The sequence below is a fragment of the Ambystoma mexicanum genome, chromosome 12, assembly GCF_040938575.1.
Source record: "Ambystoma mexicanum isolate Mex_15411 chromosome 12, UKY_AmexF1_1, whole genome shotgun sequence".
Taxonomy (NCBI): domain Eukaryota; kingdom Metazoa; phylum Chordata; class Amphibia; order Caudata; family Ambystomatidae; genus Ambystoma; species Ambystoma mexicanum.
The window spans coordinates 1,021,632,367-1,021,704,455 of NC_090936.1; positions in this window are offsets into that span (position 1 = coordinate 1,021,632,367).

The following is a 72,089-nucleotide window of genomic DNA, read 5'->3' on the forward strand; positions in this document are numbered from 1 at the left end:
GTTGGGAAATGGGCGGTACGCGTCTGCTGATGTCAGGCTCAGGGGCGGGGGATTTGATTTAGTGCCGCAAAAGCAGGTGAGCCAGGGCGATGGGGGGAAATGATAGGATTATCAGAAAATGGCGGCTGATTTCGAGTTTGTTAATGGACGAAAAGTCGGGTAAGGTCCATAGGAAAGTTTTCTACGATCTACCGATTTATGCTTAAAAACACATGGCCGAACCATAGGAACAATAAAAAAAAAAGTCCTGGAACTATCCTTTAATAGACTCAGCATACTTGCCATGTTTAAGTGGGCGATTTAAAGTGTAGTCAATTTTGTAGTCATTGTTGTTCTATGCGATTGATGGTCACGCGTATATAGCCTAGATGACAGACTGGCTATGTTGCGGTATGATGATATGTAGAAGTTAGGAGCATAAACATGCTTGCATTATGAGAATGTATGGTGTGCTATGGGGGTTTGTCTTTTTTGAAAAAAATATTGGTACTTGCATATTATTCAAAAGGGCTGCTACTGCTAGGCATACTTCCCAGTCAAACATCGGTTTTAGTGCTGAGATCGCTTATATCTTAATGAAAACATGGTTTAGAAAAGTACTCCGTTTTGCACAACAGGGTGACTAAGATGCCGCCTAATGGAAATATAAAAGTAAAAGTGTATATATCTTTTAAATAAGCTTTTAAAGCCAGTGATGGTGCGACGATTTATGTAGATGCATGTCCAGTTATCATCTGATATATAGAATCCGAAAGCTGGGGTTACTACATAGTAGAAAAATACAGCCACACCCTTCACATTTAAGCGAACAGAAGGTTTATATGATTATATTTCTTTTTCAGACATGTTTAATGATGCAGTGAATGCAGCTAAAGCATAGAAAAAGGATTCATGCTGCCCATTTGGCAACTTAAAATTGAGGTTGTTAGAGATCTGAGGTACTGACTTAGTGGTATGCGTTTCCGAGAATGCAAGCTTCACCTTATCTAGTTTCTATATAGTTTATAGACTTGATGCAATGTTTAGGGATAGTTTTGAGAATACATCTTGTTGTGAAATCAAGTTCCCTGTCCTGATGAAGGCCTTTGCATACAACTGAGGAGATCAGTAGGGGATAGGTGTATCTTGGGAAAAGGGCCGAAACATGTGTCAACAAGCCTTTATAAGAACGACATCCTATGTATGCGGCATATTTGTCTAGAAAACCCACAGGTAGAACTCTGCTAGATCATTCCTCTCTAATGATTTGATGTTGGTCCACTAAGATTAATGAAACAGTTGTGCTTTTTAAGATTTTAATTTGCTCTGTGGACCGTTAAAGCAGTAACTCTGGAGTGATGTAATGTTCCCTCATTTTTTAAGTAAAGGAAAAGTTTAATGTGGAATGTAATTTATTGCATGATTCGGACTTTAATACTAACCCAACAGCACATTTGTTGCACTATTTGCACTTGTTGATCATTTTTGCACATTGCGATGTTTGTGACAATTGTACCTGCATTGTTTCCTGGCTAATGTCATGAAAAGAGGGAGAGGTAGTCTGCCGTGCCTTAAACTGCATTAATTGCTGCATGCACTGCTATGTTCCTTTTCCTATCTCCTCAGCCTGAGGTCTGCTGAAGGGCCACCGTACCTCCAGTGCTTGTTCGCCACAACACATGGCAGGAGGCGCTATACCAAGATAACCTAACATAATATTTAGCCTCAGTTCCTCTGACCTTGCTTCAGCATCAACAATAATGGTTTATTGCCATGACTTACGGTTGGGTCACACAATGGGTAATACAACAATTTAAAATGTTCTGTTTTGAGTCCAGGAAAGGACCACCTGCACTGCGTTTTGTTCTATTTTTTACCACCTCTGAGTTCTAACCTCTCTGGAGAAAGATCTTATGTTCCATCTTAAGGGTTTTCAAAGTTGCTGATCATGAAATGTTTTCTATTGCACCAGTTCCTTTTTTTCTTCTCATATTTATGATTTGTGATTATGCGGATCTGGTTTTCTGTAATGTCCAGACTATGTTACTCAAAGGTCCGGCCGTGCTCTCCCTTCCGTGTTTGTGTTTCCGGTCCTCTTTCTGTCCCCCGTCTCTAAATGCAGATACTGCTTTTTGGTCATTAATTGTACGTGCCCACCTTTTCTGAAAAAACCCGATTTCCTTATTTGCATGTCCACCTCTCAGCTTCAATTGAGTGGCATTAAGCTTTGCATGTATTGAACTATGAACAAAAAAAGAGACTAAAGGATGAACTTCAGTGCATAACCTGCTTTAAATCACACGCCAAGTATCATCCCTGCAATAGCCCCTACCCGGCAAAATGACTTGACGCTCGGTATGTGGGTATTAAATGTCATTGATGCACATTGCAGGTGGATTTAAATGAATGTGGCTGAATTTAACATGCAATGCAAAGTCTTTGTGTAGCATGCTATTCTGCGGACTACAGGGAGCTGTTCCATTATCCCTCTCTCTCTCTTGCTCTCTCCCACTCTCTAACAGAAAAACAAACACAGATCTTGAGAGAAGAGCGAAGAAAAGAGTGGGCGAGAAACAGAATAATCAAATAGCAACATGCTCAATGCTAACTTTAATAAGCTGCGAAAATGCTGATAAAGATGTTCATAATTTAATGCACTCCCGGATAGACGTTTGCAAGTATTAATGTGTGCCACATTAGCCTCTATCTAGTGCCCCTCGAGTAAGAGCTACTGAGAGGTTTACAGCAACAGAAATAGGCAATAGAGACACTGGGGGTCATTACAAGTGAGGCGGTGCCGCCAGAGTCAGTTTTTTACTTCCCATGTCCATTTGAGTCCCATAGGACCTAATGGCTATGGGCTGGCCGGTAGCACCGGTACCGTTACGGTACGAGTGCTACCATGTAGGTCTACTCGTGGGTGCTGTTCTGCCCGGCAGGAATGACCTGCCGGGCTGAAAGGCACTAGCAGAGTAGACCTTGTAGTTTGCCAGTCCGGTAAAAACGGTACCAGCAAGCTTACTGGTACCATTGGTAATGGACCGGCAACATTGTAATGAGGCCCACTAGGTTTAAAACGTTTATAGTACACTCTGTGCAATTACCACAAGGATGCTAAGTGATAGCATTGGCCATTCAATGTGATTAGCGACTCTATCCAGTGTACCTCCCGTTATGATAAATGTAGACAAGCAAGATGGCAGATGGGCATGAGGCTCTGTGAAGAGCTTTCCACATCAGGGGTTTGAATCACCGTCCACAGTTATAATCTGGTGTACAGTATTAAGTGCGTTATTAAAAAAAAAAAAAAAGAATAATATTGGGGGCAACTCGTATGCTGCCACCGTTCACTTTACCACCAATCTGGGGGTGGGGTGGCAGCGCACTCAACATTAGATGTGTTTGACAGCGACCCTTTTGCTCACTGCACAAAAACCCAGACTTATTTAGAGTGGAAAAGGCCGCTTTAATGTGACAGGTCAAAGCTTACAAATGACTGCGTACCTGGCTCCCTGGCCTTACAAACTAACAAACTATTTTAAACAAACCAATTAATAATGAACACTTTCATTTCCCCAACAATTAAATAATTAAATACATAAATAAATCCACTTACTCCCTAACCATCCCTTGGTCCCTACCATCTCCTTACCACTTCTCAAGGCGTCCCGTTTTCTCCCTGGGGTAGCTCGTTTGTGCAAACAGAACCACCCCCATCCTTTCCCGCGCCATTCCCCCAATGTGCTTCCCTCCCCCACATCTAAAGGGGCCATGCCCTGCACTGAGGTGTTCTTATTTGCTCCACCCCCCAGTTCTCTTGACTTCCAACTCCTTAACATATCTCCCAGCAATGAGCTCAGGTCCGCCAGATAATGACTATTCCCAAAAACCGACTAGTGTACACCATCCTCTCTAAATATCATGAACCCTTCATAAACTATTTCCTTGTGGTCTAAAACCTGTACCGCCACCGAGGCTCAAACTTTACCATCTCTCTGTTTATCCCCTTCCTTGCCCACTCTATCACTCCCTCACCTCTCGCTCCCCTCCAAACTCTCAGCGGCAACAACTTAGTCCACACTACAGATGCTTGAGGCCACATTTCTCGGACCCATAACAAATCTCTTTTCATTTTCCTCAGAAGAGCCACACCCATATCTCTTACCAGGTCATTTTCCACAGCATGAATAGTCACCCCATCTGCAGACCCATAGCGTTTCCTCAACCCAGCCAACATAGGAAGTAACTGATCCCAACGAATCCCCCCTAAACCGGACCATTTTACCAAAACATGTTTATAGCTGCAACCCAATTGCCTGCCAAAAACCCTTTTCTCTGCTTCTTTCCCCGCCCACTTAACAATAGAATGTGCAACAATCCAGACTTGTACAATCTGACTTGGCAGCAGCATGTGAAAAAGACATAAATAAATCACTTACAAATCAACAACCTCCACCTCTCCCCTCCCACCACCCGCTCCTTCCACCTGCTCTCTGTTTCGTTCAGAATTCTTATTTAATGTGCATGCATTTGAAGAACAAAATCAGTTTTGAACTCAAATTCTGTACAGAGTACATCTGAGGACAGCGGGAATGTCTTACTATGATGAAGGGTAGTGTATGGCTGCACAGACAACTAGTAATAGTACTGTGTGGTGGTAGAGGGAGAGGTGACACGAAAGGTAGGACAATACATTCCAATGAAGACAACGCAGTATATAGGTGGTGTGCAGTATTATTTACTGATATTACAGTGGAGTTAGCGTGGGTGGTGTGTAGGGAGGTGACAAGAAGGGAGAAGGGTATTACAGGAGGGGGATTCACTACCTGCAATGTCATCAGAGGTCAAGGGCTGTGTGATGTCACTTCCGTTACCCCTGACATTCTGGTGAAATGACGTCCCTGGGTACTGCTGTACCAGGTGCCAACATATTCTTATGAGGTTTGGTGATAAGTTTCTTGATGTTGTTGCACATGTTGCAGATGAATGTCAATTATTTGGGTGTCTGTCAAGGATTTCTATTTGTATTTAAACTACCCTATTTTCAGTTAACAAATCTTCCTTTCTTCTTGTGGCAAAGCATCACAAGAGCCTTGGGTGCAGTGTGCGCTGACCAAGTCTAATGTTGGCAAAGTCACCTTGTGCACAATATCAGCTACAACACATGACACCTCAAACCCTTCCAACACTATACACACATCCTCTTTGCCTACACTAGGGATGTCTTCTTCTGGCTTCCAAGGTATCTTGGATATCACCATTCATTCTTCCTTCTAGTTTATTTGCACAGATGAGAAATGTATAAAAAGTAAGTTAAAGTAAAACACACTGAAAAACATGAAAGCAAAAGAAAAAGTTGCATACCAATCACTGAATTGGCCAGTAATTGGTATCAATGTATTTAAGCCATCCAGACTTCTAGAGACCACGATAGCCAGTGCCCGTTGATCTTCCTTTATCATCAGTGGCTCGCGAAGGGTTCCCATGCCTGTGTCTCTGCTGTGCTCTTTTGTTTCGCCAACCTTTTTATGCAGGGGGTTTGAGAAATTGGGAGTCTTTTATACCAACTATGCCAACAACACCCAACTGATTAACGGATTCTAGAAATCAGCGGAATCTATTATTCGGACAGCTCCAACCTCCAACTTCTTTACAACTCGATTGAAAACTGGATGACCGAGAACTGGATGTTCCTGAAAGTAAGCAAGACTAAGCTGATGATCTTCGGATCTCCCTAAACTATGGCCAAACTAAATACCAACTTCTCCTGCTTTAAAATCAAGGACTGTGACATCCCAGTTTCAGGGAAAGTAAAGATTCTAGGTATTTTCCTCGATTCCTAACTTAGTGCAGAAACACAGATAAATCAGAAGTCCAGAAACTGCCAACACTATCTCTGACTGTTGAAAAACATCACCACCGAGTTCCTCAATCCCCTGCCTCACCCATCTTCCTGCTTTATCTGTGCTGCGCTGCCTTTATTGTATCTCAGCTCTCCTACCATTATCATTAAATGTAATACTGTAATTCTCCTGTAAGCAGTTAAGCCTGCCTCGTGTAACTTACGCTGTGATACCTCCGGGTTTGGGCGTGTAACAAATGCAATAAATAAATACATAAATCAGACCCCTTATTTCGGAAGTCAACTGCATCATGATAGCAAGTGCTACCATGATATTTTATATCATATTTTCCCAGACAGACTATTGCAATACCCTTCTAATAGGCACCAATAAAAACAGTCTGCAAAAGCTTCAAATTGTCCAAAACGACTCTGTCGGCATTATCAAGGGAATTTCCTGGCCGGAACACATTTTAACTAGCAGGCAGGCCCTACATTGGCTCCTGATTTCCTCCCGGGTTCAGTTTAAATCTGCTTCCCTTGTATACAAATGTCTTTATGGAAAAGTACCTCCATACCTAAAATCAAACCTGTCTAGCTATGAGCCCAGAAGAAATCTACAATCAGCTAAATTGGCATTGGTTGGCCACCCGGAGACCAAACGATCAAATGGTCTAGCCAAATCTTTCTCTAACCAGGTGGCTCAGCTGTAGAACTCCCCAACCGAGCAATCGACAGGAATCCAACATTAAGCTCTTTCGTAAATCCCTAAAACACTTATTTTCTGCTAAACTCAATGGTTTAAGATCACTAACAGGGTAATTCATAGAATTTCGCAGAAAAGTGTCGCAAGCGGCTGGCGCAGAGTGTCCGCGTGCGATTGACTGCGCCAGGCACGTGCGCTAAAACCGATTTCCGCGCACAGCGTATTCATGGATTTCAGGCTTCCAAACCAGCCGTGGCGCAGAGAATCGCAGCGACCCTGCAGCAGCGCCAGTAACGCCCCCAAGAACGCCCTCGCGCAAGGAAAAGCCATCAAAATCGCTAAATCATCGCAAAGGGCTGCGCGAACCCTGGACCAGTTCACCGGGCTGCCAAACAGCAAACGCCAAGCGGGGAACGTGTATTTCAGGGGTGCACGGGAAGTTGCATACGCGATTGCAGCAGGGTACGTGTATTTCAGGGGTGCGCGGCAAGTTCCACACACGATTTCAGCAAGGTATGTGTATTTCAGGGGTGCGCGGCAAGTTCCACATGCGATTTCAGCAAGGTATGTGTATTTCAGGGGTGCGCGGCAAGTTCCACACGCGATTTCAGCAAGGTATGTGTATTTCAGGGGTGCGCGGGAAGTTCCACATGCGATAGTCCCAGTGCGAGCAGGGTATGTGTATTTCAGGGGTGCGCGGGAAGTTGCACACGCGATTGTCCCAGTGCGAGCAGGGTACGTGTATTTCAGGGGTGCGCGGGAAGTTGCACACGCGATTGTCCCAGTGCGAGCAGGGTACGTGTATTTCAGGGGTGCGCGGGAAGTTCCACACGCGATTGTCCCAGTGCGAGCAGGGTACGTGTATTTCAGGGGTGCGCGGGAAGTTGCACACGCGATTGTCCCAGTGCGAGCAGGGTACGTGTATTTCAGGGGTGCGCAGGAAGTTACACACGCGATTTTAGCAAGGTATGTGTATTTCAGGGGTGCGCGGCAAGTTGCACACGCGATTGTCCCAGTGCGAGCAGGGTACGTGTATTTCAGGGGTGCGCGGGAAGTTGCACACGCGATACCAGCAGGGAATGTGTATTTCAGGGGTTCTGGGGAGTACCACACGTGAATTTGCCGTGTGGGTCCTCCCAGGTTTACGCTCCACAACCTCCACGGCCCCTGCAGGCAGCCCACACCACGGGGGACTACCCTGCACCCCTGCCCATGTCCCGCAGGCAGCCCATTCACCATGGGCATGCCCCCCAGCCAACCCACATGTCACCTTGCACTACTGATCAACAATGCATGTCTCCCACCACCCCCACCCCCCAGCAGTGCAGGGGCAGCCTCCACCAGGCCCCCACTCATGTCCCCCTGCACCCCCACCCCCCAGCAGTGCAGGGGCAGCCTCCACCAGGCCCCCACTCATGTCTCCCACCACCCCCACCCCCCGGCAGTGCAGGGGCAGCCTCCACCAGGCCCCCACTCATGTCCCCCTGCACCCCCACCCCCCAGCAGTGAAGGGGCAGCCTCCACCAGGCCCCCACTCATGTCTCCCACCACCCCCACCCCCCAGCATCCAGGGGCAGCCTCCACCAGGCCCCCACTCATGTCTCCCACCACCCCCACCCCCCTGCCACCATGGGCATCCTCCACCAGGCCCCCACTCAGGTCTCCCACCACCCCCACCCCCCAGCATCCAGGGGCAGCCTCCACCAGGCCCCCACTCATGTCGACCACCACCCCCACCCCCCTGCCACCATGGGCAACCTCCACCAGGCCCCCACTCATGTCTCCCACCACCCCCACCCCTCTGCCACCATGGGCATCCTCCACCAGGCCCCCACTCAGGTCTCCCACCACCCCCACCCCCCAGCAGTGCAGGGGCAGCCTCCACAAGGCCCCCACTCATGTCTCCCACCACCCCCACCCCCAGGCATCCAGGGTCACCCTACACCAGGCCCCCACTGATGTCTCCCACCACCCCCACCCCCCTGCCACCATGGGCATCCTCCACCAGGCCCCCACTCATGTCTCCCACCACCCCCACCCCCCAGCATCCAGGGTCACCCTCCACCAGGCCCCCACTCATGTCTCCCACCACCCCCACCGCCCAGCATCCAGGGTCACCCTCCACCAGGCCCCCACTCATGTCCCCCTGCACCCCCACCCCCCAGCATCCAGGGTCACCCTACACCAGGCCCCCACTCATGTCTCCCACCACCCCCACCCCCTGCCACCATGGGCATCCTCCACCAGGCCCCCACTCATGTCTCCCACCACCCCCACCCCCCAGCATCCACGGTCATCCTCCAGCAGGCCCCCATTTATGTCTCCCACCACCCCCACCCCCAACATCCAGGGTCACCCTCCACCAGGCCCCCACTCATGTCCCCCTGCACCCACACCCCCCAGCATCCAGGGTCACCCTACACCAGGCCCCCACTCATGTCTCCCACCACCCCCACCCCCCGGCAGTGCAGGGGCAGCCTCCACCAGGCCCCCACTCATGTCCCCCTGCACCCCCACCCCCCAGCAGTGCAGGGGCAGCCTCCACCAGGCCCCCACTCATGATTCCCACCAACCCCACCCCCCAGCATCCAGGGTCACCCTCCACCAGGCCCCCACTCATGTCCCCCTGCACCCCCACCCCCCAGCAGTGCAGGGGCAGCCTCCACCAGGCCCCCACTCATGTCTCCCACCACCCCCACCCCCCAGCATCCAGGGTCACCCTACAACAGGCCCCCACTCATGTCTCCCACCACCCCCACCGCCCAGCATCCAGGGTCACCCTCCACCAGGCCCCCACTCATGTCCCCCTGCACCCCCACCCCCCAGCATCCAGGGTCACCCTACACCAGGCCCCCACTCATGTCTCCCACCACCCCCACTCCCCTGCCACCATGGGCATCCTCCACCAGGCCCCCACTCATGTCTCCCACCACCCCCACCCCCCAGCATCCACGGTCATCCTCCAGCAGGCCCCCATTTATGTCTCCCACCACCCCCACCCCCAACATCCAGGGTCACCCTCCACCAGGCCCCCACTCATGTCCCCCTGCACCCACACCCCCCAGCATCCAGGGTCACCCTACACCAGGCCCCCACTCATGTCTCCCACCACCCCCACCCCCCGGCAGTGCAGGGGCAGCCTCCACCAGGCCCCCACTCATGTCCCCCTGCACCCCCACCCCCCAGCAGTGCAGGGGCAGCCTCCACCAGGCCCCCACTCATGTCTCCCACCAACCCCACCCCCCAGCATCCAGGGTCACCCTCCACCAGGCCCCCACTCATGTCCCCCTGCACCCCCACCCCCCAGCAGTGCAGGGGCAGCCTCCACCAGGCCCCCACTCATGTCTCCCACCACCCCCACCCCCCAGCATCCAGGGTCACCCTACACCAGGCCCCCACTCATGTCTCCCCCCACCCCCACCACCCAGCATCCAGGGTCACCCTCCACCAGGTGCTCACAATCCCCAATCATGTGCGTAATGGACAGCCTCCACAGCCAAAAAGCCCTACCAAGTAACCCATTCACCCACATGGAAATGGAAATCACATGTTACACCCCCAATGTTCATGAAGCTAATGAACCCATGTCCGTCACACACAATTGTTGCAATTGAATGGGAAAACACACAACATGACATGCATGAAACCAATGAGATGATACCACACTGTGAAGTATGCAAACAAAATTGTATTTAAAAAAATAAAGAATGCTAAAGAAAGAAAACAAACTACAATGTGAATGAGAAAAAATAAGCTCCATGTCCGTATAAAAAAAAAAATACTGGAAATCCAAATTGAAAATGTTTTTGTCCAAAGTCAAATGTAAAAAAATCTCCATGCAATAAAGAGCTATGTACAAAAATAACAAGGGTCCATGAGCCCAACTGAACAAAGGAAACCTACTAAATAACCTACCTAAAAATCAACTATATACAAAAAGTGGAGCAGTGTCCGTCGACTCCAAATCATAATACGAAAGAAAGGAAACCTAAAACTAAAGAACTATATACAAAGGCGGCGGGCAAGTCCAGCGGCTCACTCCGTGGTGTCCCGGGCCAGGGCATAATCGAACTCCTGTTCGATGTCCCGGAGGCGGTCCAGTTCCATGGCCCAGAGGGTCCGCAGGGACGACGCTGTGTCCTCCTCCAACCCCCTGCGGATTGACTCGAGGCACTCGGCCCGCCTCAGGGCCCTCCGCATGGAGTTCTCCGCCCTGACCATTGTGAGCCGCGCCTCTTCCGCCCGCCGCCGCTCCGCACCTATGGCGTGGCCCAACCGCTGCCACACGGAAGACACTCTCTGTCCTGGGTCCCCCTGCCCTCCGGCCGATGCCTGCCCCTCCAATGTCGAAAGCCCCGAGCCTTCATGTCTCCCACCATGTTGCTGCTGCTGCTGCTCTGCCTCTGCCCGTGCACTACCTCCTGCTGCCTGCACATCCTCCGCCGGCTGGGGTGCACTTGTTGATGTGGCCACCCCTGCTGGACCTCCGACTCCCAACTGTGGCAGGGATGCCTCCTCCACCAGCCTGGCCGCACCGTCAGAGGCAGCTCCACAGGGCACCCAGGTGACTGATGGGTGGGAAGATGGCACAGAGGACGACTGGCGCGTAGGGGGTCCAGTTGAGGAGGGGGTCGGAGCAAGCCCCATCAGACAGCGGAATCCGGCCTGGGTGACCTGTCCCAGCAGGCTGACGTGGTCAACTAGCCATTCGAGATGACGTGCAGTCTCTCCATGAAAAGACTGCAGGTCACCTCGCATGGCCTGTTGACGCAACGCCACACCAGCCAGGACAGGCTCAACCCGGATCTGGATGGCCACGTCCGCAGGCAGACGAAGGCCAGTTGACGTCAGCTCATCCCCTGCCTGAAAACGGGTCTGGACGTAGGCATCCCTGCTCGTGCAAGATGATGCAGGGACAGGATCGGGGACAGGATTGCACACAGGCACCTCCGCTGCCTCCTGTCCCTGGTCCTGCACTGCACCACTAGCACCAGTGGGATCCCCACCTCCAGACCCCGTCTCTGGTGCTTGCGCGGCCCCCTCCTCCACCAAACCCCCCACCAACCTGGATGACTCTGTGCCATCTTCCCCTGTTGGGCCCTGTGGGGTCCCAGCTGCCCCTTCTGCTGCCGAGGAGTCCAACTGCAACCTCCGCCTCTTGGACCTCCCCCCGGCAGCTGCGGCCTGGGACGCGGCACCGGACTCCTCACTCCCCGACGATATGACAACACGGGAGGCGAGCCGGGCCTTGCGTCTCCGGCTGGCGGTCGGATCCCCGCCGCTGTGCTCCACAGCACCTTCTCCGCCCTCTTCATCAGTTGACGCTGCAGACAGGGAGAAACAAAACACAGGCATCAGGGCACTGTACAATGGACACATACACGCATGACAGTTGCACATGAGTGGCATTGGCAAACCTCAGACATGTCATCACAATCCCCAACACACATGTCATTGTAACTGGCACACATGAGCCATACCACAGCCATATCGCAACTGCCACCACCATCCCTACACATACAACAGCATCAGCAGCCAAAGGGGAGCCAGACATCACATGCAACAAAGGAAGTGCACCACACATGTACACACACCACCACACTTGCATGCATGTCTACACCTCTGCCAAGTGTCGCACTGTTCAGACGGGCATCCATGTCACATCTGCCAATCAGGCTTCCACATACCGCTGTCACATGCATCCATGTTGCATCACTGTTGCACCCTTGTCAAATACACACACATGCGCATGTACACAGTGCTCATACATGCAGCCGAAAACAACATACATGCCTGACATCACGGACATGTCTACTTACATACACATCCATCCAAACATGTGTGCACGCACAACTGCATTTGCCATGCAAGCCCACACACACAAGCACCATCCATGTCTCACACATTACAGCCCTCGCATGTGTCAGCCCCATGGCCCTGTACACCCCCACCCATACTCGACCCCATACAAACAGATGTGCAACCGGCACAATGGCGAATGATCACCACACGCACTGCTCACAATCAGGATGCATGTACACTCACCGCTCGACTCCAGACGGGTCTGCTTCTCTAGGACCTGGACGTGGAGCGCTGGGGATATGCATTCCAGGACCCCCATCTGTTCTTCCGAGAAGTGGCCCCGGCGCCCCTTGGCATCCGCTGCCTTCAAGAGGCGCCGGGCCTTGTTCTGGGTCCTGGACCTGAAGTCCTCCCAGCGCTTCCTGACATGTTGTAAGTCCCGGACTGCCACCCCCTCCGCGTTGATGCCAGTCACGATGTCAGTCCAGATCCGAGTCCGTCCTTCCTTGTCGGCGCGGGAACTTCCGAAGAGGGCATCATACTGCCCCAGGACTTGCTCCACCAGGACACCAACTTCGGTGGCACTGAAGCTGGTGCCCCTCTGCCTCTCTGGCCGGGGGTTGTCAGTGGTCACAGATGGTGTTTGCCCCGACATGACAACCCCAGAGGAAGGAGTGGGTGGGCAACTGGGTCCTGGGGCTGGGCTGTGGAGCGATGGAATTCCAGTCGGGAGTCTTTGGTTCCAGCAGGGGTGGTCACAGCAACAGCACCCCTGGCTGATGTGCAGGCAGCAAATGGCAGTGCACGTGGGCAGCAGGCAGTCAGGCAGCAGCAGATGGCAGGTGGGAGCGTGCTCGGGGCTCTGGGGGGCAGTAGTTCGGCCTTCTGGGCAGGAGCGTGGTCTTCCATGTGCTTACGCGTGGCCAGCTTGGTACGGAGTGATTTGGCACGTGAAAATCCTGCACGTCAGCGTGAAAACCGAGGAAAGGCCCTTAGCGCGTAAGCGCGTCAGCACGCATACGAGATTCTATTGGACCAAAGGCCCTCAGCGCGTAAGCGCGTCTGTGACGTGAGCCGCACGGGTGTTTCCCACACAGCACGTGATGACAGAGCACACGTGGAAAGACTGCACGTCAGAGTGTCATCGCGTGTGATTGGTGTAAATGGCCGTACACGCAGAAGTGACAAAGCGTGTAATTGGTGGAAATGGCCATACACGCATAAGTCACAAAGCGTCTAATTGGTGGAAATGGCCCTAGCGCGTAGACGCCGCGTAAGTGACGCTGGACGTGTGGGCCTGTATAAAAGGTACGCGTAGAACACCATTTCCTTGTACGTGCTTTTCGTGGAGAGCGAGTGGGTGAATTCTGTACTTCTTGTCGGTTCACACGCGATTTACTTCACGGCGTTTCAAGTTCGTATTCCCTGTTACGTCTGACAGATTTTTCTCCTTTTTCTCTTTCACTGGTTTACCTGGGCCTGTTCCCTCAAACAGTGTTCCCTTCTACTGTTGTCCTGTCTCCTCAGACAGCGTACATATCTTCTTTTGGCGGGGGTGTTGCCAACCAAACGTGCTCCTTTTTCACGCTCTTTTACCTGGCAGACAGTGAGTCACGCACGTATCTAACATCTGTGCTTGCCCCGTGTGTAGCGTACCCCTTCAGAGGTCATTCTAGGCTGCGTGTGACACGCATACGTTCATTCTTGTGTTACTGGGTGCCACAGCGTAGTGCAGGTTTTTCTTTCTGCACACGTGGTCTAGGAGGGGTTGCGTGCACGTCATCTCCCTTTTTTGGGGCTCCTGTGCGTAGCGTGACCCGTCATCTTTCCCCAGGGGTTACAATCAGCCTTGCAAGAGCACTAGGGTACAATTACCATCTGGTATCCAACCCCTTTGACCCCCAATTGCCCAGGACAATATTCTACTGCCACTCCCATACGCACATTAACATCAGTGCCATGGCTGGGAGGCAAGGATTCCGTAAGGGTGGCAAAGGTGGAAGAGCCACAAGTGGTGGCCGTGGTGGATCCGGTAGGGGACGTGGTCGTTACTTGCAGGGTGAGCCTGTCCCCCCATGTGTGGAGGACCAGTCAAGGGCACCCATAATCCCCCCCCCTCCCGTTGAGGCTGATGTGGCTGACACCATCCATGCTCAGCCCTTGTTGGACCAGCCCATTGTGGCACCAGACCTGGCTGACAACATGGCTGACTTCCAGGTCAGCAGGCCTATGAGACGTGCGCTGGTGCACGTTGATTTCACCATGCCACGTGCATCTGGGGCAGCAAGGTCATCTGCTGCACCAAGTAGGCAGGGCGGAGAGGCTGCAGGGGCAGCTGTGGCTCCATCCACCCCAGCCCTCACACACCCATCACGGACAGTGTCGGTCCTAGTCCATGCTGCTGATATACCCCCTGACACCATCACACTAGAGCCAATGCCTGCACCAACTCCCATGCTGAGTGTGCAATCCCACACTCCTGATACAGAGTCCACCAGGGCTCCTGCCCCTAGTGTCCAGAGCGGCGCAGGACACTCAGGATCACCACCACCTTCCAAGCGGAAGAGGAAGAGTGCTCGTCCGGCACAGGCTGATGCCGCAGACACGGCTACACAGTCCGGCCCGTCCAGGAAGCCCAGCTTCACGGATGACGAACTGAATGCACTTGTCGAGTATGTGTCCGCACATGACAACGAGATGGTCATTGTTGCAGGATCCAAGACCACACCTGCACAACGCCAGGCACACTGGCAGACCGTTGCGGACATCGTAAGTGCCCTTGGAATCGTGAGGCGCACAGCCAATGATTGCTATAAGCGCTGGAATGACCTAAAGCGCAGGGCAAAGAGTAAGCTGGCCTCAAGTCATGCCGCAACTCTAGTGACTGGAGGTGGGTCTCCAGTAGTAGACATGGAACTCACTCCACATGAGTCAGTCGCTGGGACCTACGTCACGGAGGAACAGATCCAAGGCGTGGGAGATTTGGCTGATTACGAGGCATTGTCCGGTGAGTGCACATGCATGTGTGTGTCATCCATGTGCATGGTGTGTGTGAGGGCTTCTGTTTGTGTGCCAGGTGAGAGTGTGTGCGCCTGAGTCGTATGGGTCAGCCATGTGCTTCATGCAATACATCCTGCGCAGCTGCATTTGCCCATAGCTGTATCCCTTCTGCCAACAGTAGACATCTAGCCCAACTGCACGCCAGTTGCCCTTGAAGTGTCACCTTGCCACAACATTGTTGCAAAATTTTCCACTGTTCATTTAGTCAGATTTTTTACATTCCACCACTTTTACTAGGCATGTCGCAGTCCTCTAGTCACATGTCTGACATGGCTATGGTAAAGTGGAGTGACTTTGTTACCTGGATATCATTTGTTCAAACATGTCCCTGTGCAATTGGACCATTTCGGACTGGCAGCTCCAGGTGAAGAATCTGACCTGTTTGAATTAGAAAAGCTATTACATGCGGGAACTGGACAGAGTGAATAGGTGCTGCCCTCCTCTCCATCTTCACTCAATAGCAATGGTACATGCCATCTGTGTGATGGCATGTGTGTTTCACCTGCCAATCACAGGCCAATGTGTGATGCCACTGTCAGGCAGCATGCAGAAAATGTGTTCATCTTCCATCTTGGTGTCATCAGTGTGTGACATTTGCCTGCCCTTCATACACAGTGAGGGTGCATGCATGGGAGGGTTTTAGTCATGTGGGACATGTGTCAAACAATTACTGGTTCTCTTGCTTCTCAGCCCTCATTGTGTGCCATGGTGCTAATGCCTGTTTCCATTTCTTTGTTTTTATGTCTTTGCAGGGGAAGACGCACCTGATACTGCTGGGGTTGTGGAGATGGTGCAGACCCAGGAGGGGTCCGAGGGCCGACCAACCACCAGTGAGGGACGTGGTGTGGTAGTGGGTGAGAACCCACAAGTGCTGCAGGCCGTGCTCTCAAGGGGTGTCTCTGGCTGCACCTCCCCCGAGCTGTACTCAGGTGTTGATTCGGATGAGACCTACGTGCCGTCGCAGGTGAGTGTTCCAGGGAGGGATTCTGTTCTGTCTCACCCACCTGCACCAGGGTCAGAACCCTCAATGGGGATGTCAGTGTTGGCAGCTACGCCTTTGGTGGTTACGGATGCAGGGTCACACTCCGTGACATCTGATCCTGTTCCTGGGCCAGCAGATCAGAGGGGGAATGCAGTCCTGCAGCCTCAGGCAGTGCCGGCACAGCAAGGCGCAGTTCGCCTTGCCCCAGACAGGTGTGGTGCCCGCCGACGTGGTGGCCGTACGCCACCTGGCAATACTGCATGGGAGCAATCCATTTACGGTATGGCAACCCAACAGGCAGGATCATCCGAGATGATGGCTCAGGCCATGGATAGGGTGGCCACTTCCATTGTCCCCCCTTGAAAGGCTGATGGAGCGACTAGAGCAGGCAACCGACTCCATCTGCCAGTCACACAGGGAGGACATGTTGGGGTCCAACAGGGACAGGCGGGCGGCACTGGTGACTCTGCAGGAGGCCATCTCCATTGAGTCCCAGGGCCACAGGGAAGCCCTGAGGCAGGAGCTCCTTCACCTCAGGACGACTCTTGTTGAGCTTGAGGCTTCTACACACCAAAGGACAGAACAGCAGCTGGAGCGTCTCACCCGTACGCTCTCAGCTGAGATGCAGGCAACAAGGGCGGAGGTCCGGGCATCCCGTGAGTTGTTGCATGGGGACTTCCGCACACTCATCCTCCAGAACCAGACCTACCACACCTGCATGCTTGCAACCATGGAGGAGCAGACTAGGGCCTTGCGTGGGCTGCCTCCCATAGTGCAACCACCTCCCGATGCAGCTGCACAGGGTGATAATAGCGACAGCAGTGATACTCCCACAATAGGGTAGCCGTGTGGGCCATGAGCCCATGGAGGTATTTTTTTTCCCAGGATCCACGCAGGTGGGTTCTGGTGTGCATCCTGTCCTCGGACCTCCTGGGTGGCCTCCCCAACCCCACCGGGCCCTTCAATGGCCATTTTTATTTTTTTTTATTTTTATTTTTGTTTTTATTTTTATTTCTTTTATTCCCAATTTTTTTGGGACGATTTGTTGGCTTCCGTGGTTCCTGTGGGCATACGCTGCATTGTGGCTGGGCACATGCAGGCTTGTAATGTATTTGGTTCAGATGCTTGGGTTTGAGTCACACACACCCCTCCTGCTTCCCGTTTCCATGGGCTTGCAAAGGGTGTGCCCAAGTGACAGTGAATTACACAGTGACGTTGGACTCCCATGAGCTGTGTGGGCAGTCTGTAGTCAATACTGTGTATACATTCCTAGTGCATATTACTGTTGTGTTGTACACTGCATGTTGCATTGATGTGTAACTCATCTTCTGTGTCTACCTCCCAATGTGCAGGTCCCTTCCTCATGTCTACAGAAGGACCTCTAGTCTGGAGATGTGGTCCATGTTGGCAGCAGTGCACCTACAACTCTAAAGGCGCCAACACTGCACAGTTGGTAGTGGTGGGAGTGCAGGCATTTCCAGGTGGTGAGACTACTAATATTAAACATTAGTGATGTCAAGTTAATGGTAGTACGTGCTCAAGTTTGTTGTTAGTCCGCCATTACTGTGAGCATTTCACGTGTTGCATGTTTCTAATAGGGACACTGTACATTGTGACACTAGTGTCATGTTGTGGGGATTACTTTGTTTATCTGCAAATGCCATGACATGGCACGGTGTGTCGTGTGGCGGTGCTGGGGTTGGGTTGGCTGACATGGCACTGTCCTCTTGTTGCATTTTGCAAGTGGGTATTAATTTTAGCTGCTTGAATGTGTAACTTCACAAAACTGCATTGGTGGTGTCAGTGTGGGTAGGGATGCACACATTGTGACACTTCCAGGTGAACAATCTCAGGCTGATATGGTTTTCACGGTTCTTTCTCCAGACATTCAGGATCAGTGTCAGGTTGAGTCATCATTGATTGTCAGATGGAATGTGCCAGGGCAGTGTGCACTCCAAAGGGGTGTGATTTCTACGTGAAGTAATTAGCCACTAACTGTGTACGGGCTGCCTCCCCCCGTGCCCTTTCACCTCCCATGCGCAGCGGCTGTGCATGTGGTTGGGGATGGGGGGGCACCACCATGTCCACGGCCAGGCCCCGGCGTGTTGCAACGTTGTGCAGGACACATGGTGCCACTATGATCCTGCACACTACTGGGGGAGCGTACAACAGCTGCCCGCCAGAATGGTCAAGGGAGCGAAAGCATGACTTCAGCACTCCGAATGTGCGCTCCACTATGCCCCGGGTTGTAATGTGGGCAGCGTTATATCTTACCTGGGGTGGCGTGGTGGGGTTCCGAATTGGCGTCATCATGTGGGGGCTGAGAGGGTAGGCACTGTCCCCTGTGGAGGTGGTGATTGGTATCATTGGTGGGGTTGTGACCTTGCTCAGTATCTGACATGCATGCATGTGCAGTGGCATTCATACTCACCAAGCAGCCATGTATCGCCATGCCGGCCAGCTTCTAGGTCCCGGCTTAGGGTGGACATTCGGTAAATGAAGCTGTCGTGGGTTGACCCAGGATAGTTGGCATATACTGAGGTGATGATTCCCTTGGCATTACATACTACCTGCACGTTGATGGAATGCCAGTGCTTGTGGTTCCTATAGATGTGCTCAGATGCCCTGGGGGGACGTAGAGCCACATGGGTGCAGTCGATGGCACCTAGCACTTTGGGGAATCGTGCCACAGCATAAAAATCCAGGGCGGCAGCATGCCTTTCTGCAGGGGTTCTGGGCAGGTATATGTGCCTGCGGACTGATGGGCGTGCAGTCATGATGTTCAAGACCTGGTGTAGGCAGCGTGACTGGGTGGCCTGTGATACACCACCCACAATGGCACTTGTCCGCTGAAATGATCCAGTGGCTAAGAAGTGCAGTACATTGAGGACCTTCTCCAGGGGGCTGAGTGCTTGGGAGCACAGGGTGGGTGATGTGAGGTCGTCCTCACACTCACTCACCAGGTCCAGAATGATGTGTGGTGGAAACCTGTACCTCCCATGCACCTGGTCATCAGGCATCCCGAAAAGGCTGGTTCTGGGTGTGAATATTCTGGCCCTGACTATCCTCCTCCTCCTCCTTTGGTAGGCCACGGCCACTGCTGCTAGGAACGGTATGTTCATCCTGGGTCTGAGCTAGTTATTTTGTTAGCGCGCAAATTTATGCGTTGCGCGTGTTGTAGGCGAGCGTGTGACCCGCGCACCCCTGAAATCTAGTGCACAGTCCAATAGCATGTGGAAATTGCCCGCACATCGGGATACAGGTGCGCTGACGTACTTGCGTGTGTAAGTGTCCGCGCACACCTGATATACACGTACATAGGCCAATCGCGTGTACGCGCACTTTTGTCCAATTACACGCGATGAGACTCTGACGTGCTGTCCAATTACACGCGATGAGACTCTGACGTGCAGTCTTTCCACGTGTGCTCTGTCATCACGTGCTGTGTGGGAAACACCCGTGCGGGTAACGTCACAGACGCGCTTACGCGCTGAGGGCCTTTGGTCCAATAGATTCGCGTATGCGTGCTGACGCGCTTACGCGCTAAGGGCCTTTCCTCGGTTTTCACGCTGACGTGCAGGATTTTCACGTGCCAAATCACTCCGTACCAAGCTGGCCACGCGTAAGCACACGGAAGACCACGCTCCTGCCCAGAAGGCCGAACTACTGCCCCCCAGAGCCCCGAGCACGCTCCCACCTGCCATCTGCTGCTGCCTGACTGCCTGCTGCCCACGTGCACTGCCATTTCCTGCCTGCACATCAGCCAGGGGTGCTGTTGCTGTGACCACCCCTGCTGGAACCAAAGACTCCCGACTGGAATTCCATCGCTCCACAGCCCAGCCCCAGGACCCAGTTGCCCACCCACTCCTGCCTCTGGGGTTGTCATGTCGGGCATCCACCATCTGTGACCACTGACAACCCCCGGCCAGAGAGGCAGAGGGGCACCAGCTTCAGTGCCACCGAAGTTGGTGTCCTGGTGGAGCAAGTCCTGGGGCAGTATGATGCCCTCTTTGGAAGTTCCCGCGCCGACAAGGAAGGATGGACTCGGATCTGGACTGACATCGTGACTGGCATCAACGCGGAGGGGGTGGCAGTCCGGGACTTACAACATGTCAGGAAGCGCTGGGAGGACTTCAGGTCCAGGACCCTGAACAAGGGCCGGCGCCTCTTGAAGGCAGCGGATTCCAAGGGGCGCCGGGGCCACTTGTCGGAAGAACAGATGGGGGTCCTGGAACGCATATCCCCAGCGCTCCACGTCCAGGTCCTAGACAAGCAGACCCGCCTGGAGTCGAGCGGTGAGTGTACATGCATCCTGATTGTGAGCAGTGCGTGTGGTGATCATTTGCCATTGTGCCGGTTGCACATCTGTTTGTATGGGGTCGAGTATGGGTGGGGGTGTACAGGGCCGTGGGGCTGACACATGCGAGGGCTGTAATGTGTGAGACATGGATGGTGCTTGTGTGTGTGGGCTTGCATGGCAAATGCAGTTGTGCCTGCACACATGTTTGGATGAATGTGTATGTAAGTAGACATGTCCGTGATGTCAGGCATGTATGTTGTTTTCGGCTGCATGTATGTGCACTGTGTACATGTGCATGTGTGTGTATTTGTCAAGGGTGCAACAGTGATGCAACATGGATGCATGTGACAGCGGTATGTGGAAGCCTGATTGGCAGATGTGACATGGATGCCCGTCTGAACAGTGCGACACTTGGCAGAGGTGTAGACATGCATGCAAGTGTGGTGGTGTGTGTACATGTGTGGTGCACTTCCTGTGTTGCATGTGATGTCTGGCTCCCCTTTGGCTGCTGATGCTGTTGTATGTGTAGGGATGGTGGTGGCAGTTGCGATATGGCTGTGGTATGGCTCATGTGTGCCAGTTGCATGTGTGTTGGGGATTGTGATGACATGTCTGAGGTTTGCCAATGCCACTCATGTGCAACTGTCATGCGTGTATGTGTCCATTGTACAGTGCCCTGATGCCTGTGTTTTGTTTCTCCCTGTCTGCAGCGTCAACTGATGAAGAGGGCGGAGAAGGTGCTGTGGAGCACAGCGGCGGGGATCCGACCACGAGCCGGAGACGCAAGGCCCGGCTCCCCTCCCGTGTTGTCATCTCGTCGGGGAGTGAGGAGTCCGGTGCCGCGTCCCAGGCCGCAGCTGCCAGGGGGAGGTCCAAGAGGCGGAGGTTGCAGTTGGACTCCTCGGCAGCAGAAGGGGCAGCTGGGACCCCACAGGGCCCAACGGGGGAAGATGGCACTGAGTCATCCAGGTTGGTGGGGGCTTTGGTGGAGGAGGGGGCCGCGCAAGCACCAGAGACGGGGTCTGGAGGTGGGGATCCCACTGGTGCTAGTGGTGCAGTGCAGGACCAGGGACAGGAGGCAGCACAGGCGGCCGCGGAGGTGCCTGTGTGCAATCCTGTCCCCGATCCTGTCCCTGCATCATCTTGCACCAGCAGGTATGCCTACGTCCAGACTCGTTTTCAGGCAGCGGATGAGCTGACGTCAACTGGCCTTCCTCTGCCTGCGGACGTGGCGATCCAAGTCCGGGTTGAGCCTGTCCTGGCTGGTGTGGCGTTGCGTCAACGGGCCATGCGAGGTGACCTGCAGTCTTTTCATAGAGAGACTGTACGTCATCTTGAATGGCTCGTTGACCACGTCAGCCTGCTGGGACAGGTCACCCAGGCCGGATTCCTCAGTCTGATGGGGCTTGCTCCGACCCCCTCCTCAACTGGACCCCCTACGCGCCAGTCGTCCTCTGTGCCATCTTCCCACCCATCAGTCACCTGGGTGCCCTGTGGAGCTGCCTCTGACGGTGCGGCCAGGCTGGTGGAGGAGGCATCCCTGCCACAGTCAGGAGTCGGAGGTCCAGCAGGGGTGGCCACATCAACAAGTGCACCCCAGCCGGCGGAGGATGTGCAGGCAGCAGGAGGCAGTGCACGGGGAGAGGCAGAGCAGCAGCAACATGGTGGGAGACATGCAGGCTCGGGGCTTTCGACATCGGAGGGGCAGGCATCGGCCGGAGGGCAGGGGGACCCAGGACAGAGAGTGTCTTCCGTGTGGCAGCGGTTGGGCCACGCCATAGGTGCGGAGCGGCGGCGGGCGGCAGAGGCGCGGCTCACAATGGTCAGGGCGGAGAACTCCATGCGGAGGGCCCTGAGGCGGGCCGAGTGCCTCGAGGCAATCCGCAGGGGGTTGGAGGAGGACACAGCGTCGTCCCTGCGGACCCTCGGGGCCATGGAACTGGACCGCCTCCGGGACATCGAACAGGAGTTCGATGATGCCCTGGCCCGGGACACCACGGAGTGAACCGCTGGACTAGCCCGCCGCCTTTGTATATAGTTCTTTATTTTTAGGTTTCCTTTCTTTATTATTATGATTTGGAGTCGACGGACACTGCTCCACTTTTTGTATATAGTTGATTTTTAGGTAGGTTTTTTAGTAGGTTTCCTTTGTTCAGTTGGGCTCATGGACCCTTGGTAGTTTTTTATACGGACATGCATGTTTTTTTTTTCTCATTCACATTGTAGTTTGTTTCCTTTCTTTAGCATTCTTTATTTTTTTCAATACAATTTTGTTTGCATACTTCACTGTGTGGTATCATCTCATTGGTTTCATGCATGTCATGTTGTGTGTTTTTCCATTCTATTGCAATCATTGTGTGTGACGGACATGGGTTCATTTGATTCATGAACATTGGGGGTGTAACATTTGATTTCCATTTCCATGTGGGTGAATAGGTTACTTGGTAGGGCTTTTTGGCTGTGGAGGCTGTCCATTACGCACATGGTTGGGGATTGTGAGCACCTGGTGGAGGCTGCCCCTGCACTGCTGGGGGTGGGGGTGCAGGGGGACATGAGTGGGGGCCTGGTGGAGGATGCCCATGGTGGCAGGGGGGTGGGGGTGGTGGGAGACATGAGTGGGGGCCTGGTGTAGGGTGACCCTGGATGCTGGGGGGTGGGGGTGGTGGGAGACATGAGTGGGGGCCTGGTGGAGGCTGCCCCTGCACTGCTGGGGGGTGGGGGTGCAGGGGGACATGAGTGGGGGCCTGGTGGAGGCTGCCCCTGCACTTCCGGGGGGTGGGGGTGGTGGGAGACATGATTGGGGGCCTGGTGGAGGATGCCCATGGTGGCAGGGGGGTGGGGGTGGTGGGAGACATGAGTGGGGGCCTATTGTAGGGTGACCCTGGATGCTGGGGGGTGGGGGTGGTGGGAGACATGAGTCGGGGCCTGGTGGAGGCTGCCCCTGCACTGCTGGGGGGTGGGGGTGCAGGGGGACATGAGTGGGGGCCTGGTGGAGGCTGCCCCTGCACTGCCTGGGGGTGGGGGTGGTGGGAGACATGAGTGGGGGCCTGGTGTAGGGTGACCCTGGATGCTGGGGGGTGGGGGTGCAGGGGGACATGAGTGGGGGCCTGGTGGAGGATGCCCATGGTGGCAGGGGGTGGGGGTGTTGGGAGACATGAGTGGGGGCCTGGTGTAGGGTGACCCTGGATGCTGGGGGGTGGGGGTGCAGGGGACATGAGTGGGGGCCTGGTGGAGGGTGACCCTGGATGCTGGGGGGTGGGGGTGGTGGGAGACATGAGTGGGGGCCTGGTGGAGGGCGACCCTGAATGCTGGAGGGTGGGGGTGGTGGGAGACATGAGTGGGGGCCTGGTGGAGGATGCCCATGGTGGCAGGGGGGTGGGGGTGGTGGGAGACATGAGTGGGGGCCTGGTGGAGGATGCCCATGTGGCAGGGGGGTGGGGGTGGTGGGAGACATGAGTGGGGGCCTGGTGGAGGCTGCCCCTGGATGCTGGGGGGTGGGGTGGTGGGAGACATGAGTGGGGGCCTGGTGGAGGATGCCCATGGTGGCAGGGGGGTGGGGGTGGTGGGAGACATGAGTGGGGGCCTGGTGTAGGTCACCCTGGATGCTGGGGGGTGGGGGTGGTGGGAGACATGAGTGGGTCCTGGTGGAGGCTGCCCCTGCACTGCTGGGGGGTGGGGGTGCAGGGGGACAAGAGTGGGGGCCTGGTGGAGGCTGCCCCTGCACTGCCGGGGGGTGGGGGTGGTGGGAGACATGAGTGGGGGCCTGGTGGAGGATGCCCATGGTGGCAGGGGGGTGGGGTTGGTGGGAGACATGAGTGGGGGCCTGGTGTAGGGTGACCCTGGATGCTGGGGGGTGGGGGTGCAGGGGGACATGAGTGGGGGCCTGGTGGAGGGCGACCCTGGATGCTGGGGGGTGGGGGTGGTGGGAGACATGAGTGGGGGCCTGGTGGAGGGTGACCCTGGATGCTGGGGGGTGGGGGTGGTGGGAGACATGAGTGGGTGCCTGGTGGAGGATGCCCATGGTGGCAGGGGGGTGGGGGTGGTGGGAGACATGAGTGGGGGCCTGGTGGAGGCTGCCCCTGGATGCTGGGGGGTGGGGGTGGTGGGAGACATGAGTGGGGGCCTGGTGGAGGATGCCCATGGTGGCAAGGGGGTGGGGGTGGTGGGAGACATGAGTTGGGGCCTGGTGGAGGCTGCCCCTGGATGCTGGGGGGTGGGGGTGGTGGGAGACATGAGTGGGGGCCTGGTGGAGGGTGACCCTGGATGCTGGGGGGTGGGGGTGGTGGGAGACATGAGTGGGGGCCTGGTGGAGGGTGACCCTGGATGCTGGGGGGTGGGGGTGGTGGGAGGCATGAGTGTGGGCCTGGTGGAGGATGCCCATGGTGGCAGGGGGGTGGGGTGGTGGGAGACATGATTGGGGGCCTGGTGGAGGATGCCCATGGTGGCAGGGGGGTGGGGGTGGTGGGAGACATGAGTGGGGGCCTGGTGGAGGCTGCCCCTGCACTGCTGGGGGGTGGGGGTGCAGGGGGACATGAGTGGGGGCCTGGTGGAGGCTGCCCCTGCACTGCCTGGGGGTGGGGGTGGTGGGAGACATGAGTGGGGGCCTGGTGTAGGGTGACCCTGGATGCTGGGGGGTGGGGGTGCAGGGGGACATGAGTGGGGGCCTGGTGGAGGATGCCCATGGTGGCAGGGGGTGGGGGTGTTGGGAGACATGAGTGGGGGCCTGGTGTAGGGTGACCCTGGATGCTGGGGGGTGGGGGTGCAGGGGACATGAGTGGGGGCCTGGTGGAGGGCGACCCTGGATGCTGGGGGGTGGGGGTGGTGGGAGACATGAGTGGGGGCCTGGTGGAGGGTGACCCTGGATGCTGGGGGGTGGGGGTGGTGGGAGACATGAGTGGGGGCCTGGTGGAGGATGCCCATGGTGGCAGGGGGGTGGGGGTGGTGGGAGACATGAGTGGGGGCCTGGTGGAGGCTGCCCCTGGATGCTGGGGGGTGGGGGTGGTGGGAGACATGAGTGGGGGCCTGGTGGCGGATGCCCATGGTGGCAAGGGGGTGGGGGTGGTGGGAGACATGAGTTGGGGCCTGGTGGAGGCTGCCCCTGGATGCTGGGGGGTGGGGGTAGTGGGAGACATGAGTGGGGGCCTGGTGGAGGGTGACCCTGGATGCTGGGGGGTGGGGGTGGTGGGAGACATGAGTGGGGGCCTGGTGGAGGGTGACCCTGGATGCTGGGGGGTGGGGGTGGTGGGAGGCATGAGTGTGGGCCTGGTGGAGGATGCCCATGGTGGCAGGGGGGTGGGGGTGGTGGGAGACATGATTGGGGGCCTGGTGGAGGATGCCCATGGTGGCAGGGGGGTGGGGGTGGTGGGAGACATGAGTGGGGGCCTGGTGGAGGCTGCCCCTGCACTGCTGGGGGGTGGGGGTGCAGGGGGACATGAGTGGGGGCCTGGTGGAGGCTGCCCCTGCACTGCCTGGGGGTGGGGGTGGTGGGAGACATGAGTGGGGGCCTGGTGTAGGGTGACCCTGGATGCTGGGGGGTGGGGGTGCAGGGGGACATGAGTGGGGGCCTGGTGGAGGATGCCCATGGTGGCAGGGGGTGGGGGTGTTGGGAGACATGAGTGGGGGCCTGGTGTAGGGTGACCCTGGATGCTGGGGGGTGGGGGTGCAGGGGACATGAGTGGGGGCCTGGTGGAGGGTGACCCTGGATGCTGGGGGGTGGGGGTGGTGGGAGACATGAGTGGGGGCCTGGTGGAGGGCGACCCTGAATGCTGGAGGGTGGGGGTGGTGGGAGACATGAGTGGGGGCCTGGTGGAGGATGCCCATGGTGGCAGGGGGGTGGGGGTGGTGGGAGACATGAGTGGGGGCCTGGTGGAGGATGCCCATGTGGCAGGGGGGTGGGGGTGGTGGGAGACATGAGTGGGGGCCTGGTGGAGGCTGCCCCTGGATGCTGGGGGGTGGGGTGGTGGGAGACATGAGTGGGGGCCTGGTGGAGGATGCCCATGGTGGCAGGGGGGTGGGGGTGGTGGGAGACATGAGTGGGGGCCTGGTGTAGGTCACCCTGGATGCTGGGGGGTGGGGGTGGTGGGAGACATGAGTGGGTCCTGGTGGAGGCTGCCCCTGCACTGCTGGGGGGTGGGGGTGCAGGGGGACAAGAGTGGGGGCCTGGTGGAGGCTGCCCCTGCACTGCCGGGGGGTGGGGGTGGTGGGAGACATGAGTGGGGGCCTGGTGGAGGATGCCCATGGTGGCAGGGGGGTGGGGTTGGTGGGAGACATGAGTGGGGGCCTGGTGTAGGGTGACCCTGGATGCTGGGGGGTGGGGGTGCAGGGGGACATGAGTGGGGGCCTGGTGGAGGGCGACCCTGGATGCTGGGGGGTGGGAGTGGTGGGAGACATGAGTGGGGGCCTGGTGGAGGGTGACCCTGGATGCTGGGGGGTGGGGGTGGTGGGAGACATGAGTGGGGGCCTGGTGGAGGATGCCCATGGTGGCAGGGGGGTGGGGGTGGTGGGAGACATGAGTGGGGGCCTGGTGGAGGCTGCCCCTGGATGCTGGGGGGTGGGGGTGGTGGGAGACATGAGTGGGGGCCTGGTGCAGGATGCCCATGGTGGCAAGGGGGTGGGGGTGGTGGGAGACATGAGTTGGGGCCTGGTGGAGGCTGCCCCTGGATGCTGGGGGGTGGGGGTGGTGGGAGACATGAGTGGGGGCCTGGTGGAGGGTGACCCTGGATGCTGGGGGGTAGGGGTGGTGGGAGACATGAGTGGGGGCCTGGTGGAGGGTGACCCTGGATGCTGGGGGGTGGGGGTGGTGGGAGGCATGAGTGTGGGCCTGGTGGAGGATGCCCATGGTGGCAGGGGGGTGGGGGTGGTGGGAGACATGATTGGGGGCCTGGTGGAGGATGCCCATGGTGGCAGGGGGGTGGGGGTGGTGGGAGACATGAGTGGGGGCATGGTGTAGGGTGACCCTGGATGCTGGGGGGTGGGGGTGCAGGGGGACATGAGTGGGGGCCTGGTGGAGGCTGCCCATGGTGGCAGGGGGGTGGGGGTGGTGGGAGACATGAGTGGGGGCCTGGTGGAGGCTGCCCCTGCACTGCCGGGGGGTGGGGGTGGTGGGAGACATGAGTGGGGGCCTGGTGGAGGCTGCCCCTGCACTGCTGGGGGGTGGGGGTGCAGGGGGACATGAGTGGGGGCCTGGTGGAGGCTGCCCCTGCACTGCTGGGGGGTGGGGGTGGTGGGAGACATGCATTGTTGATCAGTAGTGCAAGGTGACATGTGGGTTGGCTGGGGGGCATGCCCATGGTGAATGGGCTTCCTGCGGGACATGTGCAGGGGTGCAGGGTAGTCCCCCGTGGTGTGGGCTGCCTGCAGGGGCCGTGGAGGTTGTGGAGCGTACACCTGGGAGGATCCACACGGCCAATTCACGTGTAGTACTCCCCAGAACCCCTGAAATACACATTCCCTGCTGGTATCGCGTGTGCAACTTCCCGCGCACCCCTTAAATACATGTACCCTGCTCGCACTGGCCCAATCGCGTGTGTAACTTCCCGCGCACCCCTGAAATACACGTACCCTGCTCGCACTGGGACAATCGCGTGTGCAACTTCCAGCGCACCCCTGAAATACACGTACCCTGCTCGCACTGGGACAATCGCGTGTGGAACTTGCCGCGCACCCCTGAAATACACATACCTTGCTGAAATCGCGTGTGTAACTTCCCGCGCACCCCTGAAATACATGTACCCTGCTCGCACTGGCCCAATCGCGTGTGTAACTTCCCGCGCACCCCTGAAATAGACATACCCTGCTCGCACTGGGACAATCGCGTGTGCAACTTCCCGCGCACCCCTGAAATACACGTACCCTGCTCGCACTGGGACAATCGCGTGTGCAACTTCCCGCGCACCCCTGAAATACACGTACCCTGCTCGCACTGGGACTATCGCGTGTGGAACTTCCCGCGCACCCCTGAAATACACATACCTTGCTGAAATCGCGTGTGGAACTTGCCGCGCACCCCTGAAATACACATACCTTGCTGAAATCGCGTGTGGAACTTGCCGCGCACCCCTGAAATACACATACCTTGCTGAAATCGCGTGTGTAACTTCCCGCGCACCCCTGAAATACACGTACCCTGCTCGCACTGGGCCAATCGTTTGTGGAACTTCCCGCGCACCCCTGAAATACACGTATCCTGCTCGCACTGGGCCAATCGTGTGTGGAAGTTCCCGCGCACCCCTGAAATACACGTACCCTGCTGAAATCACGTGTGGAACTTCCCGCGCACCCCTGAAATACACATACCTTGCTGAAATCGCGTGTGTAACTTCCTGCGCACTCCTGAAATACACGTACCCTGCTCGCACTGGGCCAATCGTGTGTGGAACTTCCCGCGCATCCCTGAAATACACGTACCCTGCTCGCACTGGGCCAATCGTGTGTGGAAGTTCCCGCGCACCCCTGAAATACACGTACCCTGCTGAAATCGCGTGTGGAACTTCCCGCGCACCCCTGAAATACACATACCTTGCTGAAATCGCGTGTGTAACTTCCCGCGCACCCCTGAAATACACGTAGCCTGCTGAAATCGCGTGTGGAACTTCCTGCGCACCCCTGAAATACACATACCTTGCTGAAATCGCGTGTGTAACTTCCCGCGCACCCCTGAAATACACGTACCCTGCTCGCACTGGGCCAATCGTGTGTGGAACTTCCCGCGCACCCCTGAAATACACGTACCCTGCTGAAATCGCGTGTGGAACTTCCCGCGCACCCCTGAAATACACGTACGCTGCTGAAATCGCGTGTGGAACTTCCCGCGCACCCCTGAAATCCACGTACCCGGCCAAATCGCGTGTGAGACTTCCCGCGCACCCCGGTATACACGCACACGTATTTTTTGTCAGCGGGTGTCCGTGTTTGTGGGTACCCCTTTGCACGTCATTTGTCCTGGAGGGCCACAGTATAGGACATTCATCATGGCAGTATATAGGTGCTATTTGTTGGCGCACCTTTTGGCGCACATTTCTTACAGCCGCAGAGACGCTACCGACTGCTTTCTTGTGGCGGTCGTGTTTGTGCCTGTGCGCTGGTTTGAGCGTGCGCTTTTTTGCCCTATTCTATTCCATGAATACGTGTTGTAGGCGAACGTGTGGGCGTTCCGCGCACTTGTGCCCTGTACTTCCCCCGTGACGCCCACGTTTTGGCAAGTTGTTCCCCATTCCGAGTGTTACGCCCGTGTTCCGCCTACTTTTGTAGCGTGCGCCGCGCTACGTGCGAATTTCGCTGTGGCCTGTGCGATTTTCGCTGTGACCTGGCGCACGATGTTAGATGGCCTGTGCGCCAACGTGCGCCGCGCACTTTTTTATCGCACATCCGCTGGTTTTCTCGCACACGGCCTTCCATGAATCGATGTGCGCTGCTTTTGGTGCGATTTTCACACTTGCACTGCGATTTTCGCTATTCCACTGCGATTCGCACGTTTTTGCCCACTTGCGCCGCGCTAATTATTCCATGAATCGGCCTCTAAATCTATACCACACCTGTCCTGTTTTTTATGTTCGTCTTATTGTGTAATTGTGCACCCAGATGCCTGTGGGTTTTTCGGTGCTATATAATTAAATACATGAATAATAAATAAATAAATGCAGGCTCTTCTGTAAGTCCTCAGTGTGTATGGCTGTCATAGACATAGAATGTAATGTTTACACAATCGTGTCCCATCGAGAGTTATTTCATGGCAAGAACTGCAACTCAATTCACACTGAGTTTTCTCTCTTTTTTGATTTATAATTAAGGCACAAACTACAGCCAAACAATCAGCTCTCCACTCTTCTATGGCCTCTTCCTACTGGATAGTGAACAGCAGCTTATTCTTTTTCTGTTTCTGTTTCATGAGGTATTTTTGATGTTGTCCACATCAATGAAACATTACAATACATCAACAATAAAATACACAAAGATTAACAAATATTAAATAAATATGTTCACTGAATTAAAAATTTACAATAATGAGCAGTACAGATAAATGATATAAATCAGTATGAAAAATAATATAAAATAGCCTACACAGGCACCAGATCTGCCATGAATTATACGAACATACAAACCATTTTTAATCCTAATCACATATGTGTTTCATTCTCAAGTAGTGCTTACACATTACAAAGCGGCTTCCATCTCGCAAATTATTTTAACTATACATGATGCTCTAACCATTCTAGGTCACAAGGTATGATGATCGACCACGTGACTGAAGACGCCCTGCACGTCAGTCTGTAATTAAGGGATTTAGCTATCACGCCAACCACAGTTTATCAGAATGGCCGGATCGTTAACCTGGTGCATTATGTTCCGTGCTGAGACTGTGTATCTAATGTAAGTGCTCTCAACGCTGATTATATTTAACTATGTATTGTGCTGTGTTACATTAATAGACTCAACCTACTTGCCAAGTTTAAGTGGCCGGACTAAGGTGTAGTCAATTTTGTAGTCGTTGTTTTATGAGAATGATGGTCACGTGTATTTAGCCTAGATGACATGGTGGCTATGTTGCGGTATAATGATATGTAGAAGGTAGGAGCATAAACATGCTTGCACTATGAGCATGTATGGTGTGCTTTGGGGGTTTGTCTTTTTTGAACAAAAATATTGGTACTTGCACATTATTCAAAAGGGCTGCTACTGCTAGGCACACTTCCCAGTCAAACATCGGTTTAAGTGCTGGGATAGCTTATACCTTAATAAAAGCATGGTTTAGAAAAGTACTCCGTTTTGCACAACAGGGTGACTTATATGCGGCCTAATCGAAATTTAAAAGTAAAAGTGTATATATATTTTAAATAAGCTGTAGAAGCCAGTGATGGTGTGATGATTTATGTAGATGCATGTCCAGTTATTATCTGATATATGGAATCCGAAAGCTGGGGTTACTACATAGTAGAACAATATAGCCACACCCTTCACATTTAAGAGAACAGAAGGTTTATATGATTATATTCTCTTGATTTTTTCAGGCATGTTTAATGATGCAGTGAATGCAGCAAAAGCATAGAAAAAGGATTCATGCTGCCCATTTGGCAACTTAAAATTGAGGTTGTTAGAGATCTGAAGTACTGACTTAGTGGTATGCGTTTCCGAGGATGAAAGCTTCACCATATCTAGTTTCTATATAGTTGATAGACTGATGGAATGTTTAGGGATAGTTTTGAGAATACATCTTGTTTGAAATCAAGTTCCCTATCCTGATGAAGGCCTTTGCATACAACTGAGGAGAACACTAGGGGATGGGTGTATCTTGGGAAAAGGGCCGAAACATGTTGTGTCAACAAGCCTTTATAAGAACGACATCCTATGTATGCGGGATATTTGTCTAGAAAACCCACAGGTAGAACTCCGCTAGATCACTCCTCTCTAATGATTTCATGTTGGTCCACTAAGATTAATGAAACTGTTGTGTTTTTTAAGATTTTAATTGCTCTGTGGACCGTTAAAGCAGTAACTTTGGAGTGATGTAATGTTCCCTCAAATTTTAAGTAAAGGAAAAGTTTAATGTGGAATGCACTTTATTGCCTGATTCGGTCTTTAATACTAACCCAATAGCACATTTGTTGCACTATTTGCACTTGTTGATCATTTTTGCACATTGCGATGTTTGTGACAATTGTGCCTGCATTGTTTCCTGGCTAATGTCATGAAAAGAGGGAGGGGTAGTCTACCAGGCCTTAAACTGCAATAATTGCTGCATGCACTGCTATGTTCCTTTTCCCATCTCCTCAGACTGAGGTCTGCTGAAAGGCCACCGTACCTCCAGTGCTTGTTCGCCACAACACATGGCAGGAGGCGCTATACCAAGATAACCTAACATAATATTTAGCCCCAGTTCCTCTGAGCTTGCTTCAGCATCAACAATAATGGTTTATTGCCATGACTTATGGTTGGGTCACACAATGGGTAATACAACAATTTTACATTTTCTGTTTTGAGTCCAGGAAAGGACCACCTGCACTGCATTTTGTTCTATTTTTTGCCACCTCTGAGTTGTAATCTCGCTGGAGAAAGATCTTATGTTCCGTCTTAAGGGTTTTCAAAGTTTCTGATTATGAAATGTTTTCTATTGCACCAGTTCCTTGTTTTTTTCTCATATTTATGATTTGTGATTATGCGAATCTGGTTTTCTGTAATGTCCAGACTATGTTACTCAAAGGTCCGGCCGTGCTCTCCCTTCCGTGTTTGTGTGTCCGGTCCTCTTTCTGTCACCGTCTCTAAATGCTGACACTGCTTTTTGGTCATTAATTGTGCGTGCCCACCTGTTCTGAAACATCCGATTTCCTTATTTGCATGTCCACCTCTCAGCTTCAATTGAGTGGCATTAAGCTTGGCATGTATTGAACTATGAACAGAAAAAGAGACTAAACGATGAACTTCAGTGCATTACCCGCTTTAAATCACACGCCAAGTATCATTCATTCAATAGCCCCTACCCGGCAAAAAGACTCGACGCTCGGTATGTGGGTATTGAATGTCATTGATGCACATTGCAGGTGGATTTAAATGAATGTGGCTGAATTTAACATGCAATGCAAAGTCTTTGTGTAGCTTGCTATTCTGCTGACTACAGGGAGCTGTTCCATTATCTCTCTCTCTCTTGCTCTCTCCCGCTCTCTAACAGAAAAACAAACACAGATCTTGAGAGAAGAGCAAAGAAAAGAGTGGGCGAGAAACAGAATAATCAAATAGCAACATGCTCAATGCTAACTTTAATAAGCTCCGAAAATGCTCATAAAGATGTTCATAATTTAATGCACTCCTGGATAGACGTTTGCAAGTATTAATGTGTGCCACATTAGCCTCTATCTAGTGCCCCTCGAGTAAGAGCTACTGAGAGGTTTACAGCAACAGGAATAGGCAATAGAGACACTGGGGGTCATTACAAGTGAGACAGTGCCGCCAGAGTCATTTATTTACTTCCCATGTCCATTTGAGTCCCATAGGACTCAATGGGAATGGGGTGGCCGTTAGCACCGGTACCGTTACGGTACCAGTGCTACCGTGTAGGTCTACTCGTGGGTGCTGTTCTGCCCGGCAGGACAGACCTGCCGGGCTGAAAGGCACTCACAGAGTAGACCTTGTAGTTTGCCAGTCCAGTAAAAACGGTACCAGCAAGCTTACTGGTACCGTTGGTAATGGACTGGCAACATTGTAATGAGGCCCACTAGGTTTAACACGTGTATAGTACACTCTGTGCAATTACCACAAGAATGCTAAGTGATAGCATTGGCCATTCCCTGTGATTAGCGACTCTATCCAGTGTACCTCCCGTTATGACAAATGTAGACAAGCAAGATGGCAGATGGGCATGAAGCTCTGTGAAGAGCTTTCCACATCAGGGGTTCGAGTCCCCGTTCACAGTTATAATCTGGTGTACAGTATTAAGTGTGTTATTAAAACAAATAATAATAATATTGGGGGCACCTCGTATGCAGCCACCATTCGCTTTACCACCAATTGGGGGTGGGGTGGCAGCGCACTCAACATTAGATGTGTTTGACAGCGACCCTTTTGACTTACTGCCCAAAAACCCAGACTCATTTAGAGTGGAAAAGGCCGCTTTAATGTGACAGGTCAAAGCTTACAAATAACTGCTTACCTGGCTCCCTGGCCTTACAAGCTAACAAACTATTTTAAACAAACCAATTAATAATTAACACTTTCTTTTCCCCAACAATTAAATAATTAAATACATAAATAAATCTACTTCCTCCCTAACCATCCCTTGGTCCCTACCATCTACTTACCACTTCTCAAGGCATCCTGTTTTCTCCCCGGGGCCATGCCCCTTCAGGTTCAATACCTGTTCCCCCGGGGTAGCCCGTTTGTGCAAATTGCACCACCCCCATCATTTCCCGTGCCATTCCCCCATTGTGCTTCCCTCCGCCCACATCTAAAGGGGCCATGCCCCCAGCAACCACACAACATCCCAGACCCATAGAAACTCCCCTCTTACCTATGACCTGCAGCCATTCTGACCTGCCACTTCAGCAACAGATATTATACATCACAACTTTCAAAACTTTTGCCCCAACCTGTCACACAAAACCACCGAACAATACAAACCTTGAACAGAGACTCAAAAATCCCAATAATATTTAAAAGAAAGAATACCCAGCAGAAACCAAATTAGAAGAGGCCACCCCCCCAGAAAATTAAAAGCAAGTACCTGGAAAAACCCAAAAACAAAAAAGGGGGTGGGCGGATGGGTCAATCTCAAGTCCCCAACCGTCGTCTGCTTCCCGAACCTTCCCTGACCTTTAAATACCCTGGGGAGGGGCGCTCCGCGCGCAGGTCACCTCGCTGGCCTGTGCAGCATCAAAATAACCCCTGGGGGAAATGCTTTGCGTTCCCCCCGTGACCTCCCTTTTGACTTACTGCACAAAAACCCAGACTCATTTAGAGTGGAAAAGGCCGCTTTAATGTGACAGGTCAAAGCTTACAAATAACTGCTTACCTGGCTCCCTGGCCTTACAAACTAACAAACTATTTTAAACAAACCAATTAATAATTCACACTTTAATTTCCCCAACAATTAAATAATTACATAAATAAATCCACTTCCTCCCTAACCATCCCTTGGTCCCTACTGTCTCCTTACCATATCTCAAGGCATCCTGTTTTCTCCATGACTCTTCAGGTTCAATACCTGTTCCCCAGGGGTAGCCCATTTGTGCAAACAGCACCACCCCCATCCTTTCCCGCAACATTCCCCCAATGTGCTTCCCTCCCCCCACATCTAAAGGGGCCATGCCCCCGGCACCAGAAAAACCCTCCACTGAGGTGTTCTTATTTGCCCCACCCCCCAGTTCTCTTTACTTCCATCTCCTTAACATATCTCCATGCAACAAGCTCAAGTTCGCCAGATAATGACTATTCCCAAAAAACGACTAGTGAACACCATCCTCTCTAAATATCATGAAGCCTTCATAAACTATTTCCTTGTGGTCTAAAACCTGTACCGCCACCGAGGCACAACATTTTACCATATCTCTGTTTATCCCCTTCCTTGCCCGCTCTATCACTCCCTCACTTCTCGCTCCCCTCCAAACTCTCCGCGGCAACAACTTAGTCCACACTACAGATGCTTGAGGCCACATTTCTCGGACCCATAACAAATCTCTTTTCATTTTCCTCAGAAAAGAAACACACCTGTATCTCTTACCAGGTCATTTTCCACAGCATGAATAATCACCCCATCTGGAGACCCATAGCGTTTCCTCAACCCAGCCAACATAGGAAGTAACTGATCCCATCGAATCCCCACTAAACCGGACCATTTTACCAAAACATTTTTATAGCTGCAACCCAATTGCCTGCCAAAAACCCTTTTCTCTGCTTCTTTCCCCGCCCACTTAACAATAGAATGCGCAACAATCCAGACTTGTGCAATCTGACCCGGCAGCAGCATCTGAAAAAGACATTACAAAATCACTTACAAATCAACAACAGCCTACTAAATGCAACTTTCCTGCTGACTTCTGAAAACGTTTATCAAACATCCCCTTTGCCCAAATCCCTGACATACCCTTTGTATTTCCCTGAATTCTAACGCCCCAAACTTTTCACCTTCTCCTCTGAATATCCCAACCTACTACCTTCAGATGCTGCACCCATCCTAAATTATTGAGTTCCAAACTCCTCCCCTTTTTCCCCTAGTGCGACCAGAACCTTTCGGAGTACCCCCAAATTTGTGGTGCAGATACTGGCTCCCCATTCTCATACTGAAAAAGCAAACCTTTCATCCCCCCCACAACGCTCCTTCCACAACAAACCTTTCTGAACCGGGCATAACTCCTTACTCCCATGACCCAGAAAAACCCAAGAGCCCTTTCCTTTTTGATCCGTTTTAGACCTCCTGATCTTGATGTCCAAACCTAACTCGGTAAACTGGACATCCTCCCATTGCAGCCCACCTACCCCACTTTTTCCCCCCACCAGCTCAGAAACCCTAAAGGCCCCAAAGAATAGCCAAGTAAAGCAGGTTTCCAACAATTCCCCTTCCCAGGCCGACCAACAAATCGCCCCCACCGCCTGACACAATATACTTAGCAATTCCGCTGATACTGGTCTTCTCTTATCTTTTTCCCCCTTACTTTCCCTTGCCCATCCTTCCAACATCCTGTTTGCCATTTCTCCACCTCTCGGCTGAAAACCCCAAAACCACTTCCCATAGAAAGCAATCCCTGCCAATTTCCCTGTTATAGTTGCCCTACACCAGCCCCTATCCATGCACCTCAGGAGGAAAATTGTGACATCGTCCCTTCTTCTTTCTTCTGCGTCCCCCCATCCTTTCCAACTACAAGCTCCACCTCCTATAAAGTCCTCCCAAGCTCTCCTGTAGCCTCCTATTTTCCACAGCTCCTCTGGAATCCGCTGTACCTCCTGATCCGCATCTGGAGCCAATCCATGGAATCTCTGCCATTGAAAATGAGATAATGCATCAGCGATGCCATTATCCTTCCCAGGCACATGTGTTGCTTTGAACACCACATTCCATTGCAGAACAAACTCTCTCATCTGCCTCGCCACCCTCTGATCCTTCGCTGACTGCCTATTCACTACATGAACAACACATTCATTGTTGATGTTGACATTGACTTTCTTGTTTTGCAACTCCTTCCCCCACAACTCCAATGCAACCAACAAAGGAAAGAATTCCAGGAATGCAGTGTTCCTTCCCTCCCTCAACCAAAGCGCTGGCCACTTCTCCGTGCACCATTTTCCTCCCCAAAACACTCCAAAACCTCCTGCACCTGCTGCATCTGAGAAAATCTGAACTTCCCAAGACACCGGATCTCCCTGCAACCACATGGACACTCTGTTAAAGCTCTCCAAAAAACGCAGCCAGATTCTACAATCTTCCCGCACTGCACCTGATACTCTTATCCAATGATGTGGGTACTTTGCTCCTGCCATAGACCGCACCATGTTTCTGCAAATGGTCTGCCCTGGGGCCACCACCTTGCATGCAAAATTCAAATGCCCCAACAAACTCTGCATTTCCACTAGCATCAATTTCTTGGCCCCCACCGCTTTCTCCAGCAATCCTACCAATTTGCTCACCTTGTCGTGCGGCAAGCGTGAGGTCATCGCTACTGAATCCAGTTCAATTGCTAGAAATGTCAACACCACTGCAGGCCCTTCTGTTTTGTCTCCCACTAGAGGCACACCCAAATCCCCCATCAAATCTTGGAACAACTTTAGCATCTCTGCGCACTCTCTTTCTCCTTCCGCTGCGCTAATAAACAGAAAATCATCTAGGTAATGCAGCAAACTTTGACAACCGGAACTGTATGAAAAAACCCACTGTAAGAATGAACTGAAATGCTCAAACAAGGCGCAGAAAATTGCACACCCCATTGGCAAAGCTTTGTCGATGTATATACTGTCCTCAAATTGCAAACCCAACAGCAAAAAATCCTCCAGGTGCAACAGCAACAACCTGAAAGCCGCCTTAATGTCACACTTGGCCATGAAGGCCCCACACCCTGCTTTCCTCACCAAATCCACTGCCTGGTCTACACTTGCATATACAACCCCGCATTCTTCAGGAGCAATGAAATGATTAAGAGACATGCCCTCGGGCCATGACAAATGGTGTATCAATCTGAATTCCCTCAGAGCTTTCTTAGGCACAACACCCAGCAGAGATACAACTAAGTCTCCTGGCAGATCATCAAATGGCCCTATAATCCACCCTGTCGCTATTTCGTTGCCCAATTTCTGTCTTACCACCTCCACATTTTCTTTGGCTGACTTCAAATTTTCTGCACCCTTGGACCCTGATAACCCAGCCTGAATCCATGACAAAAACCGTCACTCAAAATCTTAGACCCTTCCCTGTCTGGAAAAAAATCCAACCACTTCTCCAGCACACCCAACTTAACTGGCGTAAAAGCCTTTCCCCACAACCCCTCTGCCAGCTCCTCTCCCCCTCCCCCTGTCTCTTTGTTGGAAACACTGAGTGAGAGAGTGTTCCCCTGCACATTTGCTACGTTAGTGTCTAAACCTACAGAAATGCCTTGTGCAGCCGTCCTTGTTAAATGCTCAACACGCTGCTGAGGACTGCCCTCTGCCTCCTCCCCCCACCCCCTCCTGGGCGGGGCAACCAAGAAAGGGCCGGAAAGGCACAGGCAGCCCACTTGCTGTGTGCAACGTCAAGGCAGGCCTCGTTGGCGCCATCCATTGCAGCCATAAATCCATATCTATCTCCCCCCAAACAGCCTGACTGTCCTCAGCCATTCTTGTTCTGAATTCCTCATCATAACCTACCCACGCAAAACCCCTGAAACTTGTAAACGCCTTCCTGGTCACATCCATATATTTTAACAGAGCCATACCCCACTCCGGAAATTTCTCACAATATACACTGGCATAAATAATAAATGCTGATGTCCAGTTTTCAATTGTCACCGGTACTCTTGGGTGCGAGGCCAACTCTCTCTCCTCTTCTTTAGAACCCTCCTTTGTTCTCACTTCCCTATGAAGCAGTTTAAACATGTCCACAAATCCCCCTGCCTGATTCTTATCCCTTGTCGCTGCCATCAAGTGTCCCCCCAAAGGTTTAGTGATGCCCATGTAAGGCAGCTTTTTCCCTTTCCCTTCCCTTCAGCTTCTTTTTCTTTTGAAACCTGTACCTCCAGCACCAATGGCTCAACCACCTTGTCCGTTTGTACTTCCACTGAGCAATTTCCCTTTTCACCCAACAAGGCTTCAATAGCCTGTACACCAATCTCCCTTCTTACCCCTTGCAGACCAGACCCTACATTTCCTGCCCCCGTTCTCTTATCCCCCATCGCCAATGCAGTTGACCAGTCCCCTTCCCGCTCACCTCTTTCCGACCTGCCTTTGCCTGTCTGCGATCTGGCCTCCAATCCGATGCTCCTCATCTCCTTTCTTACTGGGCTCCTACTGTGGAGACAAAACATGTCAGCAGTCTCACCCAGCCAATTGTTCCCCAACCTCTTTCCCCCCAAACCCCCTGCTTCTGTCTTTCATGATCCCATCTCAAACCCCTTCTCCCATTCCCCCTCCTTCTCACCACCCTATAACCTTCATCCTCCTACTGCCCCACATATTCAACTTCATCATCCCTGAAATACTTTTGCTGATAGGAGCTCATGCACGGGTTGAGTAGCTCCTCCTCTTGAGAGCCCAGGGCATCCGCCCCGCCACCCCTTTGTCGTCTTCTCGGCGGGGCCGCAGAAACCCCTTCCTGGTCCTCTTCTCTCAGGCAAGGTGTACTCTCCTCCACCCTGTGGTCCTCGTTACTAGGGACGTGCTGCGCCCTCTAGATTGTCCTCGCATGACCGAGGAGGGGCCGTTCCTAAACCCTCTCCACCCTCATCCGCCTGACCTCCTTTTTGCCGTGGGGCCGTTCTGCGCCCCTGCCTAACCTCACTAATTGATGGGGACCTCTCTCTCCTTCTGCAGTCTTCCACAGGTATTTTCCCGCTTTTCCCCTCTGGCCTGATGCCCCACCTTGCGCCCCATCACCCCCAAAATCCCTGCCCCCTTGTCCTCCTCCTTTTTGGACACACCTGACATCCCCCACTTCCTCCCTTTCATTATTCAAACCATCACTGTCTCCTTCCCCAGCCAAAAACATTTCTCCCCTAGATGCTCTCATATCAATCTCCCTCCTCATCTTCCTGCCCCAGGAATCCCAGACCTCCCCTCTGCATGCCGCAGGGGTGCAAGCCATCACTGCTGCGAGAGCCCCATATGCCGCTGCTCTACGCTGCGGCCCACCCCCACCTAATTCCCCCTCTCCCGTGACCTCAATCACCGCCCCTTGCAAATGAGCATTAGATGCCCTACTAATAATTTCTAGGGCCTCCCTCAGAGCCCTGGCCTCTACCATACCCTGTCCCAACAACATGTACCAATAATCTGAAATGCTCCAAAATATATGCCCCTTGCAACTCCACTAGATAAACTAAGCCCCCGAGCCAAGACCTACCCAAGGACAACTAACCCTGAAATGGAACTCAGAAAAGAAACTTGGGCTATAACATTAATATCCTTGAAAAGAGATAATTAAACTCTATAAAAATTATATATATATTTTTAAATGTATTTGTATTTTTTATATACCCCCCACCTAAATAATACCCCTGCCCAACCCCCCATTATCACCTAACCTGCCCCAAAGGAAAAACACACAACCAGAATCCCACAATCAAATAGGGCCGAGAAAACAAACGGGTTATGCTGCCCCCAGGCGGCAATAAACACGCACTGCACTGACAGGCACGAAATACTGGCACGGCCCCTTTAAGCCTGCCGCACTGTCCTTAATGACTTAATAATCCTGCTGCGCGTATGTTAAACGCAGATGTAAACAAAACCAAAAACGGGACCAGATGAATTGGCACCCACAGACTAATGCAGAACCTGCAGTGAATCAGCTTCTCCTCAGAAATGCCTATAAACAAAAAGCTTGAAATGACAATGCTCGCCGGCACGTTATACCCTACTACGAACCACAAATTATAACTTCGGAATGCCTGACCTCCGTTGCGCACCTCACCCAACCAACCTACACCCCCTGAAACTGAAGCAAACGTTACGCTCCAATGAAGAAAACATGGACTTGGGATTCAACCACCCCCCGGGCCACGCAGAGCTAGGAAGCGTACCGCGCACTGAGCCTGCCTAATACACGGTAAGAAAAATGGCGGTACCCTATTTACGGTACCTCCGGTAAATTACACAAACTTTTTTCTTTCTTTTTTTTAATATGCCTACTAAACCACCTGCTAATACTACTCTTCCCTACTCCTCACCTCCACTCAACAACCCCTTTCTCATACCCCCTTCAGGGAAGGCTCGGGAGCAGGCGACTGGAGCTGCTCAATCTCAAGTCCCCAACCGTACCCTGCTTCGCAAACCTTCTCTGACCCTTAAATACCCCGTGGAGGGGCGCTCCGCGGACAGGCCACCTCGCTGGCCTGTGCAGCGTCAAAATAACCCTGGGGGGAAACGCTTTGCATTCCCCCAGGGCCCTCCTTAGGAACAACTCAAACACAAATAACAAAGGAGATCACGGGTAGAATCACAGAGGGTGCCATCACTTGGTTGGCCACTGTGAAAGGCCCTACAGACCTCCAGCTGATGGGTAATTGCACAGTGACTTGTTATTCTGCTAGCATTGGAATTCCCTATTCCAGACTATTCCTTGTGCATCCAGATCCCAGCAGCTTGTGGAGCCATCCACCATAGGTGCCACAGATGACGTTCCTACAGGATACTCGATGATGAGTCTTTTGTCAGAAAGTAATAAGCAGCTTGTATTTTTCACTTTCCTGCTCATTCCTCCAACCTGACCTGTAGCAGGGCCACAGGGAGCAGGGGACTATAGAGAGTTAGGTAGTAGAATACAGACATTATATAAGGCCTCATTACGAGGTCGCCTGTCCAGTAACAATGTCAGAAAAATTGCAGATAATACCAGCACTGGCATTTTTACCACACCTTGGAAACCCGAGTGGGGGCTCTGATCTACCGGCAGGCCTGACTTTCTGGTATATCAGGCTCCTACTGGCAAAGAAATGGCAGAATTATCTATGGGACTTCATGGAATGGGAACTTACCGCCATCTCTGCCGCCTGTAATATCACAGTAATATGGCGATATCAGGCGGCAGAGATGGTGGGGGCAGTTTTCCGCTATTACGCAGGAATTACAGGTGGGATACTGGGAAACAGAATGATATGATATGATATGGCATTTGTAACGCGCCTATACACAAGTGTTTCAAGGACATTTTAGTAGCCTGCTTTCATTCTGAAAAATACTACATGTATGTGCCTCACTCCTCACGTGGCCATCCTAATGTCAGGCACCAACATGGGCACCCTCATTGACACAGCTGAGGTTATCTTTTAATGGTCCGACAACCATCTTCATAGTTTTAACTCTGTAATCAACACATAATTTGGAACTTAATACTACTGCATCGCGTGTATGGGTTTACAATTAAAAAATAACTCCACCCCACTTAGTTCACACTTGATTTTAAAAATAATTGCTGGCCCTACACACAACTACTAAAACATGCCCTCATACAATTTTGCAAATATTACAGTTGCTCACACACTAAATGAGCATTTCATCATAACACTGGTGTCAACTACTGCAACTGGCCTCACAATTTAGTTACTTTCCACAGACCATTTTATGATGCCGCCTTGGCCATTCATAAGATCTACACACCTGCCTCAGCCCACACAAATCAGTCAAGCTATCTGGAAGTGGGCCCTTTTACAATTTAATGTTCTTGCCAGCTGAATGGAATCAGTCTTACAAGAATATATTGTATATTTGGCCTCAGTTGTCCAGGACTGCGGATCCAGAAAGCCTGAAACTAGTCATAATTATTACCTGGTGTGGCCTGTTTTTACCACCCTGCAACCAAATTCAGTTGCACCCAAAAGCGTGGCAAACATCGTCAACAGCTCTTTTGAAAGAGCACGCGTAGACACATGCTGTGGATGACTACTACTGTCAGCATCTCATTGCAGAAAAAGCTAACCAGTTCACATTTTTTGCGCTCCATTCAATATCGCCCTCCTAAATGTCTAGTCTTATTTGCATCCGACCTAAATGATTTAGCTCTAGATCTGTTTGCCATCTCACCATAATTCCTGTATCTCAGGTTATTTTGATATTTGGGTAGATTCACCGAGTTGAAACGTCGAATGTTTGCAGATCTTGGCTAACATTCTTTGCCTCAACTGATTCAACAACGCAACTGCCTCAGCCTACGCGTGCTTTTTGTCTAGTATTTCACAACCAACGCATAAGGCATAGTTACCCTCTTTTGGGCAGACCACTCCTTGATTGCTTTCACAGGTACCAATGAACTCATCAATAAAATACCATTAAGCAGCAACTGGTGCCTCCCATTTGAATTAGAGGCCTGAATATCATCTCAGGAGAGGGGTTTCCAAACTCCTTATCCAAGAACCTGATTCTCACTGAGCTCTCAGCTGTAAACATTTTTAAGCACCTGAAACTTTCAAGCTACATAAACTAAAGCCATTAAAACGGAAACCAAATTAAAGTTTAATGATGGTCTTTCTCTGGAAGTCATTGGGCGAACGTTAAACTCTCTTCATTCCAGAGTACATTTTGAAATCTCTATGGAGTTTGCTCGCAAGTAATTAGTTGACTAAAGACAGCTTAATATCAGAGCAGGGCCACCAGTGATTTCTAATGTTCCCCTTGCTGCAAGGGCTAACAACTTTGTGATGAGTTGATGTCAATTTTTTCTGACAACATTTGAAAATCGCAGGTCCATTACGTATCAACATATCTCCACCACATTATCTTCAATCATGCCACTTCATCACACAATCACTGGATTTCCCACTGTAACACTAGACACAATCACCTTAATGCTAGATGAATTCAAATCATCGCTTCTAAGCGTTGGCACCACTAATGCCCATATGGTGAAGCTAGGTATGCTTGTCATAGCCCTGTAAATCAAATGTCTCTTTAATCCTTCCCTGTGTACTGGTGATGTCCACCGCAAGCAAGTCATCTCACCCCTACCTATAAACCCAACAGCTGATCCAGGTGTCATAGCAAAAGGAGAACTCATTTCTTGTGAGGCCAAGGCCATAGAGACTGTGGTTAACTGTTCAACTCTGTTTCCATCTTGATGCTCCCATCCTTCTTAAGGATTACTAGTCTGGATTTTTCCCTTTCCTTGGACATTGCAGAAGAGCTGCTGCGGTGCATTATAGAGATCTACGTCTTGTGCATGCTCACATATTGCCCAATCTAATGCAATACAATAAACTGCTTCTGCCCTCTGCTACTCTGCTAATTGTCTTTTGGGAGATTAGTTTTCACCTACAATCCCCACTCCTACACCTCAAGTGTGTAACAGGGGACACATTTTCTTCAAACATCTACCATTGTCTGACAAATAAATGTGATTATGATACCAGCATTCTATCCATTGAGGCCTCTAAGAGGGGCCATCTCCTTCCCATAGACTCCTCAAATTATTGCTCTATTGTTTGCAGTTTTCCTGTCCAGGCTTGATTATCGCAATAGAATCTATGTAGGAGTCCCTCCTGAAACATGACATACCATGCAAAGGGCCCATAACTACACTGCCTCACTCAGCTACCAACTGCCCCTTATGCAATCTGAAAAGATCTGATCATATCTCTGGGGCTTTGAATGCTCTTACTCTGGTTTCGAGTTAGACAATGCATTAATTTCAATATTGCATGCCTGACCTAAAGAACAATCCATGACCAGGCATGGCATGACATTACACGTCCAAGCGCATATCAGCCTTTACCAGCTGACCAGATCACTGAGGTCGACTTCCCAATGACTGTTGGCTTTGAACCTGCCAAAATAAACCCTTGATGGAGCTAGAGCATCACAATGGAGGCAGCACATCTTCATCCTGATTGTCCCACTACTTTTGGGCACAGAAACATTGGTTATACGATTCTGGCTTATTGTAATGTACTGATAGTATGCTGACCAGACATCCTTACGGGAAGTAATTTCACATATCTTAATATATAGCCAATAGATGCCTTGAAAACCAGTGAAACTTTACATCAGTTCAGGTGAATCTCAGCCACGGTGCAGAGTTGGGCGAATGTCATCATTGAAGAAGCCAAGGTCAAAGCTCAGAATTCTTTCCCCCACACAAAGTCATTTGCAGTGCACAGGATGTTTGCAAGAAGTTACATGCCAAGCCTCCGAGATCTTGGAGGATCTGGAAAGGGACCTCCTGCAAGTCTGATGCCTCTCTCAGCAGGAGAAGTGAGGTTGTGACAGCTGTGCAAATTGACCTTGTACCGTATTCAACCACCTCGGGAACCAGAAGAGACGGAACATCTCAAGATGCCAATTCCTTGAGAGAAAGTGCATGAGTATGGGCAACACTGCAACTTTCAACTCTTCATGGACGATATTGTGAGGGTTTCTGGTCAACAGGCCTGCGCTACTTTAGGATCCACGCATCCATCAATTTGTAAATCACCTCTTAAATATGTCTCCCATATTAATCAACCAGACAGAATGTTGGCCCACCTGGGCTGCTAACAGGCATTTAGGTATATGATTATCATTTTATAAGGAACATATTGAAGCATAGAATTTACAAGTCATTTTTTGAATTGTCGCTAGGAAAATAAAACATGAAATCAGGCATGTATTGAAAAGGGAATTCCGATTGGTGGCTTGTTCAGTTTCAGGACTCTTAGAAAAACAATTCATAATTAGTTCAGCTTCTTGTGCTGGTCCTTTTAATTCAGGAATTTAGATGTTCGAATCAGTATTTGAGCATTCAACAGCTCATATCGTTGTGTGTTCTCATACTGTAAGTGGTACACCAAATATTGCATCTGCTGGCTGATGTGAAAAAAACATGAGTCCAAATCAATTCTGTCTCAGTTAGAGACTTCTTTCAGAAAAGCAATGCACAGTTCCCTTTGTAGCCTGTCATTTCCACACTTCTGCACAACAATGCTCACCACGGTACTGGAAACACATTTTACAGCAAAACATGGATACAGGACAGCTGGCAAAAGGAAATGGAAATTGAGGTGAGCATCTGTTGCTAAACTAACTCATTATGGCACTGCATTCTTACTGAACCACATGCTTCTGAATGAGATTTCCCCATCGGACACTTCAGTGCTGCACATCTCATGCATACAGAAAGACACAGAGATGGGTCCATATCGTTCATCTCCCAGAATGTGCACAGGAAGGCACTGAGGGGGGCATTACGAGTTTGATGGTAATTGTAAAAAGTAAGGATGTTCCGAATACCACATATTTTTAACAAGTGCCAAATGATGAGTGGGTTCCACATGTGGTAATATATGAGTAGGTGATGCAGGCATCATACAGTGCACGTGTTGCAATCTATAGCATACTGTAATCCCAGATACTGTAAATTCCCTGTGTAATACGAGCTGGAATACTGCAATGCAATCCTGGTAGTACCTCTAAAATGCATTATCTGACTCGGTGCATTGTTCACATGATCAACATATGAATTCAGGGTCCTGCAAATGAACCCGCTACCCACTACATACATATGCACATTGCAACACACACTTAGTGGTTATGTTTCTCACATGGCCACTATGTATTTCTTGACAATTCCTGGGACTTCTCCCTGTCCACTTGCATAGCCAACTCCCACCTTGTTCATTGCCCACACCAAAAGTGCCCACGCCCCTCCCCGCACCACACCTAGCATTCTAAACCCCAGCTACAGAGCGTCCCATTGTAAACTCCAATTACAGGGTGTTTGCAGAGACATAAATGTGGGAAGCAATGAGAAAGCTATTGTCACTCCAGAAAAATACATCTGAAATGCATCATATATTTGCCTATCCTTGCCAATTATTCCCTGATGACATTTTGTAGATGACTCCGGATCCCCCCTGCATGACATAGCTAATTACACCCATCTTTGACCCCGAAAACCTATGCAAGGAAAAGTAATTCTGCACACATGGGTAACCGTGGAAAATGCAGGAAGCATATGGGTTCCTGGCGGTCAAGTTCCGCTGAATGCACACCAGAGGTGGAGGATTGTAGAACATTCGAGAGAAGGTTTACAAGATCACTAATCTGTGCTGCATGATATGATATGATATGACATTTCTAACATGCCTATACAGAAGTGTTTCAAGGTGCAATGGGGCAAGGGAGGGGGAACAAAGGGAAGACAGAGACAATGATCTTACTAGGCTAGGTGACATTGAGATTGCGCAAGTGCAGGGGGAGGGGAGAAAGGGAGTGTGTAGGGGTTAAGGGAGAAGGACAGTGCAGCACATAGGATCAATAGTAGTAAATAAATACATTAAATAAAATAATAATAGGTAAAAGTGCAGTCGGCTAGTAGAAAGTGCAGGGGTAAGTGCAGACATCAAGTGACAAGAGCTGGTGGGAACTATAGGGATACAGAAATTCTGATGATGGGGTATATTGGTATTGGGGCATTTTATTGGCCATATGATGCAAGGCTAGTTGGGTCAGGTTTGTGTATGCCAGATGTTGGATTCCTTTTAAATCCTTGTGGGGCGTAGTTTTCTTTTAAGCCATATTTTTCATCAGGAGAGACACTGATGTACAATCAATGTCTGTCTACTTTGTCATGTTTAGCACTTCACCATAAGTGATGTTGCCTATTTAAGAGCTTGATAGATTGATATCCATACGAGGTAGTCACTAAAGAATTTTCCTTTGTAATGGTTATGTTATGTTATGAGTTCTTATATAGCGCACGGTCGCCCAAAGGCATCATGGCGCTGGAGAGGAAGAAACAGAACCCAGTGAAAACAAACAACCACATGCCATCAGCCAAAGAGATCAAAATATGAGAGTTTCTAAGGGTTTCCTAAAAGCCAAATGGTTGGACATCTTTTTCATTACCAAAGGAAGTTCATTCCACAGCTGAGCGGCAGCAATGGAAAAAGCATGTCCCCCAATACGAGAACAGCGAATGGTGGGCATGCACAACAGACACGCTGATGCTGAAAGCAAAGATCGCTTCCAGAGGTAGCACACACATTCAGTGCAAAGGTACACTGCCCTCTGGTCATGCAAAGCCGGATGCTCAATGCACAGAGCCTTAAATCCTATAGGCTGGGTGACGGGAGCCACTTCAGAGAGCGTAGAACTGGGGAAATGTGTGAGCCCCATAGGGTGACCCAGTTGTCACACGTGCTGCAAGATTTTGAAGACGGAGGCGATGAACCAACCCCTTAGGCTGAGCCAGATAGAGAGAGTTACAGTAATCCAGCTGGCTCAGCACCATAGCAGCCACAACAGGCGGGCGCAGTGGTGGTGGTATCAAGTGGAGCACCTTTTGTAGCATTTTCAAATGGAAATACCCAGTCTGGCAGACAGACGATACTTGGGCATCGATAGAGTGATCGGCTAGCAAATTCACCACTAGGTTTTTCACCTTGGCCGTAGGAACCAAAGAAGAAGGCCAGAAAGAAGCAATCCAGAGGAAGGGATTAGGGGTAGACCCCACCACCAACACCTCTGTTTTGTCCCCATTCAACTTCAACCAGTTATGGCCCATCCACTCCTCCACTGCCGTCAAGAGGCACGATGACACCTCGGGCCGATTGAGATCTAAACAGATCAGGATCTGGATATTGTCGGCATAAGAATAGCACCTGACGCTGGAGGTGCGGATGAGACACACTAATGCCCAGATGTACATATTGAATAGAATAGGGGACAGTGCAGAGACCTGCAGAACCCCACAACCATGGTGGCAGGAATTAGATGAAAAAGGGGGAAGCATAAGAGATTGAGATCTGTCAGCCAGGAAGGAGGAAAACCAGGCTAATTCTTGACCAGATAATCCGATCTGGGCCAGGCGGGAGAGCAGAGTGCAGTGGTCCACAGTGTCAAAGGCTGCTGATAGATTTAATAGAATCAGGGCACCGACACCCCTGCATCAACCAGTCTGACCATGTCGCCCTGGACAGAGACCGGGGCACTCTCAGTGCCCCTGCCAAGCCGAAAGCCTGACTGGGCTGGGTCAAGACGATCAGATAACTCAAGAAAAGAAGACAGAAGAGGAGCAACCAGTGATTCCAAGAGTTTCATAAAGACAGGCAAGAGAGAGATAGGATGAAAATTAGATGGTAGAGAGGAATTCAGTGAAGGTTTTTTTTAAAGAGGGGGAGTACAGTGGCGGCCTTTAACTCAGAAAGGATAAGCCCAGACTGACAGGAGGTGTTTACGGTTGCCTTGATCACTCCTAGAAGGTCAGACGAGATCTCCTTCATGACTCTAAATGGCACCACATCAGATGGAACACTAGCCTTAATCTGTTGGATGGCCTTAAATACTGAGTCCTCATAAAAGAGAGGCAAGAAACACTACCCTGACCGCATAGTACCCATATCAGGGTCTAGGGCCACATTGCCAGAGGTAGATTTTATAGCTACTGGTGCAAAGCTAGCTGAGATGTTGGCACACATAGTCTCAATCTTCTTAATAAAGAACTGAGATAAAGAGCAACAGTGCAGGTTACCAAATAATGGTCAGTCCATAGTATGGGCTCAGCAGATTGAAAAGTGAGCAGGGCTTTATTGGCCAATACCACATCAAGAGTATTACACATCTTATGGGTAGGCACTAGCACGTGCTGATGGAGATCAAGATCAGACAAGCTGTCAAAAAATGCATCAAGGACAGAGGCCCTAGGGAGATTGAATTTCAAAATCAGATCTCCCAGCACAATCAAATGAGTATGTTTAACATGAAGATAATCTATAAAGTCCACTAAAGGTTCAAGTAGACCAACAAGGGACCCTGGTTGAATTTGTAAATCTCTCTGTATCTGTTCTTTTAAAAATCATTTGGTCAAATGTAACTGTTTTGATCTATCATCACATCTCAAGTGCATCTGCCTATCTCTAGATTGTTGGGAACTAATGACTTTTAGTCATTCGGACAAATATTATTTCTTTGTGGCATGATGTTTTAGGAAGTGTATTCTGTATACCAGCATTCATGTAGCTACTGAATACTGCACATTTGTTAGCCTAACTTTGGCTTAACTTTTGCTGGTAAATACTGTTTCTTGGGCACATTTGCTCTTTATTCAAGATGATTTGACCTGCTGTAATTTAAACCGCTTCACACTTCTTTAATTGGTTGCATTAGGGTGTTTTATTTAAGATCTAAATTTGCATATTTAAAAGGCCAAAGCTTTTAAATGTGTGTAATAAATTAACATTTGCTATGTATTTTGCCCTGGAGAGGCTTTGTATCTGATTGACTGTCTTTCAACTCTCCGTGTAATGTAAGATAATGTCTCCTTTGAGTCATGACTGCTTGTTTTGCTTAGATGATATTCATTGTATATATGTCATTCCTCCTCCCTAGCCCAAACTCCATCACTTCATCCTTCTACTTTCCACTGCCAAACAGCATACTCTGAAAGATGGTATTGAGAATAGTCTCCAAATTTTCCCTTCTCCTTAACTGCCAATCTCCAGATCCTTGTTTTACACAGTGTACAATCTAACTGTTTAGATAGAGAGAAGGAGATCGAGAGACAGAGAAAGAGAGAAAGAGAGAAAAGAGAGCGATAGAGTGTAACAGTTGCTAAGTGAGAAAGTTAAATGGGAGCTGTCCGCAAGGCCAGTGAAAGGAGTGCCGCATATGCTGGTTACTGCAATGTATTTAAGGTACTTAAATTAAAAGGTTATGATTCTCATATCTCCCAAAATTGCTGTTTGCATGTAATACTATCTGCAGAGTACCATGTTATGTCCCTTTCCTGCAAGGCAATGTTTTGTGTATTATAACTGTTCTGACTTTGGCAAAACATGGTTTAAAAGGATGATATTGACCAGATATGCATGTCTCATGCTTGTAATGTTTAATAAATGTGCATGCTGTGTGCATGTAATGTGACCAAATATTATTGCAGATCCTGCAACTGCTCTCAGTTGCTCTAGGGTTAGATGGTTACGTGTATACGTCACACACCTAATCTTTCGTGCTGCATCCGCATATTAGTTGGAATAGTCCCAAAACATAGTAAATCGATGGCAGCAAACACATAGTCACTGACAAAGAAAGCCACATAGCACTCCACACCAAAAATATAGGTCTGCTAATAAATGCCAGTCATATCTGACAAAGATTTCCTTTACATGCTGTGGCAAAAGTATCTTGCAATGTATTTCCCACAAATTGCAATGTACAGCATATAATGTATGCTCAGACTACATTATGTCGAAATCACACACCTAAAGTACCTAAAGGCCATAACATTGGCAGTCATGTGCTATACAATTAGCTAACAACATAACATATGCAAACATAAACCCACAGGCAACCCCACAAAAACATCTTCTTTCTAAACCAATACCTATCACATGATATAGCGTCCTTTCTTCAACACCCGACGGGTGGTTTTCTCCAGCATTTCTGGCCCAAAAAACTATTGACATTTTGACATTTTCTGGGGGGATGGGCAAGGGCATATAAAGGTTTGGGGGGATGGAAAATAAAACAATGGGTAAATGACGGGGAATTGGAGGGGAACCCTCCCAAAACTATTTTAAAATAATTTTTAAAAGTTTGTTCGGCAAATATTCTGCGTCAAAACAGCTGTCGTAAAAAAGGGTGTTGATGAAATGACATATAACCCTATCACATCCTTCAGTAACTCAACACATTCAAATCCCCAATTCAACACCCATCACACTTTTCTGTTGCTTATTTTGTTACTTAAAGCCGAAAGCTAGCTCAAGAAAAGAAGCGCGCTTTACTATGGGAGGGTGCAAGCATTGTGCCTGGCATTTTAAAAAGTAGTGCAGTACTGCGGGAGGAGGGAGGTATAGATTTTAATTCATCCTGCAGGTATATTTTTTGTTGCGTGTTTTGCACAGTAAGTAAGTAGTTGAATGGGAATTCACGTTTTGACGTGGATGAGTTTGAATGGAAAATCATTGTATGTTGTGTGTGTTGATAGGATTCATATGTACTGATATATCACAGATTTAGCTATGCATGTTCTTTTAAATTATATGAAATTTTGTGCACATTGTCTTTGTATGCTCTTATGTACTGAAGGCGAGCGTCCCCAGATAGCACGACCCTCTCCGCAATGAGAGGCAGTAATGGACTCTCCCAAATGGGAATAAGGCTAGGACCAAGTGCGGGTGAGCTTAATGGAAGTTTTATCTAAGTCAAATAGGGCATGCAAAGAACTCTGCAAACTCCGAGAGCGCTCTGTCTGACAATCGCAAAGACAGGCGTTTATATTTACAAAAAGTGTCATAGGCACCTATACACTATAGGGGGCACATGTACATGGGGATTGGGTGGCGTCGACTGACTATATGTGCAGCTGGGACTCGTCGATTCGTGGTTGGTGGACACCACCGGGTGCCAACGTGGGGTGGGCAGGTCAGCTGGGCTCATCTGGGAGGTGCTATCCGGCCAGGCGTGGTCAGTGTCATTGATGGGCGTCTTTCTTGGCTTTTTTGCCCTAATGGCCACGCACACCCCATTCATTGGATATGTCCATGATGATAATCTTCTCATACGCTGCAAATTATATTGAAAACAAAGGGATTCGCATAAAGTATAATGCTTATTGATTTTCTAAAGGGTGACACGTCTATATTCTTTGCAGCGTTACATAGTTATTTCAAAACATGTTAACTATACCAACAAGTTGATCTTTATAAAAAAAGAGAGTTTTTTGCATAGTAAAACTATTGAATGCAATGAGAGTATGCAGTTGCCTTTTGGGTATCTACATGCTGAGATGGGTATTGTTGAAAGAGGCATGGTTTGCCCATGCAACCCCCTGCCCCCAAAGCAACATGCATCACATGCTGCAGTATCATTTACAATGTAGTTGATTCCAAAGGAATTTGTAAGGGGACCATGAGTTGCAGAGCTGATCCCCTACTTGAAACACTGGCAGCTGATACATCCATTGGGGTGGACATTGAGCTTGACCCAACTATACTTAATAACAAGGGTTGTTAGTAAGACCAATTGTAATCTTGTTTTGGAATAGGGTCAGTTTTCGTACGGACTGATACTTCAGTCCAAAAGTCTTCCTTGTCTCTTTAAATACCTTATGGGTTGCTGCTGAAGTCGTGGGTGGGAGAAGAGATCGCCAACATTTCGAAATGGTATTCCCAACATGCCAAGGTCATTGACTTGCTGGTTGTGCAGCTTATATTTATGCTCATTGCTGCCTTGACCTATTGTGCAACGGGGCGTGGTGAGCAGATACAGTCTGGATGGATTTAGTGGATAATGATGGGATCTGACCATTTGTAAAACACTCACAAATGGCCTGGTGATGGTATGGGCCAGTGTGTGTTGGTATCACTATCTGGCAGCCGATTTCCCTGTAATGATGATGGTGACTAAAGAGGTTAAGGTTCCAGATGTGGTTACCGAGGTTGTGGTGATGATAACACAGGTGGGAGTTATCAGTGTTGCTACAAGTACCTCATATGATGTTGTACCGACTGTTGAGGAGGGAGTCAGGAAACCAATGACTGCTTATCTTCTCTTTTTATTTGTTCCCTCACATGCCTCCATCATTTTGTTTTAAGTACTAGTTGTTTAATTGTGTTCCTGTTTTTAAGTTATTTAAGGTTGTACTTACTAATACAGTGTCCTCCTATTTTCATCTACTATCTTTACCCATGCATTTTCTGGTATGATATACAATTTTACATGAATCCTTTGTATGGAGTCATTATGTATTTGCATTACATTTAAGCTACCACTGTTGCTACCACTGTTGCTAGGTATGGCAGGGAGTTGTGCGGATATGGCAAGCCTGAGCACATCCAAGTGGTAGAGAAAAACTTTTTAAAAAGAGCATTGGGGCTTCCTACTTCAGCACCAAACTTTATGGTGCTCCAGGATTTGGGCTCCACGTTTGTTTGGCAATCTTATTGCAGCACAGATTTTGGGGGAACAGAAAAGCTGCTTTGACTCATGAGCTAATCAGATATCTGGTGCTCAGGAACCCCAATTTGAAGATCCCCTGGCTCAAGCATGTAAAAGTTATATTGGGGAAGTGGATGTGGTTCAATGTTTCTACATGACAGATGTTATGCGTTTCCGGGATTTAAAGTCTGTGAAAGCTAGGGTAAAAGGGGGACAGGGAGTCATCAGAGATCATGAGGCCCGCCAATAGGAAGCATATGGTTATTGCAGGCCCAGGTCTTCAGAAGTAACTGCGGTGGGCCCAGAATCCTTTGCAGCGTATTGTTATCACCAGGGTGAGGTTTAACTGTATCCACTTGAAAGCAGTGGTGGCAGCCTGGTCTAACAGGAATGAGAACCAATCATGTATTTTTTGTGAAGCGCCCAAAAAGATTTGGCACACTTTTCATTGTTTTAACCCGCTTTTTTGCCCATTAGAGAGTGCAGGCTGAAACCAGTCTTGCAGGGCCAGGGATTTCATTGTTATGAGTCTGCTCTGTGTTACCTGCTATGGGCAGATTCAGTTTGTGTGGGCTGGGATTTATTGTCATTTTTAAATAATGCAAAATCTGTGAGGATATTTTTATTGAAACCTGCTTGAAATGTGTTTTTGTGTGTGTATTTCTGCAAGGTTTTTATCATTTTAATGCAGTTTGAGTCTTATTTTTCTGATTTGTAATTATTCTGTTTATGCTGTTGTTTTTATGGGTATGTTTTGTATTCCCGAAATAAACTTTTCTGCTACTAATAAAATATATATATATATATATATATATATATATATATATGCATGTAGTCAGTGGCTGCATATTACACAACATGACGCGAGGAGGCGTGGGCATTGTTTTTAATGTCATGAATATGTAATGATGGACTAAAATTGGACTGATATTAGTGGGAAATATACAGCATGCATATGTGGCACATGAATATTTGATGTGAGCATGAGGTCTGCGGGAATGTGTCCTCTGTGACATTAAGCAACAAATGGAATCATGGGTCTCTCTTCACTTGATTTTATCATTTGATATGTCCCATGGGACAGAGGAAGAAAAAAGGAGAGAGGGATCAACATAGAGAGGAGTTCTGAATCTACCAGGATGAAGAAGACATGTGAAGACTTTTGGAGTTCTCAGAAAGGCAGGCCACAGAGAGATGAGTCAGCTGCAGATCCCATGAGCAGCAGTGAGTATGAGACAAAACCCAGATCCAGACAGCCGGAGAGTGGAGGTCTGCCTAAAGAAGTTGCTAGCAAGAGGCAGAGGTGTAACTCCAGAAGGTGGCACCAAGTGGAAACACCATAGGAGTTCCAGGATTACAGCTCTGTCTGAGTGGCCTGGCTGAGAATAGGAGTGAGTGAATCAAGTAGAACAATGCCTGGAAAGAGGTTAGCAGATGCATGGCCTTATGAAGATGAATTGAAGGGACGATCACCTGATGGAGTGGGTACACCCAAGGCGGAATCTGATTAAGCCCACTTAGAAAGGAACTGAAGATAGAAAGGCTGCTAGCTGCAACTCAAGGTGATTTTATGGACAAACACTACATGTGGAAACTTGAAACAAATTCCTAGAACCAAGTACAAAATTAATTTACAGAAGAATTGCCTCAGGCTCGAAAGTTCAGTCTCCAAAGGTCATGAAAGTAATTCAAAAGAGATCCTCTAAATTGTGAAGATTGAAAGATAAGTTTCTCAGAGTCAAACATTGAAGTAATTACAAGGAGAACCAGTGCATGTTGAAACTCAAAGGCAAGAGCCCTAGGGCTGAACACTGTAGTAACTGTTAGGAGAACCACTCTGTGATATCCCTTAAAGACAAAGCTCTAAGATACAAGCTTTAAAGCAATTGAAAAGAGAACGGCACCATCTAGAACCTGAAGGCAAATTTCAGAAAGTGTATCAAGGGTGATACTGAAGCCTGAAAAATAGAGAAATGTTCCATGGTGGAATTTGGAGGGAGTTAAGGGTCCAAGAGCTCATCATGAAAAGATTTAAAAAACAGTGATGTTTGGGACTTGAGGACAACATTCCTGATGATGCTGGGAAAAGAAACTAAAGGCAATAACTTGGGATATTCAACAGAGCAATACTAGATATCTGGACCTACTAACAAACATATTTTCAGATAGCAACCCTGATTCTGTTATCCACTCTTTTTTTTTCACACTCATCCATTTAATTCATTGGATGGATTGAGGGGTCCCATTTGTGAGTTGGCAGTTAACATCCTGGGGTGGCAGATAGAGGACTGTGTGTCCCACCGGACATTCATGGGATAAGTGAGGGCAGTGCTTAATGAGTGCCAGTGGTTTCCCTATCCAGCCCAATAACTTATTTTGAAGGTAGGGCTGAGCACTGTAATTTTGTTACTCCATTTTGTGTCACCACCATTGATCTGCCGGAGCTCAGTCAGCTAAAGTGCAGTGAGAGGCTACAACTTCTCAATCCCCAACAATTTAGCATAATTTTCAATTTTAAGAAACATCACAATAGTCCATCAATCTTGAATCCCGCATTGGGCTCGAACACCCAACCTTTAAAGTAACAAACACATGCGTTTTCTCATTGTGCCACAAAGACAGGCTGTGCAATAAATCTAAAGCAAAGCCTGTGATAAGAAAAGACTCACCGTTTTGAACATGCTTGCCTTTACAACCACATCTGCAAAGTTTATATCTATGGACAGTGTTGGAAATAATATATTATGGTATTTACCGTTTTATTCCACCAGCAACAGAGAAGTGGTCATAAGGAGAGGGGGGTTGGAGTTGGTCTAGTCATACTTTTATGTTTGTTTGTGGCCATCCCGTTTTTTTATTAATAACATCTGGTCCACCTATATAATTTCCGATGGGGCTGTGCATAGTCACCAAGCAACTCCTTTCAACCACACAATGTATGGAGACGGAGTTGATTGTTCTGTGGCAGAGTATCACTACTCGGTTCTTGTGAAGGGGGGGGGGCACTTGCATCATGTTTCCTGTGCGCTGATGTGCGCCGATGTGCTACTTTAAAAACAATCTGCTTGCTATTTACTCAGACTGTTGGGACATTTGTGGAGGAGTCAGTACTTCAGTGCCATTTCCCTGAAGCGACCTGACTGTTCCTGTTCTCCATGCAAGACAGGCATTTGCTTCAGTCTAGTCCACCAATGACCCAATTGCGTGGGAGAAAGCTGATCGGAGTCTCTCCTTACTGCATAATCAGTTGCAGTGTTTGTAAGCAGGTGAGCGATCAGATATGTCATGATCAGTAGGCCTACTCAGCCTGGTGCTTGAGGTGAATAGGCTATGTGGGTCAATGAAGAGTCAGCAACATGTAATTATTTGTCAAGCCCCCTTTAGGCACGTCTGCATTATCATTCTGAATGATTTCCAAAATTCACTCAGAGATACGATTTTAGAGATGCAGTACTTCTCCCAAATTGTTTGTGTGTCTGATTCACGTGCCCTACCATGTGAGTGTAGACGGGGGACCAAACATGACCCTCATGCCCCCCACCTGACTCTTAACACGAAGGCAGAAAAACAACAGATGTGCTTCACTTTTAGAAAAAAAGCTAGGCTTATTGGTACAGCTGGTGTATTGGGCGACTCGTTTAGCGTTTTGTTCATTTGTAACAAATTATCCAGATGTAGAAAGGGGACAGGAATAACCCCTTACTTCCACATGTTTAATGTATCGTTGCATGTCACTGGATTGACGGTAAGCAAGAAAAACCTGTCATAAACTGTGATACAAGTATGCAAAGGCATGTAAGAAAATCCAGGACATTGCGCCCATTCAAATTGGAAAATGTTTTATTATAATCCAATCCTTATCATCCAATATTGAAATTCGCCCTTATAATGATGACACGTGTTTCGGCCCTCGCTGGACTTTCTCAAATCAGGGCTATCCCATGTTATATACGATTTTCAAAAGACCTGTAGTCCCTTGCATTGGCTTCGTACTGGTACTAGTACGAAGCCAACGCGAGGGACTACAGGTCTTTTGAAATCGTATATAACATGGGATTTGACCCAATATACAACTAACATAAGAGGAGTTAATGAACCCCGGTGTGGTATGATTACACTAGCTCTGATTTGAGAAAGGCCAGCGAGGGTCCAAACACGTGTCATCATTATAAGGGCGAATTTCAATATAGGATGATAAGGATTGGATTATAAAAAAAAAAATGTGCCTCACTTTTAGGCCCATCACCACAAAGTGTTATTCTCTCAGACAGCCGTTCAGACCATACCCAATCGCTGATTTGGACGACATGGGAGTGACGCCGATCGAGCAAGTCGACTAACTGCAGAACCAGAAACTAATGATGGCATCACTGTCATCCTGACGTAGCCGTATTATAACCGAAGTACACATTCATCCATTCATGAAGTTACACGAACATGCACTTGTTTATTGCATATAGGCACGAAGCACATGCTTATGGCCCACGTAGGTAGAGGACAGATACACGTACATATCTTTATGTTCATATCTTTCGCCAAAGCGGAAACTGCAAGATGCAAAGAGTTCATATAATTACCTTGCACATGGTTAACTGCTACTAATATAGAGAAGCCATAGGGAATGATATAGAAGCTAGCAATCCACTGCACGTCCATTCATAAACTGCCTCCTATAATGTCGTACCACTTGCCTTTCCTCCTGCACCCAATAATTGACTTTCATCCTTAGCCCACTTCTGAGTTGCTGCAGCTGACCATCTCCCAGCTGCCATGCTAGAGATCACCTTTCAACCCCATGCTGTACAATTAGCCAATGTCAAACAGTCTTTCCACTGCTTTAATTCCTGACGCACCTAATCTAGAGCTTCCACAGAGATTGTGGCGCTCAGTGCATGACATAAGAGAGGAGGGGATAGATTCCTTCAAAAGAATCACAGCTGCCAAGAAGCCCTATGTCATGTGTTACACTATTAGCCAGTCCTGGCTTTTCACATTGCATATTGGTATTTGTGATTTTGTTTCTCCCATTATGGGTGTTAATCCTACAAATCCCAGCATGCAAAGTGGAAAGCCTGGACTAGCTCACAGTGTTGTGCATGAGGTGAGGAAGGATAGCTGAGGGGCAACACGTTTGTCTAGGAAGCAAGACAATGTGGCGCAACACAGGTTTGAATCCCAATCCCGCCCTTAAAAATTTAGTATTAAGTGCATTAAAAAAAAAAGAACATCAAAATAAAATGATGCCATTTTACAGCTAGAAAGAATACGTTTAGCGGCAGATGAGTTGGTGCATTTCCATTAGGGTCCTGAACCAATTTGTGACTAATCTTTTAGATGCTACCACATTTCAAATACCCATATATACTTTGAGTAGTAGGATTATGTACCCCCCACAGCCCCACTATACCAGATAGTTGGTTTACAGAGGTCTTCTCAGGGGGACATGATCTGTCTTGACCTACAAGCCCTCAGCTAAAGGCACCTGAAAAAGAGTCAGAGAGGGGATGATGTGAAAGGATGCTGGATTTGTACTGCTCACCCACATTTCTGCAATGTGCCTGTAATGCCAGGAAGCAACAGGCTTGCACAGTGAATTGGACATCATGGAAGATATAGAGATGGTGATGTGATGAACTGTCATTAATATGGCACTTTCACCAAATTGAGAAGAAAGGGGCATGCACAGCGAAGAAGATGGTTGCAGAACTGAAGGTAGCAAATATTTTTATCATACACAACCCACAGAGGATTATTCTTATTTTGTACTGCACATTATGTACTGATTTACTCAATTTTGTGTATATGTTTTTGACGTACAATGCGTGTAGTTGGTTTAGGCGAGGTAATATGAGATGGGGAAGGGGTGAGGTGGTAGGGGTGGGTGCCAGTGGTCTCCCCAAGTTTTGCAGGAAATCAATTGTAAAAAGTACAGTAACCACATCTGTGGGGAATAGATGTTGTATAAAAGCACATGGAACTGAGGGAGCAGAGACAGAGTGAGTGATAGAGGGAGATGGGCAAAGAGAGGCACGGGCATTGATGGGGCACAGCACAAGGAAGGAGCAATGATAGTGGGAAAGAGAAAACACAAAATATTTAGGGAAAGAGGGTACGTGAGGGAACCTGTGAAAGAATGCCTGGTAGATATCATGCAATTAGTATTCTATGCATGCTGAGCATGGCGTTATGAAAACTGCATAATTAGGCCAATATCGAAACTGCTTTGTGAGTGAATGGTATTATCCTCTGGGCTATAAGGTGTTGCCGCATCTGCTTGTCTGTGCTAAAACAAGATATATGTGCTATAGGCCAATATATACAATAAAGGAGGCACGATATGATATCCCGTTTAACACTGTTACCTCTTCCGCAAGATATTGCTTGCAGTGACGAAATGTCACAAGACTGCCTTTATACTACAGAACAAGAAACTAAAGGCAGAATTGATTTGAAAGATACACCTTTGAATGATTCATAAGGGGAGCTGTTTTGCGATGGCTCCTGCTTCAAACTTCCGGATGATACATCCACTGCTGCTTATGCCATCACTACATTAAGCACGATTGTGAAAACCAAGAGAATTTCGCATAACTCTGCGCAGGCCGCAGAAATGATTGCACTGACTCGAGCTTGTGAACTTTCCAAAGGACTTAGAGTGAATATATTTACTGACAGCCAGTATGTCTTTGGGGTGGTTCACAACTTGGGTAGACTATGGACAGAACAAGGTTTCTTGACCTCACACGGAACAAAAATCCAACATGGCACCTTGATAGTTCAGCTACTCTCAGCGCTTGCGCTTCCCACTCAACTAGCAATTATGAAGTGCGCGGCACATCAGAAAGTAGTAGATGATGTAGGAAAACGGAACGCTTTTGCTGACAGAATAGCTAAACAGACTGCTACTGATCTATACTCAGATATGTATGTTACAAAGGTAGCCACAAACACTTGTATTATATATGAAGGGATTGACTCGATAGAGAATATTCAAGCAGATGCCACTCTAGAAGAATTTAAACAATGGGCTGAGGGTTTGGTAAGGTTGGACGAAGAAGGATGTTGGGTAGATAATTTGAAAGGAAAATGGATGTTACCCGATGCATATGTTACCACCATGATCACAATGGCCCATGGGCCCACTCATATATGTGCTAGGAAAATCTGCAAAATGTTAGAATCTGTCTGTCTGGGAAAATGTTAACATCTCAAAAACTGCTGAGCGTTTTGTCCAGAGTTGTATGGTTTGCCTACAGCATAATGTGGGGAAGGGTACGACAACGCCAAGGGGTAGTTTTGGTCCACCCTCTATGCCTTTTGAAGTTATTCATTTCGACTTCATTGAGATGGAGCACTGTAACAACTACAAGTATATTCTGGTAGTCATTTGTGCCTTTAGCAAATGGGTTGAAGCCTTCCCTGTGAAAGATGCCACAGCAATGACAACGGCGAAAACGATGCTTACGGAATATTTTTTCTAGGTTTGGTTTGCCAAGGGTCATCTGGTCAGATAATGGTCCACATTTTATCGTTGCTGTTATTCTGCAAGTATGCGCGGGATTACAGATCGATAAACGGTTCCATTCGGCTAGACACGCTCAAAGTGCTGGACTCGCACAACGCCATAATCGTATTTTGAAGAATAAAATCGCTAATGTTTGTGCCAGCAGTAATTTGAAATGGCCGGACGCTTTACCTATAGCACTACTGTCCATGCGGACAACCCCACAGACTAGAACTGGGCTCTCCCCATATGAAATTATCATGGGGAGGCCAGCTAACATTTGGAACCTGCCCAAGCCCAAACATTTAAAGGATGTAGAGCATTTGCTTCTCTCAGAATACTGTGACCAGTTAACTCAAAACTTGTGTTTGATTTATCAACAGGTGCGAGTAGCCCTCCCAGTTAAATATGAGAGCCAGGTCACAGAATTCGACCCGGTGACTGGGTGCTCACAAAATAATTTGAGAGAGCATCCAACCTTGCACCGCGTTGGAGACGGCCGTTTCAGGTCCTGTTGGCCACACAGACTGCCGTACGAGTAGTTGGGAAACGACACAGGATACACGCTGCGTACGTCAAGAGGATACCTTTCCCTGTGCCACACGAAGGAGAAGAAAATAAGAAAACTACTTGCTCTGTTTCTGACGAATTGACAAGGGGGGTCCTGGGAGTCCCTCGTCCAGACATTAGTCCTGGTTATGAGGGACTTACCCAGAGTCTTTAGCTCACTATCTTTCACAGAGAAGAAATATCCCAAACATATCAGTCTTTGTCCTGCCCTGGGACAGTCCAGCACCGAATTGCTAGGCAAATCTACTCTGAACAAGAGTACCAACAGCATCCCCAGACACGTGTTTTGGTCTGGTTGGACCTCATCAGTAGGGAGGAGCTGTGCCTCTCTAAGAATAGTGAGCAAGGGGTCCACGTCTGGATTCCCCTAGTACCTTAGGGTGAGACCCAAAGTTACTTAAATATGCAAATTGACAAAGGGGGTCCTGGGATCAATCGGTCTTGAACAACATCAAGGGTATCTTGGAGACACTTCCTGAGCCCACAGGGTCTGGGGAGACTGCTGCTTTGTCTCTGATCTTTCTACACCTTTGACCGACTCTGTGTCATGCATGGTGGACATATTACCTCTGGACCTGGAACACTGTCTTCACGCAGAACGGGTTATTCTCATAGAACAGCTATTCTAAATGGAGGTTGTTTGATGTCCTGCTGGGAAAACGCTGTTTGCATTACTCACATCAGTGAATTCACGTAATTCAGGGTAGTCACGTATGTTACTGCATTACATTCATAAGAAGCGTGGAGACGTTGCTTGCTGCTTCTGATTGAACCAACATGGCATTTGGTAGCTGAATCCTTGATCTTCGTCCTCGCATCTCTTCAATTACTTCTTTGGCTTTCTTCGGCGTGTTTCTTCCACACGCAAATTCCTGGAGCTGTATTCTAGAAGTTACGTCAGTTTTTTCCTGTTCACGTGAAATTCTACACGCTATTTTTCGGCAGTCGTCCATTAGAAGACCAACAGACGGCTTTCCTTCACACGCGAGTTTTGGCAGCACTGTCTGCGTGCTCTTCAGTCGCGTGTATCCACACACGCGGGTTCCTGATATCTTCGCATGCTGCTTTTCTGACTGCGTGTAAATTTGTTGCGTGTAAAAGCCCACACAGTTTCTTGAACTCTTAAAGTGCGGCTGTCCTGGCTGCCTGTACTTCTATAGCGTGTAAAATCACACAAAGTCTACTGTACTCTCCAAGAGCGGCGGTCCTGGCTGTGTGTACTTTGTTCGCGTGTAAAATCCCACGCGGACTCTAGAACTCTTCCGGTGCGGCTGTCCTGGCTGCGTGTACTTCTGTTGCGTGTAAAATCACACGCGGTCTACTATACTCTTTATGTGCTGCTGTCCTGGTTGTGTGTACTTTTGTTGCGTGTAAAACACCATGCTGTCTACTGTACTTTCAAGCGCGGCTGTCCAGGCTGCGTGAACTTTTGTTGCATGTAAAACTGCACGCGGTTTTTTAACTCTTTGAAACGTGTAATTCCACATGCAAATTGTGCTTCGCTTTGGATTGAATCCCTGGCACCTGTGATGAGATAACAGGTGGACTCATTTCATAATTTTTCTGTTCTACGTGGGAAAGGAAGTATTACCAACAACTGTTTATTTGAAGGTGATTGTGCACAGTACTTTGGACGCTATCCTGTGGTGCACCAACCCGGTATCTAGCATGAGCCTCGTGCCGTTCGGGATAAGTCTCCCTTACTAACCTTCCCTCCTTTGTCGTTGTTTCAATTCCTGGATTTCTTCAGAGACTTGTTGGTGGAGATTCCAGTTCTAAGCCTACAGGTTAGTGTTGTACTAGTGCCATTGCTGTGCTATTAGTGAGAGTTTAGTTGGGACACCTTCTCATGATACTTTTTTTTATCCTAGGCTGACTTCCTATGATGCTCCCCCGCCCTTTCCAGTGATCCCTCTCTCTTCCTGTTTTACTAGTCAGAGAGTTGTATCATTTGGAAGGTCTAATTTGACTACACTACTGTCAAGCCATGTGAATTATCAAGGATCCGGAAGAGCCCTACCAATTGTATCCTTTTTGGTTACCGTATCCTTTTCATAAGATACCTTGGTGATTTATGACAGAATCAGAAGCCATGGAGGGTACGGATCCTTTAACAGTCTTTACTCAGTTAATCAATGATTTGAGAAACGAAATGATTATGGCACAGGACACATTGCGTCATCGCATGGATGTTATGCAAGACGCCATTCATGCCGCTCCTCAGGGAGCGCAGGCTCCAGCACCCACTGCATCTGGATCCGGGACACTGGCACCACAACAAGAAACCCTTAAAGTGGTTATGCCAACACAGTTTCCTCTGGCTCCCCCAGAAAGGTTCACAGGTGATCCTAAAACCTATAGAACCTTTGTCAATCAGTGCCGACTCCATTTCCTGTGCCGGCCTAACTCGTTTCCCGATTTAACTACAAAGGAAGCATTCATGCTTTCCCATTTGGGGGGCACTGCTGCTGCTTGAGCTAATCCTTTGTTGGAGACAAACAGTCCCTTGCTGTACGATTGTAATGATCTTCTGGCCGCAATGAGTAAGGTCTTTGATATGCGCTATGCCACTCAAGCCACAGATTTGGAGTTGCTAAGTCTACAACAAGGTAGTCAAACCTTATTGGCTTACATAGCCAGATTCAACCAATTAGCAGCTGAGACTCAGTGGCCTGAAGACAAGAAAACAGCTGTTTTTTACAAGGGTCTTTCAGAAGAGCTAAAAGACATCTTGTCTATGGTTCCTGTGGTCCCTACAAGGTTCACAGAACTGCTCGATCTAATTCTTCAAATCGATGCTCGACGAAATTCTCACAAAGGAGAGAAAAAAACTTTCTTGCAAGCACCTGTTCATCCGGAGGTACTGGCAGCCCCCTCAAATGACCCTGAATCAATGCAGATTGGTGCTGTGAGAGGTCAGTTATCTAATGCAGAAAGAGAGAACCGAAGAAAAAATAATTTATGCATGTATTGCGGTTCATCTGAGCATTTACTGGCGGCATGTACCAAGAAACCAGTTAAGCGTTCGGGAAATGCCAAAATTCGACATTAGCAGGAGTCCCTGTGTCGAGTGTTACATCGGACTCTCATACCATTCCGGCGTACGCACCTATAGCTGTGGAGGTGACGTTACATTTTGCTGACCAAGAAATAGTTTCCACGGCTATGGTTGATTCCGGAGCCACAAATAATTACATTGACATCGCATATGCTAAGAAATGTTCTATACCTCTTATAACCAAGAATAAACCTGAAACAGTGAGCACTGTGGATGGGTCAGTTTTGACTTTGGGTATGGTAACCCAGGAGACTGTACCTATTCAAATGATTTCATCAAATGGTTATTCAGAGGAAATGATTTTTGATGTCATTGCGGCTCCTCATTACAAACTATTGCTTGGTCTTGCCTGGCTGACTCTCCATAATCCAACCATTGACTGGGTTACGGGATTGATCCAATATCCTTCTGTTTATTGCAATGAACATTGCTTTACTAGTCAGGGGGTGTCAACCAAATCACATATTTTGGCCTCTATGGAGGGAGGTTCATCTATCAGTGTTGTACATCAGAGCGGTACACATATACCATGCGAGTATACGGAATATGCAGTTGTTTTTGACAAAGGGCAGGCAGAACAGCTGCCTCTACATAGACAGTATGACTGTCCGATTGAACTATTTCCTGGGGCCAAAATCCCTACTGGTTGTGTCTACTCTTTAACTCCCAAAAAAGATGTTGTCCTGAAAGAATACATCGATAAAGCTCTTGATATGGGGTTCATACGGCCATCCCCATCGCCTGCTGCATCACCCTTATTTTTTGTTCCAAAAAAAGAGGGAGATCTAAGGCCCTGCATAGATTACAGGGCTCTTAATGACATCACCCTAAAGAACCAGTATCCATTACCATTGATAAATGTGTTGTTAGATCAGCTAGGTACTTCCATGTACTTTTCTAAATTGGATTTACGAGGAGCATACAATCTGGTCCGCATTCGTGAGGGCGATGACTGGAAGACCGATTTCAAGACACGGTACGGCCTTTATGAATATCTTGTGATGCCTTTTGGCCTTTGTAACGCTCCCGCCAAGTTTCAGTTCTTCATGAACGACCTCTTCAGAGACATGATGGACCAATTCGTGGTGATCTATTTGGATGACATATTGATATATTCATCGTCATTCCCAGAACATGATAAACATGTGTCTGCTGTCCTACAAAAGCTCAGAGAGAATAAACTCTTTGTTAAAGCCAAGAAATGTGTCTTTCATACACAAGAAGTTGAATTCCTGGGTTATGACATTACCAATCATGGTGTCTGAATGAGCCGTTCCAAAGTGAAGGCCATATTGAATTGGCCCATTCCACATAATGTCAAGTCTCTACAGTCATTCCTATGTTTTGCGAATTTTTACCGCAGATTTATTTGTTCCTTCTCCAAAACAGTGGCCCCATTGACAGCTTTAACTAGTTCAAAAGTACCACTCTGTTAGAACCAGAATGCCCAAGTATCCTTTGAGATGTTAAAGGAAGCGTTTGCCACTGCACCTGTACTACAACATACTGATCCTGATTGTCAGTTTATCGTAGAAACGGATGCTTCCAGTGTCGCTACAGGAGTTGTACTTTCGCAAGTTTGTGCAGAAACCACGGAGGAGCATCCAGTCTTTTCTTTTCTCGTAAGCTAACCCCACACTAACAGAACTATACCGTTACTGAGCGGCAATTGCTTGCGATCAAGGATGCTTTCCAAGAATGGCGACATCATCTTCTTGGGGCTAAACATCAGGTGTTGGTGTACTCTGATCATCGGAATCTTCAAGCGTTCAAAACTATGAAATGTCTTACGGCTCGACAGGCGAGATGGCATGTGTTTTTTGCTCAATACGATTTCAAAATTACATATCGCCCTGCCAGGCAACATGTCAAATCGGATGCTTTATCCTGCATCAGTGAGGAGGTGAAGGAAGAACCTCCGGTTCAAAAGACGTTGTTGGCAGACCACGTGATATGTAGTTGTTCTGCACAGTCTTCCCTAAAACAAGAATTACAGGAATGGGTTGAACAAAATCCACGATTGGTTCAGGAATTTAATCTAGACATACACAACGGTTTGCCTTTCACACAAGGGGTGCTTTATCTACCAACAGATACCACTCGGAACAAGGCTCTCAGTTGGGGACACGACTCCATTGTGGCAGCCCATCCTGGACAAAAGAAAACTCTAGAGCTGCTAAAGAGATGGTGTTGGTGGCCTTCCATTGCACGAGATGTAATAGATTATGTTTCTACATGTTCCGTATGCATCCAATGCAAGAACACTCCTGGCAAACCAGTGTGTTTACTACAATCTTTACCTGTTCCTCACAAACCATATGATATTGATGGATTTTGTGGTAGAACTCCCAAGAAATAATGGTTACAATACCATATGGGTTGTGGTGGACAACTTTACGAAATTGGCTCTCTTTGTTCCCTGTATAGGGTTACCAACAGCTGCTGTCCTGGCTAAATTATTCATCTGGCATGTATTCCGTTTTTCGGTCTACCGTCAGAGATAATTACCGACAGGGGTTCACAATTTGCCTCCTGTTTTTGGAGAGCCCTAACCTCTGCATTGCTTATTGATGACAGGATGTCCAGTGCTTATCACCCACAAATGGACAGACAGACTGAGAGGGTCAATAGCACTATGGAACAATATCTGCAGTGTTTGTGTCTTCAGTTCCAGTCAGACAGGGTCACTGTCCTGCCAGCAGCAGAATTTCCTACAATAATTCCTACCATAGTGCCATAGGTACCTCTCCTTTCTATGCTCTGTATGGGCAACACCCCAGATCCATTACTTTGGATTCCGGTTTGTCTATGGATACTCCTGCAGCAGTTCGTAATATCAGAGATCTAAAAAATGTACAGACGAAGGTGAAGCAGCAATTGGAGCAGGCAAAAAGACGGGATAAGATCTATGCTGATATCAACAATGCCTGACGCTGTGGGCGTATCGACAGGGTTTTCCGTTATGTTGTCCACCCCACTCGAACCCTGAGAGTCTTCAAGTTCCCCTGCCTCCTCACCTGATGATGATGAGAAGTCCAACTTCTTTCCGCGGGATCGACGAGTAAAAGTCCTCCTCTTCTTGTGTAGATAGGGTCGGCCTCGGGAGGAAGCCACCGCGACCCTTTGGGAACGAATCAGCGGTGACTCCCCCCCGCGACAGACAAGCGAGGCAAGGGGAAAAGCCTTACGGCACAAAAACCCCTTCGGAGTGTAGATATCCGATGCAGCGGAACGAGAGGATAATCCAAGACCAGCTGGATATGGAATACCGGCAAATCCGGCAGGTAAGGGCTCAGCAAGGTGAGTTGAGAGAACGGAACTGAATGGAATCAAAGGGGGGGGAGCCAGAGAGAGCGAGAACTCAATAGAGGCAAGGCAGGAGAAGCGAAGGGACGCGAGAGATCCAAGCCCCTAAGATAAATAACGGGGCGCAGGCAAGAGAGGGAAGAGAAGACAACTGAATGAGAGAGGTAAGCAGGGGAAAATAGGACAGAAGCGGAACACCGCCAAGCGAGAGAACTGAGGAGCGCTAGCAACGAAGAGTAATCAGAAGTTGCAATGCGCCGAGCCCCCGAGCGTAAACAGGGAAATACACTCGGCTGCGGCCATGATGGAAAGGACTAGACCGCTAACAGCGCTTGGGAGCACAACGTGGCGGCACAGTCGGACGGCCGCCATGTTTCCACCTCTTCCATAAACGCCAGAAACCTGCGGGTGTGACAGCTGATGCTCGTAGAGTACCTGCACCAGTCTACAAAACAGGAATGAAAGTATGGTTGTCTACTAAAAACTTGAGGATACCTGGTAAAAAGAAACTGTTGCCTAAGTACATTGGGCCATATGAGGTGCTCAACGTGATTAACCCGGCTGCTGTCTGTCTGGCATTGCCACAACAATGGCGAGTGCATCCAGTATTTCACGTGTCACTCATCAAGCCATGCTCCGATGCTACTAGATTGCCTATACGGCCTGTTGCTGTTTCTGTGAAAGGTTCAGATGAATTCGAGGTACAAGAAATACTGCATATGAGACTGCCTTCTGGTAGGCCTTATTATGTGGTGGATTGGAAAGGCTATGGTCCAGAAGATAGGTCCTGTGAACCTCTTTCAAATATCCATGCTTCCACCTTATTAAGAAAATTTCACTTGAAAAGGGGAGTGGCTGCTCCTTTGGGGGGTGGCACTGTCATGCATGGTGGACATATTACCTCTGGACCTAGAACACCGTCTTCACGCAGAACGGGTTATGCTCATAGAACTGCTAGACCTTTCTATTCTAAATGGAGGTTGTTTGACATCCTGCCGGGAAAACGATGTTTGCATTATTCACGTTGTTGAATTCACGTGATTCAGGGTAGTCACGTGTGTTACTGCATTACGTTCATAAGCAGCGTGGAGACGTTGCTCGCTGCTTCTGATTGAACCAACATGGAGTTTGGTAGCTGAATCCTTGATCTGCGTCCTCGCATCTCTTCAGTTACTTCTTTGGCTTTCTTCGGTGTGTTTCTTCTACACGCGAATTCCTGGAGCTGCATTCTAGAAGTTATGGCAGTTTTTCCTGTTCACGTGAAATACTACACGCTATTTTTCGGCAGTCGTCCATTAGAAGACCAACAAACGACTTTCCTTCACATGTGAGTTTTGGCAGCACTGTCTGCGTGCTCTTCAGTCACGTGTATCCACACACGTGGGTTCCTGAAATCTTTGCATGCTGCTTTTCTGACTGCGTGTAAGTTTGTCGCTTGTAAAAGCCCACGCGGTTTCTTGAACTCTTAAAGGGCGGCTGTCCTGGCTGCGTGTACTTCTATCGTGTGTAAAATCACACGCGGTCTACTGTACTCTCCAAGCGCAGCTGTCCTGGCTGTGTGTACTTTGTTTGTGTGTAAAATCACACGCGGTCTACCGTACTCTCCAAGCGCGGCTGTCCTGCCTGTGTGTACTTTGTTCATGTGTAAAATCCCACACGGACTCTAGAACTCTTCAGGTGCGGCTGTCCTGGCTGCGTGTACTTCTGTTGCATTTAAAAACACACGCAGTCTACTATACTCTTTACGCGCTGCTGTCCTGGTTGCGTGTACTTTTGTTGCGTGTAAAACACCACGCTGTCTACTGTACTTTCAAGCGCGGCTGTCCAGGCTGTGTGAACTTTTGTCACGTGTAAAACTGCACGCGGTTTTTGAACTCTTTGAAACATGTAATTCCACACGCAAATTGTGCTTCGCTTTGGATTGGATCCCTGGCACCTGAGATGAGATAACAGGTGGACTCATTTCATCATTTTTCTGTTCTACATGGGAAAGGAAGTATTGCAAACAACTGTTTATTTGAAGGTGATTGTGCACAGTACTTTGGACGCTATCCTGCGGTGCACCAACCCGGTATCTAGCGTGAGCCTCGTGATGTTCGGGATAAGTCTCCCTTACTAACCTTCCCTCCTTTGTCGTTGTTTCAATTCCTGGAATCCTTCAGAGACTTGCTGGTGGAGATTCCAGTTGTAAGCCTACATGTTAGTGTTGTACTAGTGCTATTGCTGTGCTATTAGTGAGAGTTTAGTTGGGACACCTTCTCATGATACTTTATTTTATCCTAGGCTGACTTCCTATGATGCTCCCACGCCCTTTCCAGTGATCCCTCTCTCTGCCTGTTTTACTAGTTTACTAGTCAGAGAGTTGAATCATTTGGAAGGTCTAATTTGACTTCACTACTGTCAAGCTGTGTGAATTATCAAGGATTCGGAAGAGCCCTACCAATTGTACCCTTTTGGTTACTGTATCCTTTTCATAAGATACCTTGGTGATTTATGACACTCTGCCTCTATTTCACCACTTCCATCAGGAAGCACTGACACGCTGTTCGCAGATCACGCAGTGCCTGGAGTCTTGAGGTACGATCTGCGTCCATGGTGCTAGACTAACTGCACATCACGGCTGTGCCACGGGTAACGATTGTTGAGCTCTTCCTTTGCCACTTTTGCACTGAAACACAGGAACAAAGCTATCTTCAATCAAGATCACGTGGTCAGGAGATCACCAACGTTGGACTTACCTTCATTTTGAAATGTTTATGTCATGTCTCCTGGTACCTTCTAGGGGGCCCCAGTGGAAGTATACTGAGGCAGAATATCCAATTTTTCAAAATATTTTTTGTCAATAGCCATTGGCGGTATTGACAAGCACACTGTCTCCTGGCGACCCCTGGGTAATTTATGTTTCACCCCATTAATTCATTTCAGAAAATGTTTCCAATATTTTTTGATCTCTGCTCCAAATCAATAGTAAATCATCTATGCAACATTTCCAAAGTTTCATGTTTTTTAAAAATGGGTTACATCTGAAAAGACACATTACTCCTCAAATCTTGCCATACAGCTTTCTTGGATGTACCTTGGCTTGTTCATCAAATTGATCCTTAAATACCATATAGTTCTTTTTGAGTGCTAACTTTGCACATTCCTTTATAAAAGAACTAGGCACCTCATGAGTTCAAAGATTACTCTTAAATCCTCGTTCTGGGGTATATTAGTATAAGAGGATTCAATATCCATTGAGACAGGAAGGTCCATCTGGGCGTTGAAATCTATACCCTCAGTTTGCCGGATCAGATATCCTGAATCTAAGATAAAGGATCAGGATTTATTTGCTAGCAGTTTAGATAATAGTCTACTCACTTGGCCAACATGTCCAGATTAGAACCACATCCAGAGACTGTTGGCCTCCCAGGTGGACACATTGTTTTAGGTAATATGTAAAATATAAAAATAAGGCATCCTTGGGTTTT